We start from the raw sequence: 72,089 nt of genomic DNA, 5'->3' as shown, positions 1-72,089 counted from the left end.
GCTCCTGATGAGTGGCCCCCCAGCCACAAAACGCGTAGAGCTACCTTTTGTCATATCTCCATCCATACCTTCTTACCAAACTGAATTTATTGTCAATACCCACTACAGGATCAATGTGGCCATAGGCCTTGCAAGTTCTATCAAATATTATGATTTTACTACCAAATTGCTGTTGATAAACCTCTCATTGTTTGCCTGCCATTAATTGTGATATCCAAGCATTATCTTTGTATTGTACTACCATGTTATCAATTCATGTGTTTTATTCGATATTACCAATTGTACTTGATGACATGCATTTAATAAACCTAATTATGTTCATCTACTCATTTCTCTTGCAAACCACTGGCTTCACTCAAAGTCCCACCCCTCTGCTCTGCCCCTTTTGATCACTTCAGGGATGGCATTGTATGACCTTACCGGGCCATAATTTCAATTAAAGTCCCAAGGGATGGAATACATGGTCTTACCAGACCATAAATTAATTTAAAGTCCCTAAAAATCACTCCTTTCTGTTAACTAGTCATAGGGATGCAAGCACATGGTTCTTGCTCCAACATATTAGCCCTATTATTTCTTCTTTGCAATATGGTTGATCCTGTGTTAGCCCTTTGATCCCCCTGACTAACTTATCATTATGAGTTAGTTTGTTAAAACTTTTTCACCAACAATATCTTATTATTCTTTTTTATCCTTATTTTATTTTGAGTATGTTCCAAATCAATATGGTGATGCCATTCCTGCCCGGCCGACCTGCCATGTGTGATTGGTTCTCCCCTCCCAGGAGCTGTGACGTGCCTGCCGGGCCTTCCATTACCCCCCACTGGCCTAGGGGGCTGGGGGGCACCGCCACTGCGCATCAGCGTCACGCATCCCACACTGGACATGCGGCGCCCTTCGGGCGATGTCATGCCCACGTGTGAGGTTGACACACTTGTCAACTGACTGGGGATTCTCTGGTGCTGATTGGCCAGGGTCCGGCGACCCAGCTGGATCTGCTCCTCCCCCCTGTCTTGCTGTATGGCGTGACACCGGTGGGTGTCAACGTGGAGGCGCACTTATGGACTTCTCCCGGGTGGCTGCTGACACTCGAGGCTTCCTCTTCACACACTAACTTCCACGCCGGCTGGGGATCTTCCTCCTGCCCCTATCCTTGGTTCTCCCTCTCAACTGGTAATCACTTATCCTCACTACCACTTTCTATATTTATCTTGTCCTTTCACTAGTCCCCGCTGGCCCCCCTCTCCTACCTTACTTTGGCTTATTGTTCACTGGTCATCTTGGCTGTCAGCTCCCAACACTCAGGTTTCTTCCAGCACGGTTCTCCAGCACCCCTCACCGCTTTCCCCCTTCTCTCAGTGTTTTGTTTTGGTTCACCAACTACTCTCACCCCACACACAGAATTGCCTTTGGTCTCATGCCTGCCCTGGTGAACACCTGTGGGGTGCCTCCGCCGAGATGTCCGCCACGGCTCCCGGTTGGGAGCACTTTCGGATGGCTTTGTGTGCAGGGCTCAACATCACCTCCATATAAACCACAGTGAGTTAACCTGCATTGGCTCTCATCATCTTATCTAAGTAAATATTCTTATTTTGGAGTTGGGAGCGCAGGTTTCTGTGACCCCTTCACAGAGACTCTCACACTTAATGCTGTTAAACAGAGCCTATTATACTCCTAAAAGACTTTTTAAGTTTGGGAGAAGGCCCAATGACAACTGCCCCAGGTGTCGAAGGACGGGAGATCTCATTCACATGGTGTGGAGGTGTCCCAAGCTGTTTAGATACTGGGAGGAGGTGACTGGGAACTTGGGAAATATTTTCGGTACGACTGTGGCAAACGAGGCCCTGACTTGTATTCTGGGGCATAGAAGAGTGATGGGAGAAAGGTTGAGTACTACCTTAGCTGTCACGCGGGCCCTGTTTCAGGCTAGAAAGTTGATAGCACTTAGATGGCAGGTAAAGGAGCCCCCCACCGTGAAAGACTGGATCTCTACAATGAATGAAACCTTGGGTAGGGAAAGAATGGAGTACATAAAAAGGGGCAATCTTCAGGAATTTGAAAGCATGTGGAAGATGTGGATAGAGAAAGTGAAGAGTCATTAATAGTGGGATCGGCATAGACACGGAATAGACTGTGGGATGGGCTTAATATAGGTATATAGGCAACTGGTATCCTTGCAGGCAAAGGATGCTATAATAAAGTGTTTCTGGATATGAACATTTTTAGTTAAATATATAGTTTAGTAGGGCACAGGATAAATATATAGGGAGTAGGTGGGGGGGGGGGGGGGTCGGGGTATTAGGGCATAGGTAAGTTGGTACACAATACAGGCTGGGTCAAAAAAAAAAAAAATATATATATATATTCTTATTTATAGATTCATCATGTTGCTTGCTCCTGATGAGTGGCCCCCCCAGCCACAAAATGCGTGGCTTCATACCAAACTGAATTTATTGTCAATACCCACTCCAGGATCAATGTAGCCATAGGCCTTGCAAGTTCTATCAGATATTATGATTTTACTACTGTACCAAATTGCTGTTGATGAACCTCTCATTGTTTGCCTGCCATTAATTGTGATATCCAAGCATTATCTTTGTATTGTACTACCCTGTTATCAATTCATGTGTTTTTATTTGATATTACCAATTGTACTTTATGGCATGCATTTGATAAACCTAATTATGTTCATCTACTAATTTCTCTTGCAAACCACCGGCTTCACTCAAAGTCCCACCCCTCTGCTCTGCCCCTTTTGATCACCATAACCAGTGGCCATCAGCACAGACTCACCAGTGCCCATCAATGTAGCCTCACCAGTGTCCATCAATGCAGCCTCACCAGTGCCCATCAGCTCAGCCTCATCAGTGCCCATCAATGCAGCCTCATCAGTGCCCATTAATGCAGCCTCATCAGTGCCCATCAATGCAGTCTGTTCAGTGCCCATCAATCCAGTCTGTTCAGTGCATGGAGATTAGAGAGAGGAGAGCTGCTGGATTACACAGAATGGAGATCTCCCGTTTACCCAGCGTGGCCGCTGTCATACGAAGTCCTGCCTCCTGGACTGGCCCCTATGATAGACGTCATCAGTGTGCTGTCTATCATAGGACCCAGTCCAGGAGGCGGTACTCCGTATGAAAGTGGCCACCAGGTAAGAGGGAGATCCCCGCTCTGTGTAATCTGGCGGCGCTTGCCCCCCTCAGAGGCAGCTCAATGGGCCCAATAGGACCCATGGTAGGGTCGGGCCTGGGCGCCCTCCCACTGCCCCAGCTCGCAGTGCACCCGCCCTGGATCGGCCCTGCAAAGCGGGGACATCTCCCAGCAGGCCCACAGTGTGAAAGGCAAAATGCCCAAAAAGTTTAAGTTGCAAAAAGTGGGCATGGTTTAAGTTGCACTAAATTTTGGGTGTGGCTTAAAGAGGTGTGTTTAAATAGATTCTGAGATGACTTACATATTTCATAATGTGGTAATGGTAAATAGGGAGTACCTGGGTCCTGGCCCTGCTGAGTGACTCCAATCATCAGGACCAGGACCCAGGTACTCCCACTGCCACTATGTACACCTAGGCCAGGGGGGTCTCCCTTACCAAAGAAACATGTGCGCTACTCCACTCAGCAGGGCCAAGACCCAGGTACTCCCACTGCCACTCTTTACACCTGAACTAGTTGGGGGGGGGGGCTCTATTACCAAAGAAACATGTGTGTGTGTGCCGCTCCACTCAGCAGGGCCACCAGGTACTCACGAGTCTGCCGTTCCCGGCCACCACAGTTGCCACGGCGTCAGTACAGCCTGGAGCAGCTTCCAATCCAGTCCTCATGTCGGCACCCACCTCTCTCTCTTCACAGCTCCATCCTTGCAATTTGTAGAGTGCACCAATCCCGGGACAAGATCATCCAGTTCCCAGGGCAAACTCCTCACCCCCATGTACCCCCTTCTAGCACAAATCCCCCTCTCAGCACAAATCCTCACTTCCCACATCCCCTTACAAAATAAATCCCCCTAAAACCCCTCCATTCACAAATTCTCTTACTCTCAATCCCCCCTCTCAGTATAGACCCCTGCCCCCCTCCATCTCCCCCCTAGCAGCAAAAGTCTCCCCTTTCAGCACAAATCCTCACCCTCATATAACCCCTTCCAGTACAAATCCCCTTTCTCAGTACAAAACCTTGCCTCCCCCTCCTTTCCCAGCACAAATCCCCCCTCTTAGCAGAAATCCTCCCCCATCTCTCCCTCCCAGCATAAATCGCCCCTCTCAGCACAAATCCTCACCTATTTCCCCCTACCAGCATAAATCCTCTCCCATCTCCCTTCCCAGAATACATTCCCCCTCTTAGCAAAAATCCTCCCCCATCTCCCCCTCCCAGCATAAATCCCCCCTTAGAAAAAATCCTCCCCATATTCCCCTCCCAGCATAGATCCCCCCCCTTAGAAAAAATCCTCCCCATATTCCCCTCCCAGCATAGATCCCCCCTCTCATCACAAATCCTCTCCCATCTCCCTCTCCAAGAATAAATTCCCCCTCTTAGCAAAAATCCTCCCCATCTCCCCCGCCCAGCAGAAATCCCCCCTATCAGCAAAAATCTTCCCCCTCTCAAACCTGTGCCTCCTTCTCTCCCCTCCCAGTACAACCCCCTCCCCCAGCTCCTTCTCCTGTTCTGTAAGAGCAGCCTGATATGCTGGGACTTGTAGTGCCCTAGACTACAGGGGACTGAAGAATGGCAGCCCACTCTGCTGGGACTTTTAGTGCCCTCTGTGGGGGGCTGAGGATCCCTCAGTCCCCCCACAGTCTAGGGCACTTCAAATCCCAGCATAGGAGGCTTCCATATATCAGCCCCCCGACAGAGGGCACTACAAGTCCCAGCAGATTGGGCTGCCACCGGTCCTCCACACACAGCATGAGGAAACTGCACAGCCTTCCACCCCCCACACTCACTCTTTGGCTGCCACTCTCTGGAGTCTGGGCGGCATGTCGTGCTGCATGGTGGGGCAGTGGGTGGGATTTCCCCTTGTCTGAAGACACATCCTGGCTCCCAGACCCCGGAGCAGCACACAAGGCTGCAGATCACTCAGCCACTGGTCAGACACCTCACTGGCTGTGGGCAGCGGTGGCGGAAATGGCCGGATCTACAGACTGGACATCGGCGGATGCGGCCGCCGACTTCCTCAGAGAAAAAAAAAAATTATCAGTGAGCAGCGGGTGGCCGCCGGCCGTTCTGCATATAAGTTGGAATGGCCTGGCGGGAAATTGCCACCCTGCCCCCCGGCCCAGCCTGCCCCTGCCCTCCACATAAACTGACAGGCCGGGCAAGGAGAGCATTAATCAGAGAAGCAGCCAAGAGGCCCATGGTAACTCTGGAGGAGCTGTAGAGATCCACAGCTTAGGTGGGAGAATCTGTCCGCAGGACAACTATTATGCACTCCACAAATCTGGCCTTTATGGAAGAGTGGCAAGAAGAAAGCCATTGTTGAAAAAAAAGCCATACGAAGTCCCATTTGCAGTTTGCGAGAAGCCATGTGGGGGACACAGCAAACATGTGGAAGAAGGTGCTCTGGTCAGATGAGACCAAAATTGAACTTTTTGGCCTAAAAGCAAAATGCTAAATGTGGCAGAAAACTTACACTGCACATCACCCTAAACACACCATCCCCACCGTGAAACATGGTGGTGGCAGCACCATGTTGTGGGGATTCTTTTCTTCAGCAGGAACAGGGAAGCTGGTCAGAGTTGATGGGAAGATGGATGGGGCCAAATACAGGGCAATCTTAGAAGAAAACCACACGATCGGAAATTCGGCCAGCAAAAGACCGATGAGAGCTTTTGTTTGGAAAATGCGACCGTGTGTATGCTCCATCGGACTTTTGCTGGCCGAATTTCCGCCAGCAAAAGATTGAGAGCATGTTTCTATCGGAAAAAAAGTTTCTATAGGAAATTCCGTTCGCATGTATGCAATTCCGACGCGCAAAAAAACACGCATGCTCAGAATCAAGTATGAGATGGAGCCGCTCAGTTTGGTAAAACGACCGTTTGTGATGGAGATGGCACATTCGTTACACTGCAATTTTTTAAATCTTTCAATGCAGCGCATTCTCTTCTTCTTTATAATGCTAGAAGAATGAAGTTGTTTTGCTGCTCATATTCACACAGAGTTCTCACAAACTGATTTCTTTATTATTTCTCGTGATCTCCTGAACAATCTTTTTTGTTTTTCAAGCCAGATCTCCCTAATAATGTTTAGAATTCATTTTTATAGTAATTTTTTTTAATCAAGATCTCCTGTTGTATTTTTTGTTTTTAAATTATTTTAAATATCTCCATATTTTTTTTTGTATGTCACGTTTCCACAACACTATTATTATCTTGTATTTGTAAACCTCAAGGAGGTTGCTTGTTGTCTCTTGTTAATTAGACATTGTATTTTTGAAATGTACCTGCCTACTCACAAAAAACTGTCCTATTTGAAGAAAAATACATTGGCAAGTATTTTCATAACCAAAAATCGCCATTTATTCTGGCTGATAATAATAAAATAAAGAGGGAAGGCAACGCTGGAGAAAGAGTTGGAATTGGCGAAGCCTTTGGCCCCCAGGGCAGACATCAACTCTGTGGATAAAAAAATTGGTGGCTTGAGAAGTCATTATAATAGGGAGCACAATCTGGTCCAGGACTCCCAGAGATTAGGAACAGCAGCAGATGACATGTATGTCCCCAGGCTGTGGTACTACAACAGGCTGCGTGTTCTGTCAGACCAGACTGACCCAGGCAATCATTTTCTTGTCTTCCGTGCAACCTTCCCTCCATGCTGCCCTGCAGCCTTCCCTGCAGCCTTTCCTGCAGGCTGTGGCTCTGGAGGTGGACTTGTGGCAGGAGGAGGAGGATGGGCGAGCGTACATACGTGGACATCATCCGTCATTTGGCCACTCAACCCCATATGGATTATCTCAAAAATGATTTTCTCGCATTTGCGGTGTTGGCCCTCCCCCATTTGCTGCAAATTTGAGGCTATATAGTTGCCATAGGCCTCTACAGCGTTGAGGGGGGCTTTCAGGGCATCATTAGCCTCCTTAATGAGGACAAGTGCTACCTCCTCCACGTTCCTCCCCTTCCTGGGCCTTTTGGTTGGAAGGCGGAGGGGAGGGACCTGGGATTGGATGAGTTTCGTTTGGTGTCTCTGGAGACCACAATATCATCCCTAACATATCGAGGATAGTTGATGTACCTGATATGCCCTGGAGGGCCTTTCTTTATACAGGCTTCCCTTGATCCTCTGTAGCGGGGGATCACGGGCTTCCGGTAAGCAGTAACCCCTTACTTAATGATGGTGGACTTTTGCACTGGTTCTTCATCCGAAGATTGCACTATTTATGGATGGACATTTATTATATCATTATTTATAGTTCACGGGTGATACTGCCGTGTAGGTTTTTTTGGACACAATTTTCATTTGTTATACTAATACTTTTGGGCAATTCTTACATATATACATATTTTTTTCAGGTGTTTTGCCAATTTTTATATGTTTTTTGTTATCTATATGGTTGTACATATTTGGACATATGACCATTTAGCTATTGGGTTGGTGTATGAGAGCACACTCACTCTATGTAATATTTTTTCATATGTTTAGCGTGATTCTATGTTTTTCCATTTTTGATTACTGTATTTATGTTGTGCAGGAGAATTGCTGCTGTATTAATTGTTCACATATTATTCCACTGTTTATCTTTGGGATTGGGTATATTTGTTTAATTTTTATTGGCCTTAGCGCAGTTTGTATTTTTCTTTTTTTGTGCCTTAAAAATACTATACCTGGCTCCATCTGGGCTCCTCAATTTCTTCCAGGATGGAAGGCCCAGGTTGGTCCTCAGAAGCCTCAGCTGGGTGTCAGGAGAATTAGTAGACCAGACTGTGTGGACTGCACAGGGATAACCCAAAACGCATGTAAAGTGAATAATGATATTTATTAAGATAGATGATAAATAAGAAAATACAAACAGTGCACAAGCAACCCAACAAACCCAGCAACAACAACAATATATTCAGCAAGGGGCAGTACCAGAATCACAGATGTCAGCCAGGCCAGGGTCATACACGGCAGGTATGACATTAGCCAAGCCAAGGTCATACACAGGAAGATCAGTAAATGAGGGACAGGGAACCAACAGGACAGAGAGGGGATGGATCGGGCTGAAGGGTACAGGAACACAGAAGGGACCGGGTCAGGATAAGCTCGGGAACAAGGTCGGATGCAGGCTCAGGATCGGTTAAGAGGCAAACTAGGTCAGGGCTCAAGGAGAGAGATACCAAGGCAAGCATGTGAGGGCTTGCCGGGTATTTATAAGGCTGCCAATAATTGACCTCACTTAACACCTGAGCGCAGAAGGTGCTGTCTGCTCCACACTGCTGGAGTACACCCGCTGGTGGACACCGGTACTACGGCCCAAGGATCCAACAGTGCCACCAGCAGGTGAGTCCTCATATTACAGGTCTTAGGTGTTGGAAGACACCCGCTGGTGGACACTGGTACTGCAATCCAAGAGACTGACAGCGCCACCAACGGGTAAACCTTTTCATGACAGTACCCCCTCAAAGGAGCGGCCTCCAGACGCTCTAACTAGAAGTAATTGTCCAAAGTTAATGGCCTCACACTGAACAACAGATGAGGGCATGTCAGACTGGGCATCGGGTACTTTAAACCGGACAGCGGGTGCATCAGAGCAGACAGCAGGCACATCAGAGCAGACAGCGGGCACATTAGGGCAGACAGCGGGCACATCAGAGCAGACAGAGGGCACATCAGGGCAGACAGCAGGCACATCAGAGCAGACAGAGGGCACATTAGGGCAGACAGCAGGCACATCGGAGCAGACAGAATGCTCCGGGTCGTCGAGCTGGGCAGCAGGCTCCGGGTCGTTGAGCTGGGCAGCAGGCTCCGGGTCGTCGAGCTGGGCAGCAGGCTCCGGGTCATCAAGCTGGGCAGCAGGCTCCAGGTCGTCGAGCTGGGCAGCAGGCCTCGGGTCGTCGAGCTGGGCAGCAGGCTCCGGGTCGTCGAGCTGGGCAGCAGGCTCCGGGCCGTCGAGCTGGGCAGCAGGTTCCGGGTCGTCGAACTGGGCAGCAGGCTCTGGGTCAACAAGCTGGGCAGCAAGCTACAGGTCATCGAGCTGGGCAGCAAGCTTCGGGTCATCAAGCTGGGCAGCAGTCTCTGGAACCTAATGGCCGAACAGCGAGCATGGTAAGGGCAGGCCGGATCACAGGCATCGGCTCAGCAAGCTGGGTAACGGGCCCCGGCCCAGTGGGCTGGGTAACGGGCCCCGGCTCAGCGAGCTGGACACCGGGCACTGGTTAGGCAAGCCGAATAACGGCTACTAGCTTAACAGGCTGAGTGACGGACTTCGGTTTAGCAGACTGGGTAACGGGCATCGGTTCAGTAGACTGGGTACTGGGCACCGGTTCAACAGACTGGGTAACGGGCACCGGTTCAGCAGTCTGAGACACGGGCACCAAAATTTCAGGCTGAGACACGGGCACCGAAACTTCAGGCTGAGATACCAATATCACAACATCAGGCTGGAAGGCAGGCAATGAGACACCAGGCTGGAAGGCAGGTACCAGGATATCAGGCTGGAAGGCGGGCACATCAGACCAGAAAGTGGGCTCATCAGGCTGGAAAGTGGACACATCAGGCTGGAAAGTGGGCACATCAGGCTGAAAAGCGGGCACATCAGGCTGAAAAGCGGGCACCGAGACATCAGACCGGGCAGCAGGTACTGGAACTTCAGGCTGGGCAGCAGACACAGGCGTTGGCACATCAGGCAGAACATCAGGTACTGGCACAACAGGCTGAACAACAGGTACATCGGACTGGACAGTAGTCACTGGAGCGTCAGACTGGAACATGGACAATGGGATTTCAGGCTGAACAGCAGGCACTGGGACCTCAAACTGGGCAGCGGGCACAGGCATTGGCACAACAGGCTGAGTAGCAGACACTGGCACATCAGGCTGGGCAGCAGACAGGAACACATCAGGCTGGGCTGCGGACAGTGGCACATCAGGCTGGAAAGCGGACACATCAGGCTGGAAAGCGGGCACATCGGACTGGAAAGCGGGCACCGAGACATCAGACCGGGCAGCAGGTACTGGAACTTCAGACTAGGCAGCAGACACAGGCGCCAGCACATCGGGCAGAACAGCAGGTGCTGGCATAACAGGCTGAACAACAGGTACATCGGACTGGACAGTAGTCACTGGAGCATCAGACTGGAACATGGGCACTGGGATGTCAGGCTGAGCAGCAGGCACTGGGACCTCAAACTGGACAGCGGGCACAGGCATTGGCACAACAGGCTGAGTAGCAGACACTGGAACATCAGGCTGGGCAGCGGACAGGAACATGTCAGGCTGGGCAGCAGACAGGAACACATCAGGCTGGGCAACAGACAGAGGATCATCAGACTGGGACGCGGGCACATCAGACTGGAACACTGGCAGCAAAACTTTAGGCTTTAACATGGGCACAAGGTCATCAGACCAGTCAGCAGGCACTGGGACGTCAGACTAGGTAGCAGGCACTGGGACGTCAGACTGGGTAGCAGGCACTGGGACGTCAGGCTGGGTAGCAGGCACTGGGACGTCAGACTGGGTAGCAGGCAATGGGATGTCAGACTGAGTAGCAGGCACTGGGACGTCAGACTGGGTAGCAGGCACTGGGACGTCAGACTGGGTAGCAGGCACTGGGACGTCAGACTGGGTAGCAGGCACTGGGGCGTCAGACTGGGTAGCAGGCACTGGACGTCAGACTGGGTAGCAGGCATTGGAACGTCAGACTGGGTAGCAGGCACTGAAACGTCAGACTGGGTAGCAGGCACGGGGACGTCAGACTGGGTAGCAGGCACTGGGATGTCAGGCTGGGTAGCAGGCACTGGGATGTCAGACTGGGTAGCAGGCAATGGGATGTCAGACTGAGTAGCAGGCACTGGGACATCAGACTGGGTAGCAGGCACTGGGACGTCAGACTGGGTAGCAGGCACTGGGATGTCAGGCTGGGTAGCAGGCACTGGGATGTCAGACTGGGTAGCAGGCAATGGGATGTCAGACTGAGTAGCAGGCACTGGGACGTCAGACTGGGTAGCAGGCACTGGGACGTCAGACTGGGTAGCAGGCACTGGGACGTCAGACTGGGTAGCAGGCACTGGGGCGTCAGACTGGGTAGCAGGCACTGGACGTCAGACTGGGTAGCAGGCATTGGAACGTCAGACTGGGTAGCAGGCACTGAAACGTCAGACTGGGTAGCAGGCACGGGGACGTCAGACTGGGTAGCAGGCACGGGGACGTCAGACTGGGTAGCAGGCACGGGGACGTCAGACTTAGGTGGGTCATCAGGCTCAACTGGCGTGAAGGTAGACTGGGGCAGGTTGGTCAGTGTGGAGGTAGACTGGGTTACTGGCAGAATTGTGTGGTTTGGAAAGAACTTCCGTTCCTTTTTTGGTTTAGCCACTGTAGCTTTGTAAGTAACTGCAGGGCTGTAAGAAAAAGATGTAACTGGGCAAAAGGAAGACCAGGGAATAGTGGCTGGAGGAGGGTTTTGTGGAATTGTTACAGGTGGAAGAGAAGAGGCAGGTGGATTGAAAGCAGAATAGGTGCAGTGAGTAGAGACTGGGTAATAGTACTTGGTGGCAAGCTGTGTATACTGGGCTGTAGCTGAGGTTGCCATGGGTGACGGGGAGATAGATTTTTGGGAAGGCAGGTGACTAATGGCAGGGCTGGATTGTTGTGGCTTGGCTAAATACAAGAGATCTGACCATGCCTGTAGCACAGGTTGAACAAAAGTTGGTTCACATACAGCCTGTTTAATCAGAGATTGTACTGAACAAATGCAATCAGATAACACCTGCTGGGAACAAGAGGAATAATGTTCATAAAAAAAAAAAAGGATCATCCTCTAACAGTCATACCAGGGATTCAACTTTTGAAGGGGGGAGAGAAGTCATCACTTCCTTCGGGCAAACATGACAGGGCTGGCTTTGCACGTAACTGGCTTTGCACGTAACTGAATCATGGGCACAAGGTCATCAGACCAGTCAGCAGGCACTGGGACATCAGACTGGGTAGCAGGCACTGGGACGTCAGACTGGGTAGCAGGCACTGGGATGTCAGGCTGGGTAGCAGGCACTGGGATGTCAGACTGGGTAGCAGGCAATGGGATGTCAGACTGAGTAGCAGGCACTGGGACATCAGACTGGGTAGCAGGCACTGGGACGTCAGACTGGGTAGCAGGCACTGGACGTCAGACTGGGTAGCAGGCACGGGGACGTCAGACTGGGTAGCAGGCACGGGGACGTCAGACTGGGTAGCAGGCACGGGGACGTCAGACTTAGGTGGGTCATCAGGCTCAACTGGCGTGAAGGTAGACTGGGGCAGGTTGGTCAGTGTGGAGGTAGACTGGGTTACTGGCAGAATTGTGTGGTTTGGAAAGAACTTCCGTTCCTTTTTTGGTTTAGCCACTGTAGCTTTGTAAGTAACTGCAGGGCTGTAAGAGAAAGATGTAACTGGGCAAAAGGAAGATCAAGGAATAGTGGCTGGAGGAGGGTTTTGTGGAATTGTTACAGGTGGAAGAGAAGAGGCAGGTGGATTGAAAGCAGAATAGGTGCAGTGAGTAGAGACTGGGTAATAGTACTTGGTGGCAAGCTGTGTATACTGGGCTGTAGCTGAGGTTGCCATGGGTGACGGGGAGATAGATTTTTGGGAAGGCAGGTGACTAATGGCAGGGCTGGATTGTTGTGGCTTGGCTAAATACAAGAGATCTGACCATGCCTGTAGCACAGGTTGAACAAAAGTTGGTTCACATACAGCCTGTTTAATCAGAGATTGTACTGAACAAATGCAATCAGATAACACCTGCTGGGAACAAGAGGAATAATGTTCATAAAAAAAAAAAAAAGGATCATCCTCTAACAGTCATACCAGGGATTCAACTTTTGAAGGGGGGAGAGAAGTCATCGCTTCCTTCGGGCAAACATGACAGGGCTGGTTTTTGCACGTAACTGGCTTTGCACGTAACTGAATCATGGGCACAAGGTCATCAGACCAGTCAGCAGGCACTGGGACGTCAGACTGGGTAGCAGGCACTGGGACGTCAGACTGGGTAGCAGGCACTGGGATGTCAGGCTGGGTAGCAGGCACTGGGATGTCAGACTGGGTAGCAGGCAATGGGATGTCAGACTGAGTAGCAGGCACTGGGACGTCAGACTGGGTAGCAGGCACTGGGACGTCAGACTGGGTAGCAGGCACTGGACGTCAGACTGGGTAGCAGGCATTGGAACGTCAGACTGGGTAGCAGGCACTGGAACGTCAGACTGGGTAGCAGGCACGGGGACGTCAGACTGGGTAGCAGGCATGGGGACGTCAGACTGGGTAGCAGGCACGGAGACGTCAGACTTAGGTGGGTCATCAGGCTCAACTGGCGTGAAGGTAGACTGGGGCAGGTTGGTCAGTGTGGAGGTAGACTGGGTTACTGGCAGAATTGTGTGGTTTGGAAAGAACTTCCGTTCCTTTTTTGGTTTAGCCACTGTAGCTTTGTAAGTAACTGCAGGGCTGTAAGAAAAAGATGTAACTGGGCAAAAGGAAGATCAAGGAATAGTGGCTGGAGGAGGGTTTTGTGGAATTGTTACAGGTGGAAGAGAAGAGGCAGGTGGATTGAAAGCAGAATAGGTGCAGTGAGTAGAGACTGGGTAATAGTACTTGGTGGCAAGCTGTGTATACTGGGCTGTAGCTGAGGTTGCCATGGGTGACGGGGAGATAGATTTTTGGGAAGGCAGGTGACTAATGGCAGGGCTGGATTGTTGTGGTTTGGCTAAATACAAGAGATCTGACCATGCCTGTAGCACAGGTTGAACAAAAGTTGTTTCACATACAGCCTGTTTAATCAGAGATTGTACTGAACAAATGCAATCAGATAACACCTGCTGGGAACAAGAGGAATAATGTTCATAAAAAAAAAAAAGGATCATCCTCTAACAGTCATACCAGGGATTCAACTTTTGAAGGGGGGAGAGAAGTCATCACTTCCTTCGGGCAAACATGACAGGGCTGGCTTTGCACGTAACTGAATCAAAGGCTGCACATCCTCAAATAACATATGACCCTGATCTACTAGGAAATGAGCCGATCGGATTGTTTCCAGCAGCTGGTCACTGGACCAATCTTTTAACGTCTGGTGACAATATTCACTATCCTCTGTCGCCAGCAGAGAGTAATAGACAATTTAATTAAAATCCATCTTTAGCGAGCCCAGCAAACCAGGAGGATTCCTCAATGCAGCCACGTCTGGTCAGGGATGGCCTTGGTATACTGTCAGGAGAATTAATAGACCAGACTGTGTGGACTACACAGAGATAACCCAAAACGCATGTAAAATGAATAATGATATTTATTAAGATAGATGATAAATAAGAAAATACAAACAGTGCACAACCAACCCAATAAACCCACCAACAACAACAATATGTACAGCAAGGGGCAGTACCAGAATCACAGATGTCAGCCAGGCCAGGGTCATACACGGCAGGTCAGCAGGACAAGGGATATTTCAGAAGCGAAATGTTAGCCAAGCCAAGGTCATACACAGGAAGATCAGTAAATGAGGGACAGGGAACCAACAGGACAGAGAGGGGATGGATCAGGCTGAAGGGTACAGGAACACAGAAGGGACTGGGTCAGGATAAGCTCGGGAACAAGGTCGGATGCAGGCTCAGGATCATTTTTGCTGCAAGACCAAACAAAATACAAAAACACTAATATCAGGCTAAACTCTCCTAATCTTATCCCAATATAGGCCTCAATCTAGAATCAGTATAGGCCACTCATGTCCCAAGTTAAAATGTTACCTTCGTTATTACGTTCATCGCTTCTGTTCCTCCTTCCTCCGCACACAGATCGTACGTACGACACACGCGTGTTAGCTTTATACACACTGTGCATGCGTAAAACTCCACCCGCGTCACCCGCCCCTGACGTTCTTTCCAGAATATTCCCCACCCCGTCTCTATCGTCGCAGTGGGGGAGAGGAACATGTGCATAATAGCAGTAACGATGAGGAGGAAAGCCCGGAGCCAGAAACGTCCCAATCCAGTAGGAGATTTAAGGCCTCAAATATGTCCTTTGTCAAGATGGTGGAGATATTTAAACCTTGAGTATAGCCTCACATAATATTAAGTTGATAGCAATAAAGGAGTACCATCGTCCAAAATAACATATATGATTGGGGGGGGGGGGTAAAAATGTGGGGGTAGTTGCCGAAGCTATCCCGTACACAAAGATACCCAAAAGGAATTAAATGGACTTTCTCGGTACTGGTATAACCACAAATTGATTAAAAATACAACATTTTTTTCTGTAACAGTGTACAAACAATATCTTAAAAACACAACGATGTATACATAGACAATTTATAAAATATAATACAATGTACACCACACAAGAACTAACTCATAGCAGGTTTCCCTGGTACAGTTTCTGTTCAGGTGGGGTGTAAATATTCCTCTACCAGTTTCGCGGTAAAACCGCTTCTTCAGGAGGATGAAAAGGTCTATAAGGAAACAGTGTATTAAAGAAAATGATAAAAGTATAAATGGTGGATGTTTATTGATTTTTAGCAAAAGTTATAAGAATACTGATGGGTGATAATTTATGGTGGTGGGAGACCGAAAAAAGGTGCATGTGTAGTTTGAAGTGAAAAGGAAGAGATTAGCAAGAACACCCCCCTTTCCCTCCCTTCTTGCTAATCTCTTCCTTTTCACTTCAAACCAGTATTCTTATAACTTTTGATAAAAATCAATAAACATCCACCATTTATACTTGATTTATTTATCTCAATTAGAGATGTTTTTTTGCACTCCCCCTTTTCCGCCGGGGGGGGGGGGGGATCTGTGGGATTCTGCTGCTAGCCGTGCCTGGTCCATTTGGGTGAGCAGATCTTTCCGTATTCAATCTCCTACCGTTATGCCTTGCGAATGATCTCTCTGTACAATTTGTACAATTTGTATATTTCTTTGTATATTTTCTTTAATACATTGTTTCCTTATAGACTTTTTCATCCTCCTGAAAAAGTGGTTTTACCGCGAAACCGGTAGAGGAATATTTACACCCCACCTGAACAGAAACTGTACAGGGGAAACCTGCTATGAGTTAGTTCTTGTGTGGTGTACATTGTATTATATTTTATAAATTGTCTCTGTATACATCGTTGTGTTTTTAAGATATTGTTTGTACACTGTTACAGAATAAAATTTTGTATTTTAAATCAATTTGTGGTTATACCAGTACCGAGAAAGTCCATTTCATTCCTTTGGGTATCTTTGTGTACGGGATAGCTTTGGCAACTACCCCCACATTTTTACCTCCCCCCCAATCAGAGATGGTGGGGATGATGGACATATTGAAGAGGGCCGACTATGATGGGAATTATGAACCATACACCAACCCTAATGAGAGAAAGGGCAAGATCATGGCTAAAGTTGTGAAGAGTCTGCACAGGAATTTTGGGGTACGACGATCCAAGGAGCAATTGAGGAAACGCTGGTCAGACCTGAAATTGAGGGCGCAGGATCAGTACAGAAAGATCAAGAAAGTGCTTCTAAAAAGTAAGTAGTTGTCGTGTGTTCCTATTCTTATTATTACTTGCATGCTGCTCCATGTGCTTTTCTTTACTGTTGGACAGTTTAAAATGGCTACTTTCATGTTCGTGGGCACAGTAATCGGTCGTAGTAAACATTGTTCGTTTGCCAACTAAATACAATGTTTTTTCCAGATACAGGGTTAACTACATTTGGTCATGATAATTTATCTAAAAAGAAGTTTAGGACATTGTTGTCTAAATATGTTTGAAACTAGAATGAATTGCAAACTTTATTCAGTGTAATGTAAGGAGAGGAAACTCAGCAGCTGTTTACACATCTGGACTCAGGAGCACTAGTGTGGGACACAAGAACAAACTTTTTAGGGTGTCCCACACAGGTGCTCCAGTGGATACTAGAGGTGTCTCCATGTGTGAAACTTGTCCAAAAAAGGTAAGTATTCCAACTTTGGTAAGGGAAAAAATCATATCTTCAGCTTTGAACTCTGCCAAAATTGTACCCCACTTCCAAGCAATGTTTCATATTTATATTTCTGGCCTTAAATATTGGTGTGCTAAGTATACCTTTTGTTTCATTCTCATAGGGGAGAAAAGACTCGGGACATCAGAGGACCCCAGGCACCCCCCCCATCTCCTGAAGAAGGGGAACAGAGGTCACAACCTGAGGATGTGGATGAAGGAGAGGTGGTGGAGATTGTCACCACAACAGGTGAGTGTCTGACACCACAGATTCAGGTAATAGATGTATGCCAGCATATTTTTAATACATGGTGTGTATTTTTTATTTTAGGTGATGTGCAGGTTGTGGAAGAACAATCACATCATTTCACCAGTGACAGTTCCCAAAGGCTAATCCAGGACATTATGTTTTGTAGTCGGGATTTAGACTTTATAATGCAAAAAACAAATGAGATGAAAAGACAAATGAGAAAAACAAAAACTGAAGAACATGACTGATGTACTAGGAAGAATATAAATACCCCAAAAATGGCACCATTTTTGATTTTTTGCAGACAAATTTTTTACACATTTTAAAAGCCAAATTTTTAAGCTGCACATGGTGTGTCAACATGTGCTATCTGACATCAGGGGATATCAATGTATGCGTTTTGTGGCTGCAACCCCTTCCTCAAAACTCAAATAGGTGTGAGGAAGTGGTTGCACCCCCAAAACACGTCCATTGATCCCCCATGATGGGAGATAGCACATGTTGACATTAGGCATGGGATCAGGAGGAAAATCCCCATTTTGACTCCCAGTTTGTGTGCATCTTCAAAATTTGGCTTTTACAGGGGTGACATCACCCCATCTGATGAAGGCAACATCAACACATTTTGAACACTATTATGTCTGATATTGCCTTCAGTTTTTCAGTGTTGAACTTTGTAAGTTCCAGAGTTGTGTATGTTATGTTTTGAAACATGCCTCTTTATGTACCCTAAAAAAAAGAACCTAAAACTTTATGAAACCAAGAATTTGGGTTTTGAACCAAAATATGTTGGGTGTTATTAATAATGGAAAAACCACTTGGCACTACAAGTGCACTAGGAGAACCTAGGAGACAGCAAAAATAAACCCAAGCAGTAAATGAAAATCAATATTTTATCTGGTAAAAGAGAAAATGTATTCAAAATTTGCTGGCATAGCAATGGCCCCCCTACCCGTAAAATATTCTACATATTTTTCTCGCACTTCACGGGCGCTTTGGGGAGGCAAGCCAGGACAGCCAGCTTCCAGGGTTGTCATTGTTTCCTGAAGTACGGCCTCAGGCCCAACTGAGGCAACATAATTAGGATTATTACGTATCAAAAAGTTATATAGGATGCAGCAACATAAAATTATGTGATTTAGTTTGTACTTCGCCATATTTATGGCTGTTTGAAATAGGCGGAACTGGCTGGCCAGTATCCCAAACACATTCTCTACGACTCTTCTGGCTCTGGCCAGCCAGTAATTAAAAACCCTCTGCTCCGGGGTGAAGGTCCTCTGGGGGAATGGCCTCATCACGTGGTCACCCAGACCGAATGCCTCATCTGCGACGAAGACAAATGGCAGTCCTTCCACGTTCTCCTCCGGAGGTGGCAATCCCAAGCCACCACTCTCGAGACATCGATAGAACTCGCTCTGGGCAAAGACTCCACCATCCAACATCTGGCCATTCCTCCCCACGTCCACATACAGAAACTCAAATGTCACCGACACCACCGCCATCAACACAATACTATTAAACCCCTTGTAATTATAATAGTATGACCCTGAATTGGGTGGTGGGACGATGTGGACGTGATTCCCATCGATTGCCCCTCCGCAGTTAGGAAAGTCCCACCGCTGGGCAAATTGGGAAGCCACAGTCTGCCATTCCTGTGGCGTTGAAGGAAACTGTGGAGTCAAACAGGAAAAAAAAATAGTCATTTTGCACATAAACATTGCAAGCAGATTAGACACAAACATTCTTGGCCAACATCACTAAAACATTTATTTTAAGGAGTATTTAAAGGCAAAAATATAAGGCCCACTGATCAGATTCCTCACCCCCTCTGATGGCCCATTTAAAAAAATTTAGGGGGGGGGGGTGTTTTGGACAGGTAAGCCTCTCTAATACATTGAGAGCTGAATGCATAAATAATGTGTGTTACTTTGGCCAGCCCCTCCTTACTTGCACTATTGGCAGCCCACTGGACAGGTAAGAAGTGTCATAATGCAAAAATATGAATACACACTGTACAAATGGAAGCACATTTTTACATTCTGCAATTACCTATCAAGATAATAGGAGAAAAAAACTTTAAACAGTACCATTTGAAAGTATTCAGGCAGGCACTTTCACTACATGTTTTGGTGAATTCATCCATAAATATGACCACAAAAGAGGTAGGTATAGTGTGTATGGGTTTGGCAAAGTCAGCAGATAGAGAATTGGTATTGGTTGACTTAGCGGTTGGGGGGAAGGGAGGGTTCCAAATGATTTTGGACCCACCAAAAAAAAGCCTCTTGCACTATGCATGAATTTAAGGACACAAATAACATTTGGACACATGTTAAGGGGTGTTTAGGGTAAAGTACTATAACGGAACTGACAAAATACATTGTTAAGTGACTAGGCTAGGTGTATATGGGCCCAGGATAGCATGCTAGGGAGGTTAGTGAAGGCAAATATGCATGAAGGACAAAAAACAAACTTTACTGTTGTTGTTGTTAAAGGAGAAATCTTACCTTAATATAGTCCTTCTGCAGGACCTGAATGATGGCAGAACAGGTCTCTGGAATAATGATCCCCAGAGCCTGGGGGAAGATGCCTGTAGAGAACTTGAGGTCCTGTAGGCTTCTCCCAGTTGCCAAGTACCGCAACATGGCAACTAGCCTCTGCTTGGGAGTGATGGCTTGCCGCATGCAGGTGTCCTGCCTGCTGATATAAGGGGACAGCAAAGCCAACAAACGGTGAAAAATGGGGTCCATCATCCGGAGAAAATTTCTGAAATCATCAGGGTAATTCTCCTGGATCTCCCGCAACAAAGACTTGTGAGAGAATTGGTCACGCTGGAGCAACCAATTCTTGGTCCATGAATTCCTCCTTGCCCTGTTCGTGGACTGGGCTTGTGTCAAATCTAGAAGCCCAACATCAAGCCCCCGCACAGCATGAACTCTACAACGAGCACGTACCCACAACATGGCTTCAAAATGGTCGGCTGGTCAGAACGAACTAAACAGAACGCACTGAAGAACAGCAAGGCCTATGAAGAGTGAGCTGAAAATCAGTAACGAGTGGACAAGAACGCACTGAGAAACAGATACGAACTGACTACATGCACTGAAAACCAGATACAAACCCACAAGCACAAACTGAACAGCAGTAAAATGAGTCTGAAAAGCACGAATCGTCTCTCATCAAACTTCTACTAACACGAGATAAACACGAGATTAGCAGAAGGAGCCCAAAGGGTGGCACACTGCCTACTGAACTTCCCTTTTCTAGTCCCGGTCAGAATTTGGTGTGACCGTGTGTATGCAAGACAAGCTTGAGCGGAATTCCGTTGGAAAAACCATCATAGCTTTTTCCGACGAGAATTCTGATCGTGTGTACGCGGCATAAGAGTCTGCAAAAGATTTGAGACTGGGGCGGAGGTTCACCTTCCAGCAGGACAACGACCCTAAACATACAGCCAGAGCTACAATGGAATAGTTTCGATCAAAGTATATTCATATTTTAGAATGGCCCAGTCAAAGTCCAGACGCAAATCTAATTGATAATCTGTGGCGAGACTTGAAAATTGCTGTTCACATCCAATCTGACAGAGCTTGAGCTATTTTGCAAAGAAGAATGGGCAAAAATGTCACTCTCTAGAAGTGCAAAGCTGGTAGAGACATCCCCAAAAAGACTTGCAACTGTAATTGCAGCGAAAGGTGGTTCTACAAAGTATTGACTCAGGAGGGATGAAAACAAATTCACGCCACACTTTTCACATAATTATTTGTAAAAAAAATTGAAAACCATTTATCATTTTCCTTCCACTTCACAATTATGTACCACTTTGTGTTGGTCTATCACATAAAATTCCAATAAAATACATTTACGTTTTTGGTTGTAACATGACAAAATGTGGAAAATTTCAAGGGGTATGAATACTTTTTCAAGGCACTGTAGATAAAAACAAACTGCTCACCTCTGACTAATGTTGAATATTACCCTTGCTATAGGTGTGGGCCATTTACATACCCCCAAAGCCTGACTGGACATTGCTAGGACGTTGTTAAGCGAGGCCTTGTTGTTTTTACGGCTCATCTCCGCCAATCTTTTTCTTTTCTGATTTAAATCCCCTCACATACTCTTTATCCCACTGATGCAGTAGCTCTGAGCTCAGCATTTAAGAGCTCACTCCTGTGATGGAGGAGGTGAGCATTAGCAGCTAGGCCTCACTCTGCAACATCCTAGCAAAGTCCAGGGAGTATTCCAGTTAGGCTTCGGGAGGTAGGTAAACGGTCTACACCTGTAACAAAAGCATTATTCAACTTTAGTCAGAGCTGAACCTTTTTTTTAATCTGCAGATGCCCCTTATGTAATCTGCAGATGCCCCTGGCTGTCACATGATCCGAAAACAACCGATTGCAAGCAGCGATCAGGAGCTTTTGGTTAGGCGTCGGTAACTGTGTCAGGAGCGCACAGCCCACAGCATGCACGCTCTCGGCATAGCTGTTTGGGCAGCAATTCATGCAAATATGCGGCCCCTCTGCGCCAGGCACAGGCGCTGAGAGGCCGCATATTTGCGTGCGGCTGGTGCCAAGGAGTTAAGTGACTCAGCGCTTTGCCTAGGTGCAGTTAAGCAACAGGTTCAGCTTAAAGCAGAAAAAACTGATGTAAAAACTGATAAAATACTGATAAAATACTGATGTAAACTGAATCAATTTTTTCTCTCAACAAATGTGGCTGAACTAATGAAACAAATGGAAGGACCCTTAAAATTAGTTGCATTAGTAGTAGTTTAGCCCCACTTTAGCAAAGCTCCTCCTCTAATACAGAGGTCTCCAAATTACGGCCCATGGGCCCTACCTGGCCCGCTACAAGATGTTATCTGGACCTCAGCTATGGTCAATGGCATATCCTCAGTGTGCGCAGGCTGAAAATTTAAGATTAGCAGAGGCTTCCTATAGTTTCCGCTTCTCCCCTGATGTAAGGGGAAATCTGATGGGTACCCTGGTATAAGGGGGACCTTGGATGGTGATTCTGATGTAAGGTGGATTCTGATTCTAATAGGGACCCTGGTATAAGGGCGACTGTGCTGTACGGGGGATTCTGATGGGAACTCTGATGTAAGGGGGCTCTGATGGGGGCTCTGATGTAAAACCCATAGAAACCCATGCGCCCGGCGCCCTGCAAGTAGATTAGGGGCCGGGCGCATGGATTAGGGGTCGGCGCCCCTAATGGAGCGACCACCACTGATCTATACCATTTACAACTAATTCCTTATGTCTTTATAGCAAACTTCCAGTCACTGGGAAGGTAGTCCTTGGTGTCTAAAACTGGCAATAGATGAATCGAAATGGAATGAATTTTGATTTATCTATGGGCAGGCTGGTTGTACTGAAGTTGATCTATCAATCGACTTCAGTACAACCAGCCTGTTGTTTTTTTTTTCCGTTCCATCATTGCCGGTGGCTATAGCTGCCAGCACTGATCATTCAAAATCCCACTGGCTGAATACAATAGCATAGTTGCCAACAATTTAAAAAAAAATTATAGGGACACTTATTTGTCTGTAGGCAGAGTCTTTTTATAATTAGGGGATGGGGCATTCATTTGTAGGCATGTTGTAGTGGGGGAAGAAAAATGCGGCGTGGTTTAAGTTAAATATTGGGCGTGGCTTAAAGGGGGCGTGGATCAAAGGGGTGTGGTTTAGGTCTGAGATGAACGACGGATGGAAGGAGAAAGAATAAAATAGGGAAAGGAGAGAGAAGGAAAGAAATAAAGAGGGATGGCGGGACAGCAGGCCCAGATCCTACACCACAATAGAAATATGTTTTCCAAAACGTTTAACAATCAGCAGATAAAGATACTCCAATCACCTGGTGTTAGCTCTTTAATCATCCGGGCATCATGGTTGGTATGGTGTCAGGATGATTGAAGCGCATTATTTCTATTATTACATTGAAATATAAAATGAAATAGTTCAACTCACCATAATGTAGAATCAGTGCCTCAGTCCCTCTTTACATCAGGCATTCCCAGCAGAATCCCTCCTTACATCAGATGCCCCCAGTGGAGTCCCTCCTTACAGCAGATGCCCCCAGCAAAGTCCCTCCTTACACCAGGCATTCTCTTCAGAGTCCCTCCTTACATCAGGCATGCCTAGCAGAGCCCCCTCTTACATCAGGTGTCCCCAACAGAGTCCCTCCTTACATCAGGCATTCCCAGCAGAGTCCCTCCTTACATCAGGCGTCCCCAGCGAAGCCCTTCCTTACATCAGGTGCCCCCAGCAGAGTCCCTCCTTACACTAGGCATTCCCAGCAGAGTCCCTCCTTACATCAGGCATTCCCAGCAGAGTCCCTCCTTACATCAGGCATTCTCAGCAGAGTCCCTGCTTACATCAGATGCCTCCAGCGGAGTCCCTCCTTACATCAGGTGCCCCAGCAGAGTCCCTCCTTACATCAGGTGCCCCCATTAGAATCCCTTCTTACATCAGGCATTCACAGCAGAGTCCCTCCTTAGATCAGGTTTCCCACAGTATAGTCCCTTCTTACATCAGGCATTCCAAGCAGAGTCCCTCCTTATATCAGGCATTCCCAGCAGAGTCCCTCCTTACAGCCAGCATTCCCAGCAGAGTCCCTGCTTACATCAAGCATTCCCAGCAGAGTCCTTCCTTACATCAGGCATTCCCAGCAGAGTCCTTCCTTACATCAGGGGTCCCCAGCAGAGTCCCTCCATACATCAGGTGTCCCCAGTGAAGTCCCTCCTTACATCTGGTGCCCCCAGCAGAATCCCTCCTTACATCAGGTGCCCCCAGAAGAGTCCCTCCTTACACCAGGCATTCCCAGCAGAGTCCTTCTTACATCAGGCATTCCCAGCAGAGTCCCTCCTTACAACAGGTGTCCCCAGCAGAGTCCCTTCTTACGTCAGGTGCCCCCAGTAGAGTCCATCCTTACATCAGGTGCCCCCAGTAGAGTCCCTTCTTACATCAAGCATTCCCAGCAGAGTCCCTCTTTACATCAGGTGTCCCCAGCGAAGTCCCTCCTTACATCAGGTGCCCCCAGCAGAGTCTCTCCGTACACCAGGCATTCCCAGCAGAGTCCCTCCTTACATCAGGCATTCCCAGCAAAGTCCCTCCTTACATCAGGTGCCCCCAGTGGAGTCCCTCCTTACATCAGGTGTCCTCAGTAGAGTATCTCCTTACACCAGGCATTCCCAGCAGAGTGCCTCCTTACATCAGGTGCCCCCAGCGGAGTCCCTCCTTACATCAGGTGCCCCCAGAGTGGAGTTCTTCCTTACATCAGGTGACCCCAGACCGGAGTCCCTTCTTACATCAGGTGTCCCCAGAACGGAGTCCTTCCTTACACCAGGTGTCCCCAGAGTGGAGTACCTCCTTATATCAGGTGTCCTAGTAGCGGAGTTCCTCCTTACATCAGGTGTCCTCAGAGCGGAGTCCCTCCTTACATCAGGTGTCCCCAGAGTGGAGTCCCTCCTTACAAGGTGTCCCCCCTCTTCACCTGGGTGCAGGCCGCACCCCGGTAGAGTCGCTTTGGCAATTTGGTCTCTGCGCCATTTACAGAAGACCAGCTCGTGGAGGTGGAAGGGAAGAACCAAGAGGCAGAACTTGGGTTCCGCTTCTTGTTTCTTCTTTTACAATAGCTGGTCTTCTGTAAAATGGTGGTCGGCAGAGACAATTCAGTGCAGGCCGCAGACCTCTAGCAGCGACAAAACAAAACAAAAAAAAAAGAAAATCTTCCCGTGAAACGGTTACGACGATACTTGAACAAAAATGATCTGTATGGTTTAGTTGCCAGAAAGAAGCCTCTACTGCACCAATGCCAAAAAAAAGCCAGTTACAATATGCTCAACAACACCTTGACATGCCTCTCTGGGCTTTTTTTGTGACATTGGTGTAATAAAGGCTTTATGGCAACTAGACTATGCAGATCATTTTTGTTCATGTATTGTCATAGTATTGTGCTCCATAAAAACAACCACACCATCTTTTTCCAGAGAAACCTGTATTGCTCCGGAGGTTACCTGTGAGTTTTTCACTGTATCCCGAACAATTCTTCAGGCAGTTGTGGCTGCAATCTTTCTTGGTCTACCTGACCTTGGTTTGGTATCAGGAGATGCACAAATTTTCCACTTGTTAATAAGTGATTGAACAGTACTGACTGGCAAATTTAAGGCTTTGGATATCTTTTAATATCCTTTTCCATCTTTATAAAGTTCCATTACCTTGTTACACAGGTCTTTTGACAGTTCTTTTCTTCTTCCCATGGCTCAGTATCTAGCCTGCTCAGTGCATCCACGTGAGAGCTTGACTATTTATACACAGGCACTAATTGTCTTTAATAACCTTTAATTGCCATTGTAACCCATGTGTGGCACCTTGTGTGTCTGTACCAAGGCCAAACATTCTAGGGGATGGAAAGTTTTGATCAGGGCCATTTTATTAATATTAATATTATTATACAGTATTTACATAGCGCCAATAGTTTGCACAGTTATTTACAGCATGAGGGCAGACAGTACAGTTACAATACAATTCAATACAGGAGGAATCAGAGGGCCCTGCTCGTTAGAGCTTACAATCTAGGAGGGAGGGTCAAGTAATACAAAAGGTAATAGCTGTGGGGGAGGAGCTGATGTAGAAGATTAACCACTTAAGCCCCGGAAGGTTTACCCCCCTTCATGACCAGGCTATTTTTTGCGATACTGCACTGCGTTACTTTAAATGACAATTGCACGGTTGTGCAACAATGTACCCAAATACAGTTTATGTCTTTTTTTCCCACAAATAGAGCTTTCTTTTGGTGGTATTTGATCACATCTGCGGTTTTTATTTTTGCACTATAAACAAAGAAAGACTAAGCCCTCATGCACACAGGCTGTTAAAAAAACGTTATGAAAACGCCAGTATCTTTGCAGTGATTTTTTTAAACTTTTTTCAGCTTTTTTCAGCGTTTTTGCAATAGCGTTTTTTTAGCGTTTTTTAGCGTTTTTCCGCGTTAGCGTTTTTGAGCGTTTTTTTTTTTCAAATTTTTTTTTTTTTTATTTTATTTTTTTCAATGGATCAAAAACGCTAAAAAACGTTGGTGAATGACGTTTTTGAGCGTTTTTGAGCGTTTTTCAGCGTTAGAGCGTTTTTACAGCTGAAAAACGTCTTTCAGAACCCACTGGTCCTGGGTTTTTTTTACAGCTTAAAAACGCCTATGCCACTTGCAGCTCAAAAACGCCTAGGTGGGCATGAAGCCATAGACTAACATAGATAGGCCTTTTTAAGCTGCAAAAAAAGCTCAAAAAAGCAGCTGTAAAAACGTCCGTGTGCATGAGGACTAACAATTTTGAAAAAAAAACAATATTTTTTACTTTCTGCTATCGAGCATACCCAATAAAAAAATTTAAAAAATCTAATTAATTCATCAATTTAGGCTAATATGTATTCTGCTAAATTTTTTTGGTAAAAAAAAATCCCAATATTGATTGGTTTGCGCAAAAGTTAGAGTGTCTACAAACTATAGGATAGATTTATGGAATTTGTTTTTTTTTACTAGTAATGGCGGGGGGTTTGCAATTTTTAGCAGGACCGCGACATTGCGGCAGACAAATCGCACACTAAGTGACACTTTTTGGGGACCAGTGACAAAAAATGCACTCTCACTGTACTAATGACACTGGCAGTGAAGGGATTAACATCAGGGACGATCAAAGGGTCAAGTCTGCTCCTCGGGAGAGCTTTTTAACTGTGTGGGGGATGGCTTAACTAGAGGAAAACAGAGATCCGTGTTTATGCTTAGCAGAGACTAGGGATGAGCTTCGTGTTCGAGTCGAACCAATGTTCGACTCGAACATTGTCTGTTCGTCCGTTCGCCGAATTGCGAACAATATGGGCCGTTCGCGCCAAATTCGTGTGGCGCGTCACGGCCCATAATTCACTGCGGCATCACAGTGCATTGCTGGCTGATGATTGGCCAAGCATGCACTATGATCTGCATGCTTGGCCAAGCACAGCGGCGTCTGTAGAGAGAGCTGTAATTGGTCAAAGCCAGGGTGGCTTTGGCCAATTATGGCTCAGGGGGTTTAGTACACGCCCCACACTATATAAGGCCGCCTGCATGACGGTCCTGTGTAGTGTGTTCTGGCGTTGAGAGACAGAGAGACAGTGTCATTTGTTTTAAGTTAGATAGATTAGGCAGGACAGTCAGTCAGTTAGCTGCACTTACAGTGTATTGTGTATATATATATATATATATGCATCCCAGGTGTTGTGTATATATATATATATATATATATATATATATATATACTGTATTCAGTTTAGCTAGATCCGTTCCTGTTATTATCTTCCTACTGACAGGCAGGCTTGTGTTGTTACAGTATTTACAGCTACCTGAAGAAAATTGCTGGTGTTCTTCTGATCCTATTAGTACCACAGTCAGGCAGCTAGACTATTTACAGTTAGTGTAGTGCATCTTCCTCACAGTGTTCAGCTAAAGCTACAAGTTAGTGTAGTGCGTTCTCTGAACAATTGTTCAGCATAGCTACAAGTTAGTGTAGTGCGACCTCTGCACAGTGTTCAGCTAAAGCTACAAGTTAGTGTAGTACGTCCTCTGTATAGTGTTCAGCTAAAGTTACAAGTTAGTGTAGTGCACAGTGTTCAGCTAAAGCTACAAGTTAGTGTAGTGCGTCCTCTGAACAGTGTTCAGCTAAAGCTACAAGTTAGTGTAGTGCGTCCTCTGAACAGTGTTCAGCTAAAGCTACAAGTTAGTGTAGTGCAACCTCTGCACAGTGTTCAGCTAAAGCTACAAGTTAGTGTAGTGCGCTCTAAACAGTGTTCAGCTAAAGCTACAAGTTAGTGTAGTACACAGTGTTCAGCTAAAGCTACAAGTTAGTGTAGTGCGCCCTCCTCACAGTGTTCAGCTAAAGCTACAAGTTAGTGTAGTGCGACCTCTGCACAGTGTTCAGCTAAAGCTACAAGTTAGTGTAGTGCGTCCTCTGAACAGTGTTCAGCTAAAGCTACAAGTTAGTGTAGTGCGATCTCTGCACAGTGTTCAGCTAAAGCTACAAGTTAGTGTAATGCATCCTCTGAACAGTGTTCGCTAAAGTTACAAGTTAGTGTAGTGCACAGTGTTCAGCTAAAGCTACAAGTTAGTGTAGTGTGACCTCTGCACAGTGTTCAGCTAAAGCTACAAGTTAGTGTGGTGCGTCCTCTGAACAGTGTTCAGCTAAAGCTATAAGTTAGTGTAGTGCACAGTGTTCAGCTAAAGCTACAAGTTAGTGTAGTGCGTCCTCCTCACAGTGTTCAGCTAAAGCTACAAGTTAGTGTAGTGCGACCTCTGCACAGTGTTCAGCTAAAGCTACAAGTTAGTGTAGTGTGACCTCTGCATAGTGTTCAGCTAAAGCTACAAGCTAGTGTAGTGCGTCCTCTGAACAGTGTTCAGCTAAAACTACCAGTTAGTGTAGTGCTCAGTGTACTGTTCACCTAAAGTTACAAGTTAGTGTAGTGCATCCTCCTCACAGTGTTCAGCTAAAGCTACAAGTTAGTGTAGTGCGTCCTCTGAACAGTGTTCAGCTAAAGCTACAAGTTAGTGTAGTGTGACCTCTGCACAGTGTTCAGCTAAAGCTACAAGTTAGTGTAGTGCATCCTCTGAACAGTGTTCAGCTAAAGCTACAAGTTAGTTTAGTGCGACCTCTGCACAGTGTTCAGCTAAAGCTACCTGTAGAAGGTTGGTGGTGTTTTCCTGATCCTATCACTACCGCAGGCAGCTACATTATTTACACATTAGTGTAGTGCGTCCTTTGCACAGTGTTCAGCTAAAGCTACCTGTAGAAGGTTGGTTGTGTTTTCCTGATCCTATCACTACCACAAGCAGCTACATTATTTACACGTTAGTGTAGTGCGACCTCTGCACAGTGTTCAGCTAAAGCTACCTGTAGAAGGTTGGTGGTGTTTTCCTGATCCTATCACTACCGCAGGCAGCTACATTATTTTAACGTTAGTGTAGTGCATCCTCTGCACAGTGTTCAGCTGAAGCTATCTGTAGAAGGTTGGTGGTGTTTTCCTGATCCTATCACTACCGCAGGCAGCTACATTATTTACACGTTAGTGTAGTGCGTCCTCTAAACAGTGTTCAGCTAAAGCTACAAGTTATTGTAGTGCACAGTGTTCAGCTAAAGCTACAAGTTAGTGTAGTGTGACCTCTGCACAGTGTTCAGTTAAAGCTACAAGTTAGTGTAGTGCAACCTCTACACAGTGTTCAGCTAAAGCTACAAGTTAGTGTAGTGCGTCCTCTGAACAGTGTTCAGCTAAAGCTATAAGTTAGTGTAGTGCACAGTGTTCAGCTAAAGCTACAAGTTAGTGTAGTGCGTCCTCCTCACAGTGTTCAGCTAAAGCTACAAGTTAGTGTAGTGCGACCTCTGCACAGTGTTCAGCTAAAGCTACAAGTTAGTGTAGTGCACAGTGTTCAGCTAAAGCTACAAGTTAGTGTAGTGCGTCCTCCTCACAGTGTTCAGCTAAAGCTACAAGTTAGTGTAGTGTGACCTCTGCATAGTGTTCAGCTAAAGCTACAAGCTAGTGTAGTGCGTCCTCTGAACAGTGTTCAGCTAAAACTACCAGTTAGTGTAGTGCACAGTGTTCACCTAAAGTTACAAGTTAGTGTAGTGCGTCCTCCTCACAGTGTTCAGCTAAAGCTATAAGTTAGTGTAGTGCGACCTCTGCACAGTGTTCAGCTAAAGCTACAAGTTAGTGTAGTGCGTCCTCTGAACAGTGTTCAGCTAAAGCTACAAGTTAGTGTAGTACGACCTCTGCACAGTGTTCAGCTAAAGCTACCTGTAGAAGGTTGGTGGTGTTTTCCTGATCCTATCACTACCGCAGGCAGCTACATTATTTACACGTTAGTGTAGTGCGTCCTCTGCACAGTGTTCAGCTAACGCTACCTGTAGAAGGTTGGTGGTGTTTTCCTGATCCCATCACTACCGCAGGCAGCTACATTATTTACACGTTAGTGTAGTGCATCCTCTGCACAGTGTTCAGCTAAAGCTACCTGTAGAAGGTTGGTAGTGTTTTCCTGATCCCATCACTACCGTAGGCAGCTACATTATTTTAACGTTAGTGCAGTGCATCCTCTGCACAGTGTTCAGCTGAAGCTATCTGTAGAAGGTTGGTGGTGTTTTCCTGATCCTATCACTACTGCAGGCAGCTACATTATTTACACATTAGTGTAGTGCGTCCTCTGCACAGTGTTCAGCTAAAGCTACCTGTAGAAGGTTTGTGGTGTTTTCCTGATCCTATCTCTACCGCAGGCAGCTACATTATTTACACGTTAGTGCAGTGCGTCCTCTGCACAGTGTTCAGCTGAAGCTATCTGTAGAAGGTTGGTGGTGTTTTCCTGATCCTATCACTACTGCAGACAGCTACATTATTTACACATTAGTGTAGTGCGTCCTCTGCACAGTGTTCAGCTAAAGCTACCTGTAGAAGGTTTGTGGTGTTTTCCTGATCCTATCTCTACCGCAGGCAGCTACATTATTTACACGTTAGTGCAGTGCGTCCTCTGCACAGTGTTCAGTTGAAGCTATCTGTAGAAGGTTGGTGGTGTTTTCCTGATCCTATCACTACTGCAGGCAGCTACATTATTTACACATTAGTGTAGTGCGTCCTCTGCACAGTGTTCAGCTGAAGCTATCTGTAGAAGGTTGGTGATGTTTTCCTGATCCTATCACTACCGCAGGCAGCTACATTATTTTAACGTTGGTGTAGTGCATCCTCTGCACAGTGTTCAGCTAAAGCTACAAGTTAGTGTAGTGCGACCTCTGCACAGTGTTCATCTAAAGCTACCTGTAGAAGATTGGTGGTGTTCTCATACTACAGGCAGGCAGTTGATTTTGCTAGCTGCAGTATCAGTATATGTATATATATATATATATATATATATATATATATATATATATATCCCAGCTTAGTGCAGCTACATCTCACTGCAAGCCATTAGTATGTCTGGAAGGCCAACAAGGAGAGGCAGACAGTCACAAGCCAATAAAAGAGGGCAAGCATGCTCTGTGTCTAGAGGCAACAGCGCTGGTCATGGAGACGGTGCATCCTCATCAGCACATGGCCGTGGGACACGCTTGGCCTTTTTTTCGGCAACTGGCCATGTTGAGCCGCAACATGCAGAAGACTTGGTCGAGTGGATGACCAAGCCATCCTCATCCTCCTCCTCCTCTCTCACCCATGCTCAGGGTACTTTGTCTGGCAAAGCAGCTGCCAACGCAGCCTCTTCCCTCGGCTCAATGGCATCAGTGACTTCTTCCCTAGCCCCACCATGTCCTCCTGAGGAGTCCCTCGAACTGTTTGACCACAGTGTTGGGTACATTTTCCAGGAGGATGCCCAGCGTTTAGAAGGCTCTGATGATGATACTGAGCTAGATGAAGGCAGTAACGTGAGCACGGACAGAGGGGGTGCCCAAGAAGGACAGCAATCTGGCAGTCATGCTCCCCCTGCTGCAGCATACTGCCAGGTTTGCTCCAGTGATGAGGAGGGAGGGGATGATGAGGTCACTGACTCCACGTGGGTGCCTGATAGGAGAGAGGAGGAGGAGGCACATCACCAATGAGGTAGGATGCCCTAGCACACTGACTGCATCACATCGCAAAGCTCCGCATGTGCAGGGCGCTGCTGTCTTTGCACGTTATTCCAAAAGTTCTTTGGTGTGGGCCTTTATTGAGATGAGTGCATCAGATCGCACTGCTGCTATTTGCAACATATGTCTCAAGCGTATCTCGCGTGGCCAAAACATCTCCCGCTTGGGCAGCGCATGCTTGACCAGACATACGTTGACCTGCCATGCAGTTCGTTGGCAAGCGTATCTAAAAGACCCACACCAAAGAACAAAGAGGACCTCTCCTTGCTCCTCATCAGCTGAGATCTCCAACCCCACTATACCTTCAGTCCTCTGAGACCTGCACTGAGAGGAATGAAGGTGTAGAATTAGGTGTGTCACAGCCAAGTACTTGTGGGCAATCTGCTTTCGGTACACCGATGTGAGATTGTACCAGGCAAATTTCCCTGCCCCAGCTGCTGCACCGCCGAAAGAAGTTAGCTCCCAGCCATCCACATACCCAGCAGTTGAATGCTAGCTTGGCAAAATTGCTAGCACTTCAACTGCTACCTTTTCAGTTGGTAGACTCTGCCCCCTTCCGTGAGTTTGTGGAATGTGCGGTTCCTCAGTGGCAGGTACCCAAATGCCACTTTTTCTCATGGAAGGCGATTCCGGCTCTCTACCGGCATGTGGAAAGCAATGTCCATGCCTCGCTGGACAGGGCGGTCAGCGGTAAGGTGCATATTACCGCTAACTCATGGTCCAGCAGGCATGGACAGAGACGTTACCTAAGTTTCACGGCGCATTGGGTGACTCTGCTGGCAGCTGGGAAGGATGCAGGACAAGGTGCAGTAGTGTTGGAGGTGGTTCCGCCACCACGCCTCCAAAATGCCACTACTAATGTTTCTGACACACCTCTCTCCTCCACCCTCTCCTCTTCTTCTTCCTCCATGGCCTCTTCCTGTGCTTTGTCCTCGGAACCAGTGGTGCTCCGTAAGCGTTCAAGGGGCTACGCAAGTACGCAGGCCAAAAGATGCCATGCGGTGCTTGAGCTGGTGTGCTTGGGGGACAGGAGCCACACTGGGGCAGATGTTCTGTCAGCTCTGCAGGGGCAGGTTCAGAGGTGGTTGACGCCACACCAACTTAAGGCAAGAATGGTGGTTTGCGACAATGGCACCAACCTCCTCTCCGCCCTCCGACAGGGACAAATGACCCATGTGCCCTGTTTGGCTCACGTCCTTAACTTGGTGGTGCAGCAGTTCTTGGGCAGGTACCTGGGCTTACAGGATGTCCTGAGGCAGGCCAGGAAAGTCTGTGTGCATTTCCGCCGGTCATATAATGCCAGTGCTCGGCTGGCAGACCTCCAAAAGGAATTTAACCTGCCCAAGAACCGTCCAATCTGTGACATGCCCACCAGGTGGAACTCAATGTTGGCCATGCTGCAGCGGCTGCACACGCAGCAGAGGGCCATCAATGAGTACCTGTGCAACTATGGTACCAGGACAGAGTCAGGGGAGCTTGTTTTTTTCCCCCACGCCAGTGGGCCCTGATCAGGGATGCATGCACTGTCCTGTCACCATTTGAGGAGGCCACGAGGATGGTGAGCAGTGACAGTGCATGCATCAGTGACACTGTCCCCCCTTGTCCACCTGTTGGAGCATACGCTGCGTGGAATAATGGACAGGGCACTTGAGGCAGAACAGAGGCAGGAAGAGGAGGCCTTCCTTAGCTCTCAAGGCCCCCTTTATCCAGACAGTGATCCTGCGTGCCCGCCGATCACACAGGAAGAGGATGAGGAGGAGGAAGAGGAGGATTGTGTCAGTATGGAGGCACAGGAAGAGGACAAGGAGGAGGATGAGGAAGAGGAGGATTTTGTCAGTATTGAGGCACTCAGCATCAGCAGCAGTCTTTAAGGGATCCTTTACAGTCCCAAGAAACACATGGACTTGTATGTGGCTGGGAGGAGGTGGCTGCGGATCATGTCGTCCTTAGTGACCCAGAGGACTCCGGACCGAATGCCTCAGCAAACCTACGCTCCATGGCCTCCCTGATCCTGCAAAGCCTGCGGAAGGATCCTCGTATTCGTGGTATCAAGGAGAAGGAACAATACTGGCTGGCAACCCTCCTTGATCCACATTACAAGGGTAAGGTTGCAGACCTTATCTTGCCATCGCAGAGGGAGCAGAGGATGAAACATCTTCGGGAGGCCTTGCAGAAAGGTCTGTGCAACGCATTCCCTGAGACTGGGAGTTTACAAACTCTTGCTTCGGTCAGTCAAAGAAGGACCGGTGAAGAAGGTGGCCGTCTGACCGATGCGTTCAGACAATTTTTTAGTCCGCAGCCCCAAGGTATGGTCGGTTCCAGCAACCATCGCCAGAGTCTGTTTTACATGGTGCAGGAATACCTAGGGGCAAGATCTGACTTGGACACCTTTCCCAACGAAAATCCTCTGGGTTACTGGGTCTTGAGGATTGAAACACTGGCCAGAGCTTGCACAGTATGCAATTGAGCTACTGGCCTGTCCTGCATGCAGCGTTCTTTCGGAACGCACATTCAGTGCTGCTGGAGGCTTTGTAACTGATCACAGGTTGCGTCTGTCCACCGACTCGGTCGATCGACTGACCTTCATAAAAATGAATCAGTCTTGGATCACCACCAGCTACCAAGCACCTGATGCTGATGTAACCGAATAAATTTTTTGGAAATGTCAGATCCCTTCAAAGACTGCCTATGCTGATGCTGAGTGACTATCTTGTTATACTGAGTAATTATCCTCTCCTCCTCAATGATCATGATGATAGCTTGTAAGAACATTTTTGGTTCTGGGCGCCGCCAGTCCCGCCACCAGTGCCTAAGGTCCAATTTTTCAGCCCCTGTTTAACAGGGGCGTGTAATTACAATTTTTGATGCAATTCTTTGCAGCAGGGCTAATTCCTGCGCTCCAACTAGAGTATCTATGAGGGGTTGCAGTGTTGTGGCACCAGCACCAGTGCCTAAGGCCCAATTTTTTAGCCCCTGTTTAACAGGGGAGTGTAATTACAATTTTTGATGCAATTCTTTGCAGCAGGTCTTGCGCTCCAACTAGAGTATCTGCGTCACTTTAACTGACAATTGCGCGGTCGTGCGACGTGTCTTCCAAACAAAATTGACGTCCTTTTTTCCCCACAAATAGAGCTTTCTTTTGATGGTATTTGATCGCCTCTGCGATTTTTATTTTTTGCGCTATAAATAAAATAAGAGCGTCAATTTTGAAAAAAACGCATTATTTTTTACATTTTGCTATAATAAATATCCCCCAAAAATATATAAAAAAATATTTTTTTTTCCTCAGTTTAGGCCGATCGTATTCTTCTACATATTTTTGGTTAAAAAAACCTGCAATAAGCGTTTATTGATTGGTTTGCGCACAATTTATAGCGTTTACAAAATAGGGGATAGTTTTATGGCATTTTTATTAATAATTTTTTTTTTTATTAGTAATGGCGGCGATCAGCGATTTTTATTGTGACTGCGACATTATGGTGGATATGACACATTTTTGGGACCATTGTCATTTATACAGCAATCAGTGCTATAAAAATGCACTGATTCCTGTGTAAATGACACTGGCAGTGAAGGAGTTAACCACTAGGGGGCGGGGAGGGGTTAAGTATGTCCTAGGGGAGCGATTACTAACTGTAGGGGGATGGGCTAGCAGTGTCATTACACTGATCACTGCTCCCGATTACCTGTAAGTCCATTTGCCCTGCCGTGCCATTCTTCCGGCGTACATCGGCGTGCGCCGGTCGGGAAAGGGTTAAAGAGGAAGTAAACCCTGATGGGTTTTACTTCCTTTTAAGTTCCCTGCAAAGTAAAGCCATAATGTGCTCGTATGCATCGCATACGGAGGGCCGTTTCTTCAAAGCGCATGCGCCAATGACATCATCGGCACACTACAAGATAAAAATATGCGCTCCAACTAGAGTATCTGTGAGGGGTTGCAGTGTTGTGGCACCAGCACCAGTGCCTAAGGCCCAATTTTTCAGCCCCTGTTCAACAGGGACATGTAATTAGAATTCTTGATCTAATATTTCAAAGCAGGGCCCGTTTCTGCGCCCACCAAGAGTATCTCTGAGCACTTACAGTGTTGTGGCACCAGCAGCACCACCACCACCAAAGGCCCAATTTTTCTGCCCCTGTTCAACAGGGGCATGTCATTACAATTCTTGATCTAATATTTCACAGCAGTGAGGGCTTACAGTGTTGTGGCCACAACAACACCTAAGGCCCAAATTTCTGCTGAGTATATAGGGCAGGCCCCTACTTTCAAACATCCAACTTACAAACGACTCCTACTTGCAAACGGAAGGAGACAACAGGAAGTGAGATGAAATTCTCTCCTGTAATGCCCCGTACACGCGGTCGGATTTTCAGACGGAAAATGTGTGATAGGACCTTGTTGTCGGAAATTCCGACCGTGTGTAGGCTCCATCACACATTTTCCATCGGATTTTCCGACACACAAAGTTTGAGAGCAGGCTATAAAATTTTCCGACAACAAAATCCGTTGTTGGAAATTCCGATCGTGTGTACACAAATCCGACGGACAAAGTGCCACGCATGCTCAGAATAAATAAAGAGATGAAAGCTATTGGCAACTGCCCCGTTTATAGTCCCGACGTACGTGTTTTACGTCACCGCGTTTAGAACGATAGGATTTTCCGACAGCTTTGTGTGACCGTGTGTATGCAAGACAAGTTTGAGCCAACATCCGTCGGAAAAAATCCTAGGATTTTGTTGTTGGAATGTCCGAACAAAGTCCGACCGTGTGTATGGGGCATAAGAGTTAATATGGGAAAAACTTTTCTCCTTTCCACTGATGCTTTATCACCAATCCTTGTTTCACAAAAAACCCCAAATTTTCTAAAAACATTTGTCATTGGAACAAAAAGTGAGGTGAAATGTTCTGAAGAGGAGCACAGACAGCAAAACAAATGTCACAGGGGTGATAACCCTTCCCTATGTTTTCCAAAAACCTTAAAATTGATTTTTTGGCTGGAGATAAACACGTTAAAAATGTACCAGTTCAAAATTACAAACAGATTCTGCTTAACAACAAACCTACAGTCCCTGTCTTGTTTGCACCGCCTGTATACTGCTGTTCAGAGTATATAGAGCCTGGGGGCCCCACACCTTTCCTTTTTTAATTTGGGTGCGGGGTTCCCCTTAATATCCATACAAGACCCAAAGGGCCTGGTAATGGACTGGGGGGTACCCATGCCGTTTGTCTCACTGATTTTCATCCATATTACCAGGACCCGACATTACATTAAAGCCGCAAGCAGTTTTAAATGACTTTTTTTCCTTTAAAAATGACATTTTGTGCAGGGACTGTTCTAAGCACGGGAAACTCGTGCCACTTTACAGCCATACTATAGACACCCCCCAGGTACGATATTTGAAGGAATATTTAACTTTTTTTTTTTTTTTTTTTTTTTTTTTTTACTTTAAGCATCATTAAAATCACTGCTCCCGAAAAAACGTCCATTTTTAAAAGTTTTTTTTTCATTGATACATGTCCCCTGGGGTAGGACCCGGGTCCCCAAACCCTTTTTAGGACAATACCATGCAAATTAGCCTTTAAAATGAGCACTCTTGATTTCGAACGTTCGAGTCCCATAGATGTCAATAGGGTTCTAACGTTCGTGCAAATTTTCAGTCTGTTCGCAGGTTCTGGTGCGAACCGAACCGGGGGGTGTTCGGCTCATCCCTAGCAGAGACACAAGACCTCCATCTTCCTCTCAGACAGAACGGCATTCTGCCTTGTTTACAAAGGCAGACCTCCATTCTGCCTCTCCTGTCAACGATCGGCAGCTCCCCACGCGGTGCACTTGCGCCCAAGGCCCTGTGCACGAAATCACGTACAGGTACGTGATTTCGTGCAAGAGGGCCACCTTGCTGCAGTATATCTGCATGGGGCAGTCCTTAAGTGGTTAAAGTACAGTTGTTAGGTGAAAGCAGGAGAGGCTTCTCTGAAGAGAAGGGTGTTCAGGGATCGTCTAAAAGCAAACAGAGTAGGAGATAGACAGATTGGGGTAAGGAGTTCCATAAGATGGGAGAGGCTCTAGAAAAGTTCTAGAGGCGAGAATGGGAGGAGGCGACAAGGGCGCTAGAGAGCAGAAGGTCTTGGGAGGAAAGAAGAGAATGATTTGGTTGGTATTTTGAGACTAGGCTAGTGATGTAGGTGGGGGCTTTGTAAGTTGTTGTTAGTATTTTGAACTTAATCCGTTTGGTTGAGCGGGAGCCAATGGTGGGATTGACACAGAGGGGTAGCAGACGCTGAACGGTTGGTAAGGTGGATGAGCCTGGCAGCAGCATTCATAACGGACTGAAGGAGGGATACCCTATGTAAAGGTAAGCCAATGAAAAGGGAGTTGCAGTAGTCGAGGCGAGAGATGACCAGGGAGAGAACTAAGAGCTTTGTGGTGTTGTTGGTTAGGAAGGGGCATATTTTCGAGATGTTGCGGGGGTTGAGGCGGCAAGATTTGGAAAGTGATTGGACGTGGGGCAGAAAGGATAGATCAGAGTCCAGGATTACACCTTGGCATGCGGCGATCTTGACAGAGAGATCAGAGAAAGGGGCACGTGGGGGGGAAGAAATATTACGAGCTCGGTTTTGGATATATTGAGTTTGAGGAAGTGACATCCAGTCTGTTAGTAAATTAGTGATACGTGTGGAGACTGAATAAGTGGGCTGAGGGGTAGAGAGGTAAATTTGGGTGTCGTTGGCATAGGGATGATATTGGAAGCCATGGGAGGCTTTCAGCTGACCCAGGTAGGAGGTGTAGGTCGTGAATATGAGAGGTCCAAGAACAGAACCTTGGGGACCTGACAGAGAAAGGAAAAGGAGAGGAGGAGGTAGAGTTGTAAGCAACGTTAAGATGCAGTTGGATATGTAGGAAGAGAACCAGCAAAAAGTACAATCGCGGAGACCAAAGGCGTGGAGTTTTTTTTTGAGGAGGAGGTGGTCAATCGTATCAAAGGCAGCAGAGAGGTCCAGGAGTAGGAGTACAGAATAGTGTCCATTGGTTTTGCTCATTAGTAGATCGTTTGTTAGTTTTAGGAGAGTGATTTCTGTCATTATTATGATTTAAAAAGGAGTCAAACAACTATGTGATAATAAATGGCTTCATATGATCACTATCCTTAACCGCTTCAGCCCCAGAAGATTTTACCCCCTTCCTGACCAGAGCGTTTTTTGCAATTCGGCACTGCGTCGCTTTAACTGACAATTGCGCGGATGTGCGACGTGTCTCCCAACAAAATTGACATCCTTTTTTCCCCACAAATAGAGCTTTCTTTTGGTGGTATTTGATCGCCTCTGCGATTTTTATTTTTTGCGCTATAAACAAAATAAGAGGGACAATTTTGAAAAAACGCATTATTTTTTACATTTGGCTATAATAAATATCCCCCAAAAACATATTAAAAAACATTTTTTTCCTCAGTTTAGGCCGATCATATTCTTCTACATATTTTTGATAAAAAAAATCGCAATAAGCGTTTATTGATTGGTTTGCGCAAAAGTTATAGCGTTTACAAAATAGGGGATAGTTTTATGGCATTTTTATTAATAATTTTTTTTTTACTAGTAAGGGCGGCGATCAGCGATTTTTATTGTGACTGCGACATTATGGCGGATATGTCGGACATTTTTGACACATTTTTGGGACCATTGTCATTTATACAGCAATCAGTGCTATAAAAATGCACTGATTCCTATGTAAATGACACTGGCAGTGAAGGGGTTAACCACTAGGGGGCGGGGAGGGGTTAAGTATGTCCTAGGGCAGTGATGGCGAACCTTGGCACCCCAGATGTTTTGGAACTACATTTCCCATGATGCTCGACTGCACTGCAGAGTGCATGAGCATCATGGGAAATGTAGTTCCAAAACATCTGGGGTGCCAAGGTTCGCCATCACTGTCCTAGGGGAGTGATTACTAACTGTAGGGGGGATGGGCTAGCAGTGTCATTACACTGATCACTGCTCCCGATTACAGGGAGCTGTGATCAGTGACACTTGTCACTAGGCAGAACGGGGAGATGCTGTTTACATCAGCATCTCCCCGTTCGTCCTCTCCGTGAGGCGTCCGCAGGACCCGCGACCCGACTCACAGAGCTCCTGGCCGGCGCGCACGCAATGGCACGGCAGGAAATTCAAACGGACGTACCTGTAAGTCCATTTGCCCAGTCGTGCCATTCTACCGACGTACATCGGCGTGCACCGGTCGGGAAGGGGTTAAAGAGGAAGTAAACCCTGATGGCTTTTACTTACCTTTTAAGTTCCCTGCAAAGTAAAAGCATAATGTGCTAGTATGCATCGCATACCAGCACATTATGGGCCACTTACCTGCAAATGAAGCCCGCGATGTTCCTGCTGGAGGCCGCATCCATCTTCGCCCCTCTTCCTTCCGGGGCCACAGACTCCGGCTCTGGCTGGAGTTTCGTGACGTCATGCGCGCGGGAGCCGCCAGTCACGGCACTCGTTAGTGAAGAAACAACACGGATGGCCGTCTCTTCACAGCGCATGCGCCAATGACATCATCAGCGCAATACAAGATAAAAATATCTCCTAAACGGCATACATTTAGGAGATATTTACAGAACCTATAGGTAGGCCTTATTATAGGCTTACCTATAGGTACAACTTCTGCATTGGGGTTTACAGCCACTTTAAATAAAAGACAGTTTTTTGGCATGATCAGTCATATTTCCAATATTAATGCCAAATATTAATGATTTCTGCCAGGGGATGCAACCTTTTGAGCACAACTGTAATTATGTAAAAATTGTCATACCTAAACTTCAGCTTTAAAGTGGTTGTAAACCCTTTACAACCACTTTATACTACAGGCAAGCCTATAATTAGGCTTACCTGTAGCTACACTGGATATCTCCTAAACCTGCACGGTTTAGGAGATATCCCTGTATTTCCATGTGCCGACGTTAAGCAAACTGAAGCAATGGCACGTACGTGCCGTTGCTTGAGTTAGACTGTGCCATTACCGGCGGCTTCTGCGCGCATGTGCAGGAGTGACGTCATCGCAGCTCCAGCCAATCACAGCGCCCGAGCCGCGATACCCGGAAGTAACCCCCCCGGAGAGATGTCGGCCACTGGAGCAGTGAACGAGGAGCGCTGCGGGGGCTTCGATCTCAGGTAAGTAATACATAATGAGCATAGCTCATTATGCCTTTGTCTTGCAGGGTTTTTTTGGGAGGGGGGGGGGGGTTTTAAAAGGTTTACAACCACTTTAAGGTCTTTTGGCCATGGAATTCCAACTCCTAACATGGGAATGGAAGAGGCATGAATGCACTTCAGGGTTTCCCAACACCTAAAGATTTGTATTTCTGTCCATCTAGTCCTGAAATTTCCACAGATCTTCCACATATCACAGCCCTGTCTGAAGAGCAAGACAGGAGACCTGTTTTTTCTCTACTGCAGGTAAGTGACCCTTATGCCGCGTACACACGAGCGGACTTTACGGCAGACTTTGTCCTGCGGACTTTGCGACGGACTTTACGACGGACTTTCCAAATGAACGGACTTGCCTACACACGATCAACCAAAGTCCGACGGATTCGTACGTGATGACGTACGACCGGACTAAAACAAGGAAGTTCATAGCCAGTAGCCAATAGCTGCCCTAACGTCGGTTTTTGTCCGTTGGACTAGCATACAGACGAGCGGACTTTTTTCGACCGGACTCGAGTCCGTCGGAGAGATTTGAAACATGTTTCATTTCTAGGTCCGTCAAACTTTTGAGAAAAAAAAGGAGCCCACACACGATCGAATTGTCTGACGGACTCAGGTTCGCTGGACCAAGTATGCCGTAAAGTCCGGTCGTGTGTACGCGGCATTACAGTTCTTGTCCGTCCTTCAGCCTGTAGCTGGACAGTGAAGGAGAAGCAGCAGACTGATGAGCTCCTCTCTCTGTCACTGTGCTTAGTCCTTGTATTAGAATGTCCCATGTTAGCACACGACTGACTGACACCTTGTACTGCATTCTGCCTCTTCCAGTCTAGGCTCTGCTCTACAAGCATATCAAAAGGCTGATAGCAGGCTAATTCAGGTGCTAACACAGCATGCATTAAATTACATAGATGAGTTTAATAATGAATTCTGAGCTGCAAAAATGTATGTATTTTCTATTTTTTTTTTAGGAGTTCAGGTTGAACGGTTTATGTGTACTTGTTGCTTTAGATAAATCTACTTTAGAAAATCTCCCTGTGATAGAAAAAAACAGAATCCTCCCTATAAAGTGCTCAGGTCAGGGAGATATTAGCCAGATGTGCGGGCTGTAACCTGTAATCACACTCATGTGTTTACCAGATCTCCACCGAGGCAATTTTGCAATCCATGTAAACGTGTCATGTGCTGTTTACCCCAGGGGGCCCCACACTTTCCAGTACAAGGGCCACATCGTGTAATTTACAAATATTTGTGTGTGCCGGAAAAAAAGAAATTTTTTTTTTTTAAATGAATGAACACAATTTACATGAATGGATATGATTTAATGGCGCTTCCTTTTTTGTAATCGAATCAGTATGATATATTTCAGAATAACAGAGAAAGAAACTAATAAAGGTCAAACAAAAATAAATTCTGTCTATACCTTTCCCATCACAGTCTCCTTTATATCAGAGTCCCCCGATACATTAGGGATCCCATTGAATTGCCCCATACATTAGAGGTCCCCTTACATCAGAGTCCCCCTTGACATCATAGTCCACGTCAAAGTCCTCCCTTTTGTTAGGGTCCCCACAGAGTTCCTCTTTAATGGGTGTGCCCATCAGAGTTCACCCTAAGGCCCCATTCACACTAGCGCGTTTTTTGATGCATTTTGCATTTTGCAGAAATGCACGGGAATTTTTTAACATGGGTTCCTATGGAACATGTTCACATCAATGCTTTTTTGTATCTCTGCGTTTTTGGAAAGGGTCGGGGACTTTTTTTCATGCAAAAAGCAGCGTTTTGCATGTAATGGTTTTCAATGGACAAGCATCAAAAACGCAAGTGCACCGTTTTTGCAGCGTTTTTGATGCGTTTTTGGTGCGTTTTTGGTGCGTTTTTGCCTTTTTTTTTTTTTGTAATTTTTTTGTAAGACTGTAAAAAAAATGAAAAAAAAAAAAAAAAACGCAAAACGCAAATCGCGGCAAAAACGCGGCAAAAACGCAGCAAAAACGCTACAAAAACGCTGCTCAAAAACGTGGCAAGCATGAAAAAAAACCCTCCAAAAACGCTCAAAAGCAACATGCATAGGTGTGAATCGAGCCTTAGGCTGGATTCACACCTGTGCAGTTTTAGGGCTTTTTGCATTTTGCAGATTTGCACTACAGTCCATTTAACATGGTTTCCTATGGAACACGTTCTGTAGTGCAAATCTGCAAAATGCAAAAAGCACTAAAAATGCATAGGTGTGAATCGAGCCTTAGGCTCGATTCACACCTATGCATGTTGCTTTTGGGCGTTTTTGGAGGGTTTTTTTTCATGCTTGCCACGTTTTTGAGCAGCGTTTTTGCGGCGTTTTTGCCACGATTTTGCCGCGATTTGCGTTTTGCGTTTTTTTTTTTTTTTTTTTTTTTTACAGTTTTTTTTTTTTTACAGTCTAAAAAAAAAATTTAAAAAAAATTAAAAAAAAAAAAACGGCAAAAACGCATCAAAAACGCATCAAAAACGCTGCAAAAACGGTGCACTTGCGTTTTTGATGCTTGTCCATTGAAATCCATTACATGCAAAACGCTGCTTTTTGCATGAAAAAAAGTCCCCGACCCTTTCCAAAAATGCAGAGAAACAAAAAGGCATTGATGTGAACATGTTCCATAGGAACCCATGTTAAAAAATTCCCGTGCATTTCTGCAAAATGCAAAATGCATCAAAAAACGCGCTAGTGTGAATGGAGCCTAATATCCAGGGCTGTGTTTTGGCCTAGGCCGACAAGGCCTAGGCCTAGGGTGGCACTTTGCGGGGGGCGGCAAAAAAAGCCACCCCCCGTATGAGAGAAAGTCCCCCCACCCGATTCCTGGCTCCCGCGGCCTCCCCCCGCACACATGCAGCCCACGGCGGCCGCCTTGCTGTAGCGAGCGGCGCTGCTGTGTATGGGCGTGCTTGGCAGAGGGTGGAGGGGCGTGTGTATGGGCGTGCTTAGCAGAGCTCACGCCCCTCCACCCTCTGACAAGCACGCCCATACACAGCAGCGCCGCTCGCTACAGCAAGGCGGCCGCCGTGGGCTGCATGTGTGCGGGGGGGGCGGCCGCGGGAGGGACTTCCGCTCATGCGGGGGGGCGGCATGTGACTCATGCCCCCATAAGCGGCCGATGACTGGCGGAGGTGGAGCCTTATGCTCCGCCTACCCTCCTCCACACTGCTTGACCCTTCTCCTCGGCACTGGGGCAGGGTCTGGCAGTGATGTCAGGAAGAGAGAGAGAGGCACAAGGGAACCCCAAAGAACAGCAGGTAAAGTTATTGAATAAATCAATTGATGGGCACAGTGACAGCGTTTGATGGGGCACAATGGCTGCGTTTTAAAGGCACAGTGGCTGCAATTGATGGGCACAGTGACTGCAAATGATGGGCACAGTGGCTGCATTTGGTGGGCACAGTGGCTGCATTTGGTGGGCACAGTGGCTGCATTTGATGGGGCACAGTGGCTGCGTTTGGTGGGCACAGTAGCTGCATTTGATGGCACAGTGGCTGCAAATGATGGGCACAGTGGTTGCATTTGGTGGGCACAGTGGCTGCATTTGGTGGGCACAGTGACTGCGTTTGGTGGGCACAGTGGCTGCGTTTGATGGCACAGTGGCTGCAAATGATGGGCACAGTGGCTGCATTTGGTGGGCACAGTGGCTGCGTTTAGTGGGCACAGTGGCTGCATTTGATGGGGCACAGTGGCTGCGTTTGGTGGGCACAGTAGCTGCATTTGATGGCACAGTGGCTGCAATTGATGGGCACAGTGGCTGCGTTTGGTGGGCACAGTGGCTGCATTTAATGGGGCACAGTGGCTGCGTTTGGTGGGCACAGTAGCTGCGTTTGATGGCACAGTGGCTGCAATTGATGGGCACAGTGGCTACGTTTGGTGGGCACAGTGGCTGCGTTTGGTGGGCACAGTGGCTGCGTTTGGTGGCACAGTGGCTGCAATTGTTGGGTACAGTGGCTGCAATTGATGGGCACAGTGTCTGCGTTTGGTGGGCACAGTGGCTGCGTTTGGTGGGCACAGTGGCTGCGTTTGGTGGCACAGTGGCTGCAATTGTTGGGTACAGTGGCTGCAATTGATGGGCACAGTGTCTGCGTTTGGTGGGCACAGTGTCTGCGTTTGGGTGGCACAGTGTCTGCGTTTGGTGGGCACAGTGTCTGCGTTTGATGGGGCACAGTGGCTGCAATTGATGGGCACAGTGGTTGCGTTTGGTGGGAATAGTGGCTGCGTTTGATGGAACAGTGGCTGCATTTGATGGGGCACAGTGAGGCTGCAATTGATGTCTTTTTTTTTTGAATTTCTTAGTTTGTTTGCACCCCCCCAAAAATTTTGAGCACCAGCCGCCACTGGCATGTGCAAAGTGCTCCATGCATGCTAAAATCAATGCAAACCCTTTAAACAGTCCACATTTAGTTGCAGTCTCCAGAGAGTGGGGAAGGGTACCTGTCAAAAACAGGTACCTGTTCCCCCCTCCCCCCTGAAAGGTGCCAAATGAGCCTAAAAAGAGGAAGGGGTGTGGTTTACAGATGATAGGGTGGGTCTTAAACAGGAAGGGGTGTGGCCTCGGCAGCAAGGGGTGGGTCATATTTAAATTAGGGGGGTGCATGAGTTTAGTCAGGCCTAGGGCAGCACAAAACCTAAATACACCACTGCTTATATCAGAGTCCACATCAAATTCCTCCCTTATGTCAAGGTCCCCATCATAGTCCCCCTTTACACCAGAGTCCCCCTTTACAAACCCAAGTCCACATCAAATACCTCCCTTATGTCAGAGTCCACATTAAGTTTCTGCCTTATGTCAGGGCCACCATTAGAGTCCCCCCTACATCAGTCTCCCCATTGGGGTCCCCCTTATATCAAAGTCCCTTTTACATCAGAGTTTGTTCTTACAACAGTGTCCCCCTTAACATTAGAAGCCACATCAAGGTCCTCCCTTGTTTTAAGGTCCCCCCAGAGTCCCCCCTATATCATTCTCCCCACTGGGGTCCCCTTTATAGTAAAGTCCCTTTTACATCAGAGTTTCCTCTTACATCAGAGTCCCTATCAAAATTCTCCATTTTGTCAGAGTCTACATCAAATTCCTCCCTTATGTCAAGATCACCTCAAAGTCCCCCTTACCTTAGTGTACCCATCAGAGTCCACCCTTACATAAGAGTCCCCCTTGACATCAGAAGCCACAGCAAGGTCCTCCCTTATCTTAAGGTCCCCCCCAGAGTCCCCCCTACATCAGTCTGATCAATATTCCTATCGCACACATTCCTGGTAAAAATGGCTCATAAAATGGTGGGTGCTGCAGCGATTACCAGTTGGGTCCTGGAAGCATCAAACATACATACATATTTGCCAGCACACCATGGATCAGCAATTAGTCGTCCAAAAGGTTTTAATGAAAAGAAGTCACATCACAAAGGAGGGTGCAATGTTTCGGGGCCGTGCAGGACCCCTTCATCAGGCATCATCAGTCTCCCCACTGGGATCCCCTTTATATCAGAGTTTCCTCTTACATCAGAGTCCCTATCAAATTCCCCCCTTATGTCAAGATTGCCTCAAAGTCCCCCTTACCTTAGTGCACCCATCAGAGTCCACCCTTACATCAGAGTCCCCCTTGACATCAGAAGCCATATCAAGGTCCTCCCTTATGTCAAGGTCCCCTCCAGAGTCCCCCTTATATCAGTGTACCCATCAGAGTCCACCCTTACATCAGAATCCCCCTTTACATCAGAGTCCACATAAAATTCCTCCCTCATGTGAAGGACCCCATCACAGTCCCCCTTTACAGCAGAGTCCCTCTTTACAAACCTGAGTCCACTTCAAATTTCTCCCTTATGTCAGGGTCCCCATCAAAGTCCCCCCATTGGGATCCCTCTTACAGCTCTTACACCAGGGTTTTCTCTTACATCAGAGTCCCCCTTTACATCAGAGTCCACATCAGATTCCTCCCTTATATCAGAGTCCACATCAAATGCTTCCCTTATATCAAAGTCCACATCAAATTCCTCCCTTATATCAGAGTCCACATCAAATCCCTCCATTATATCCGAGTCCACATCTAATTTCTCGATTATATCAGAGTCCACATCTAATTTCTCGATTATATCAGAGTCCACATCTAATTTCTCGATTATATCAGAGTCCACGTTTAATTCCTCCAATGTTGGAGGCAATGACAGTGCAGCAGGGGGAACTGGGAAGGGGTATGGATAGAAGGGGACCTCTACTGGCCTGAAGTGAGACCTTTGTGAGAGTACAATGGGCCTACTCTGAGGATTCACCACTTAACCTAGCTGCAGGCCAGAGAAAACCGTGTAACAGACTGGATTTGGCCAACAGGCTCTTTGATGGGTGTGCCCATCAGAGTTCACCCTTATATCAGAGTCCATATCAAATTCCTCTCTTACGTCAAGGTCCCCATCACAGACCCCCTTTAGACTAGAATCCTCTCGTACAAACCCAAGTCTGCATCAAATTCCTCCCTTATGTCACAGTCCACATCAAATGTCTGCCTTATGTCAGGGTCACCATTAGAGTCCGCCCTACATCAGTCTCCCCATTGGGGTCCCCTTTTTATCAAAGTCCCTTTTACATCAGAGTTTCCTCTTACATCAGAGTCCCCATCAAAATTCTCCCTTATGTCAGAGTCTATGTCAAATTCCTCCCTTATGTCAAGATTGCCTCAGAGTCCCCCTTACCTCAGTGTTCCCATCAGAGCCCACGCTTACATCAGAGTCCCCCTTGACATTAGGAGCCACATCAAGGTCCTCCCTTATCTCAAGGTCCCCTTAGAGTCTTATTGGGGTCCCCTTTACATTAAAGTCCCCCCTGCATCAAAGTTTATATTTACATTAGCGTCCCCATCAGAGTCCTAGCGAGCCTAACCTCCAATGATGGAGGCAATGACAGTGCAGCGGGGGGAACCTGTGCTGGAGACTGGGATGGGGGGTGAAGAAGGGGACCTCTGCTAGCCTGAAGTAAGACCTGTTTGAGAGTACAATGGGCTTACTCTGAGGATTCACCACTAACACTAGCTGCTGGCCAGAGAAATCCTTGTGGCAGACTGGATTTGGCCAGCAGGCTATAGTTTGGAGACCCCTGACTTAGAAGACAGTTTGTCCCCCACATAGTTTTGAGTGATTTCCCCCTATGGAAGCCATTCATTTCAAGTCGGAAAGCCGTCCAATTGGAGCATAATATTTTTTACTGCAACAGTTGACAGTTTCAGATTGACTTTCTGTCCTTAGACTGATCGAGTTGATGTGGCTAAATCTTTTCATAGGTGATGTGTCAAATGATAGCTTTGGACTATTTCTACTATTCGGATTGATAGAACATTGTGCTTCCTCCAGAGACTTTTATAAATAAAAGCCGATATCCTCAAATCCTACAACAGTCCATGAAATGATGGATTTACGTGAGATTAGATTGTTCCAGAAAGCTTTAGGTAGATTGCTTTCATTCCCTATGGAAAGGTTTAATCCCCTGTTAAGACATTCGGTTGAATAATTTCGCAGTCTCTGCAGTAATCCTGATAACAGAAATCTGAGTTATGTATTGTCACATCCCTCTTACTGCCAAGGGACAGCCGGGAACAGCGAGATTTGGGCTTTCTCTTATACCGGGAAGCTGATAACTTGCGTAATCATTCCCTGCTGTTTGGAAATCACAATTCTCACTGTTTACAGCTCAGCTCACTTTGTATGCATAGCTTTACTTATATGTACACAACCAACAAAGGGCTAGAATAAGAGAGGCAAGATAAAGGAGAAGGGACCATGGCAGAAGGTGAGAGGACTAATTGTCACACAAAACAATCCTTCTTTATCCAGTTGTGGTCATAAGTTTACATACCCTGGCAGAATTTATGATTTCTTGGCCATTTTTCAGAGAATATGAATGATAACACAAACATTTCTTTCACTCATAGTTAGTGTTTGGCTGATGCCATTTATTATCAATCAACTGTGTTTACTCTTTTTAAATCATAATGGCAACAGAAACTACCCAAATGACCCTGATCAAAAGTTTACATACCCTGGTGATTTTGGCCTGATAACATGCACACAATTTGACACAAAGGGGTTTGAATGGCTATTAAAGGTAACTATCCTCACCTGTGATCTGTTTGCTTGTAATTAATGTGTATGTATAAGGCCGGGTTCACACTGGGGCGACACGACAGCCGTCCTACTTTGGATCCGACTTTGCCCTGCGAATTAAAGCCGACATAAGTCCGACTTTCAATGAACGGGGATCCGGCTTGGATCCCCGCCAATACCAGGCACTGTGTTTGGTATGAATCTTGAGGGGGAACTCCACACCAAATTTTAAATAAAAAACCGGCATGGGTTCCCCCTCCAAGAGCATACCAGGCCCTTAGGTCTGGTATGGATCTTAAGGGGAACCCCCTACGCCGAAAAAATGGCATGGGGGTCCCCCCCATATCCATACCAGACCCTTATCAGCCTGGGCGGTCAGGAATGGGAGTGGGGTTGGGCGAGCGCCTCCCCTCCTGAACCGTACCAGGCCACATGCCCTCAACATGGGGGGTAGGTGCTTTTGGGCAGGGGGGCGCCCTGCGACCCCCCCACCCCAAAGCACCTTGTTCCCATGTTGATGAGGACAAGGGCCTCTTCCCGACAACCCTGGCCGTTGGTTGTCGGGGTCTGCGAGCGGGAGGCTTATCGGAATCTGGGAGCCCCCTTTAATTATGGGGCCCCTAGATCCCAGCCCCCAACCCTATGTGAATGAGTATGGGGTACCCATTCACCTAGGAAAAAATAAAAAATAACATACGACAGGTTTTTAAAGTAATTTATTAGGCAGCTCCGGGGGTCTTCTTCCGACTTCGAGGGTCTCTTCTTTCTTCTCCCGCTCTCCGGTATCTTCTGCTGAGCTCCTCCGCTATGTTCTGCTCTTTTGCCGGCTCTTTTGCTAGCGGTGGCCCAGTCTCCTCCGCCGTCTTCTTCCCTCTTCTCTTCTTCCAATGTTGACATGACGCTCTTTCCCACTGTAATACCATATGCGCGGTCCGCAATGACTTATATAGGGATGGGGCGTGGTCATTGGGTGATGTCACCCGGTGACCCCGCCCCTTATTACGTCACAGTCCTGGGGCATGATGGGACCCACAGACCCCAACAACCAACAGCCAGAGTTGTTGGGAAGAGGCCCTTGTCCTCATCAACATGGAGACAAGGTGCTTTGGGGTGGGGGGCGCTGGGCGCCCCCCTGACCCATAGCACACCCCCCCATGTTGAGGGTATGCGGCCTGGAACGGTTGAGGAGGGGGGGCGCTCGCTCGTCCCCACCCCCTTTCCTGACCGGCCGGGCTGCGTGCTCGGATAAGGGTCTGGTATGGATTTGGGGGCGACCCCCACGCCGTTTTTTTTGGCGTAGGGGTTCCCCTTAAAATCCATACCAGACCCAAGGGCCTGGTATGCTCTTGGAGGGGGAACCCATGCCGTTTTTTAATTTTAAATTTGGCGCGGAGTTCCCCCTCAAGATCATCTGAGCACAAGTCGCATGCCAAAGTCGGATCATGCGAGATGGCGATCAGACTTTGATCCGACTTCAATGATAGTCAATGGGCTGAAATAGGATCAAAGTCGGACCAAAGTAGTACAGGGAGCATTTCTAAAGTGGGAAGGACTTGTGTTTGACCAGTTGGGACGGCTCCCATAGGGAAACATTAAATTTCACACGTCATGCGACATGAGCTCCCAATGTCGGAGCATTTGTCGGACCAGTGTGAACCCAGCCTAAAAGGGCAATGAGTTTCAGGACTCCTGACAGACCCTTGCATCTTTCATCCAGTGTTGCACCGACGTTTCTGGATTCTGAGTCATGGGGAAAGCAAAAGGATTGTCAAAGGATCTGTGGGAAAAGATAGTTGAACTGTATAAAACAGGAAAAGGATATAAAAAGATATCCAAGGAATTGAGAATGCCAATCATCAGTGTTCAAACTCTAATCAAGAAGTGGAAAATGAGGGATTCTGTTGAAACCAAACCACGGTCAGGTAGACCAACTAAGGTTTCAGCCACAACTGCCAGGAAAATTGTTTGGGATGCAAAGAAAAATCCACAAATAACTTCAGGTGAAATACAGAACTCTCTGAAAACATGTGGTGTGGCTGTTTCAAAATGCACAATAAGGAGGCACTTGAAGAAAGATGGGCTGTATGGTCGAGTCGCCAGAAGAAAGCCATTACTACGCAAATGCCACAAAGTAGCCCGCTTACAATACACCAAACAGCACAGAGACAAGCCTCAAACCTTCTGGCACAAAGTCATTTGGAGTGATGAGACCAAAATTGAGCTTTTTGGCCACAACCATAAACACTACATTTGGAGAGAAGTCAACAAGGCCTATGATGAAATGTACACCATTCCTACTGTGAAACACGGAGGTGGATCGCTGATGTTTTGGGGATGTGTGAGCTACAAAGGCACAGGGAATTTGTTCAAAATTGTTCGCAAGATGAATGCAGTATGTTTTTTTGTTTAATATCTGTTTATTGTAAGAAAGTAGAAATGGAAAGAACATATAACAATACTCAGACAGTCATTGAAACAGTGTACATGAGCTCTTATGCACATAAGATCTAACAGTTAATCAATTTACAATCAAGGGCTTCTGGGGTATGAAGGTGTTGGATAAGAAATTTACAGCTGGCCAATGTAGAGGCATGGATTTATGCAAGCATTTGAGCCAACAAAGGTGAAAAAGTCACATGACCTGGTAATGGTTTTAATAGAGAAGAGTGATAGGTAAAGATCAAAGGGGAGGGAGAAGAGGAAAGTAGGAAGGGGGGAAAGAAAGGGATGGGAGTTAGGGTATGGATAAGGGGTGGGGTAGGATGGATCGTTGGTATTCATGTCAACTTACGTAAAGCAAATATAGTATCAGGGCCAATAGAGTTGAACACTGCTACATAAAGTTCGCGTTGAATAAGATGATTAATCAACCTTAGTTGATTGGATGTCTTGTGGGACCTTAGACATAATTTCTTTGTAGCAGAGGGTGGATGTAAGTTTAATCCAAGGGGCCCAGGTTAATGTATGGAGTTTGGTGTTTCCTCTGGCAATGTGGGTAAGGTCTTCCATGAGATGTACCTCAGCGACCTTTTGCAGCCATTTCTTCATGGGTGGGATTATAGGTTGGCCCCAGAAAGTGGGTATAAGAGCCTTAGCTGTATTTAACAGGTGGGGGATGAGTGAGCGTTTTTAAGTGCCAATGGGCTCTGTAGTGGCGTGGAAGAGAATGGTCCATGGGTCATGAGGAAGGTTAATGTCTGTAATCTGACATATCAGATTGAGGATGTTGATCCAAAAAGGACGAATTAGAGAAGATAAAGAGCCTTATCCACACATACTACAAAAGACATCAAGCTGTCATTGATGTTAAAGGGGGCAATACATTAAGAAGTGCATGTATTAAGAAGTGGGGTATGTAAACTTTTGATCAGGGTCATTTGGGTAGTTTCTGTTGCCAAAGAACTGCATGTTTGAGATCTCCCCAGAGTGGCTCAATGATATTGAGGTCAGGAGACTGAGATGGCCACTCCAGATGTGAGCGTGGGTAGCATTGTTCCCACAGTTCCTCCAACACAACGGGGAACTGGTGGGGAACATTTGGTGCAGGAATGCAGTATGTTATAAAAAAATACTGGAGGAACATTTGCATTCATCATCCAGGAAGATGCCAGGAAGATGCGCATGGGATGTACTTGGACATTCCAACATAACAATGATCCAAAACAAGGCCAAGTTGACCTGTCATTGGCTACAGCAGAATAAAGTGAAGTTTCTGGAGTGGCCATCTCAGTCTCCTGACCTCAATATCATTAAGCCACTCTGGGGAGATCTCAAACATGCAGTTCTTTGCCAAGAAGAATGGGCAGCTTTACCATCTGAGAAGATAAAGAGCCTTATCCACACATACCTCAAAAGACATCAAGCTGTCATTGATGTTAAAGGGAGCAATACACGGTATTAAGAAGTGGGGTATGTAAACTTTTAATCAGGGTTATTTGGGTAGTTTCTGTTGCCATTATGATCTAAAAAGAGTAAACACAGTTGATTGATAATAAATGGCTTCAGCCAAACACTAACCATGAGTGAAAGAAAAGTTTTTGTGTTATCATTCATATTCTCTGAAAAATGGCCAAGAAATCATAAATTCTGCCAGGGAATGTAAACTTATGAGCACAACTGTACCTGAACTTTAAATAGAACTCCAGCCAAAAATACCAAGATAAAATGAATGGCTGAATAAAAGATAAGATATCAAAACCTGTTTTTCGGCAATATTCACCTTCAAGCCAGAGATTTCCCCTGCAGTACTTTTTCTGCCATTAGATGTCCTCTTTTTGCTGGCCAGCTTTATTCACCCCACTTCCTCTGAGCCCAGATTGTCCTGGACCCACTCTAGCCTGTGAAAAGGAGAAGCAGCACAGCGATGAGCTCATCTCTCTGTCACTCTGCTCTCTCCTCCTTGTCAGCACTGAACCGACTGTAAGAGCCTGATACTAGGTCAGACCAGGGACATACACTGCTTGCATTAATTTTTTTTTTTACATGCAGTAGTAGCTTGGATTACGAGCATAATTCGTTCCAGAAGCATGTTTGTAATCCAAAACACTCGTATATCAAAGTGAGTTTCCCCATAGGAATCAATGGAAACTCATATAATGCATTCCAGTGCCATTGCTGGTGTATGCAGTACCGCATGTGTCCAGAGGTGCAGGGGCACCGGAGACACTTGGAAACACTCGGAGATGCTCGAAGACAACTCGGAGACGCTCGGAAACACTCGGAGACACTCAGGAACTGCTGCACTGACGGCAATAGGGGTGCTGCATTCGTGGCAATGGTGGGACTGCATTCATGGCAATGGTGGGGCTGCATTCATGGCACTTGTGAGGCAGCAGATGGACACTGACCCTTATTTTGCTTCACAGGTCTTTATTTAAAATGTACGTATTTTTCCTGAAACTTCCCTCTTAAAGTGAAGGTACGTGTTATATTCCAATAAATACAGTATATCTAAATAACATGCCCAAGCTCATCTCTTTACTCACACACAGCCATAAAGGCAAGAGAATTCTTGTTGGGCGGTGTATTAGTGATCAAACTAACACATTTAGACTGAATTTTAATGGTTCAAAGAATGTCAGGCAAAATGGTCGGCCCTCACGCATGTTCACTTTATCAAATCTGGCCCTCTTTGAAAAAAGTTTGGACACCCCTGCTCTAGACCTTTATCCAAGAATGCGTGCAATGGGAATATGGAGTATTACATGTCACAAAGCCTGCCTTCTGATCTACAAAGATGCTGAGAGGAGGAGTTTCAGGAGGCGGCGTCAGTACAGGAATCATTGGTTGCAGGCAGCAAGGTACAATGGGATATATAGTCCTTAGAAATTGAAAGTAAACAGCAGAGGAGAAGGTGCAAATCATGCAGGGAATCCAGGAAGTTGTGGAAAGAGATGGCCAGCACTCACAACATGAAATTAGACTTTTCAAATAAGCTTATATTGGATGGTTAATAATAAATATTGTTTGTATTGTTCTTACAAAGCTGATGATAAAATGAAGGTGTATCCCGTGACCATAGAACTCCTTTAGGGAACACACAGCTGCATTAAAGTGGTTGTAAACCTGAAATTTGAACAAAGCAAATACGTATATGTGTAGAGTTTACTTGTCTATCTCCAAAGCTCTAAGTGTCATTTCTCTCTGCTGCTTTGTTCCTCTGTTCTCAGCATGAGTCACTTCTGGGAAGTTTTGACATGAGAAACATTTGTGATGGGGGAGGGAGCTCAGCACACAGCTTGTCTAATCAGAACACAGCTCTGTATTCTTCTTTCATTCCTGTGCAGTGTGTGTGGAGGTGGGTGTGTCCCTTTCCTCCAATCAGCTTGCACACACTGTAACTGCAGCTCTCCACCCCCTCCTCTCTGCTCCTCACAGCTGCAGATGGATTTTAGCACAAATCTGCACTTTTGAACAAATGAGAGAGAAGCCTGCAGATAAAACTGTACTAGCTTTAAGACACAAAAACTTTAATAATATTGTTTTTTTTTTTTGCCTTCCTCTGGATCAACCGTGGGTATAGGGTTGTATATATGGAGGTTTGTGTGTGTTTTTTTTTGCACTTGATGTAACCTAGCTCTAAGGAAGGGGGTGCGCCCCGAAGCGCGCCTATTCTACCCTGTGCTGTGCACGTGTCCGCACCATTCCACACTGTGTGGTTTTTATGGCTCTTTAATGCCCCGTACACACGGTCGGACTTTGTTCGGACATTCCGACAACAAAATCCTAGGATTTTTCACGACGGATGTTGGCTCAAACTTGTCTTGCATACACACGGTCACACAAAGTTGTCGGAAAATCCGATCGTTCTATACGCGGTGACGTAAAACAAGTACGTCGGGACTATAAACGGGGCAGTGGCCAATAGCTTTCATCTCTTTATTTATTCTGAGCATGCGTGGCACTTTGTCCGTCGGATTTGTGTACACACGATAGGAATTTCCGACAACGGATTTTGTTGTCGGAAAATTTTATCTCCTGCTCTCCAACTTTGTGTGTCGGAAAATCCGATGGAAAATGTCCGATGGAGCCCACACACGGTCGGAATTTCCGACAACACGCTCCGATCGGACATTTTCCATCGGAAAATCCGACCGTGTGTACGGGGCATTAGAGTTGCATTTTGTGAGTACCAACTTTTTACTGTTTTGTATTATTCAATAAATGTCATTGGTAATGCACTAGGTGTGTGCGCATTCCATTTTGTTTTTTATTTGTAGTTTCCATCGGATTACCTCATCTGAGGTGGACAGCATCCACCTAGTCTTGGAATACTGATGCCCTTATTGCTCTTTACCATAGAAGACCTCTCAGCTCTGGAAGTGACTGTCTTTTTGTTTATAGTGTGTGCAGAGAGCAGAGATGTGGGAGGGACCTAGAATCTACACCCACTACAGGCTGCCTGCAGAAAACAACAGGAGGGAGCGGAGACAGGACCAGTTTCCCTGCACAAGGATAGAGAGAGCAGCAGTGACTGGTTTTTATATACATAGGCGGGGCCGCTGATAAGGCAGTACAGCTAGTCCTGTTGTACTGGGCCCAGGACTCATCAACTAAACAAGGGGGCCCAGGTCAGCTTTATTGTTCATTGTTGCCTAAATGAATAAATTGATTTTACTAAACTACACCCTGCTCCTACTTGCTTACCAGGGCTTAAATTACATTTCCCTGGGACTCATCACATTAACAGAGGAGCGTTAACAGAGGCAGATAAACTCGGTGCTGCTGTCCGCTTCACCTCAAGGGGATGGGAGGGTGTGGAAGAGCGGAGGCGCAGTTGGGGGGGCATCAGGAAGGCTGTACAGGGCCCCATGATTTCTAACAGCAGCCCTGTACAGAGGCAAAGTGCAAGAGTGTCAGGAGCACGTAGCACTCCTGCTCCATCATAGCTGCTGGTTCCAGCATCCTGGTTTTGGCTATGCATTCTCCCCATCTGTCCACCTGCAAGTTATTTGATGGAGCCTGTCTCCGGGTGGAGATCCAATCTGATGTAAGCCAGCCAAGCCTGCAGTCGTATGATAGCGCGTGTAATATGTGCTCAAGCTCCCTGCCTGTCCTGCTCTGCTGTTTGGATTTCCTGTTTATGACCTCGGATCAAATATGAACTATTCTCTGAACTCTGCCTGCCTTTTGACTATGGATTTGACCCTAATTACTCTGAACCTTGCCTGCCTTTTCCCTGGACTGCCATTGAGCCACTCTGCCTGTCTGTCACCCGCAAATACCTGTTTGCTTTGCTCAGTTCATGCCTGCCCTGGCATGTTAGCCAGGAACTATAGCATTGTGTATAAGTCCTGGGGGCAACTGAGTACAGGTAGGCCTGCTTTCCTTATGGGAAAGGGGGCTGCTATAGGTGAAGAACACAGAGGCCAACTATAGTGCCTGACCACCTGCGTTAGGGGTTAGCATGACAAGGAGTTGTTTCATGTTGGATTACTGCACAGATCTGGAAGAAATACACAAAGGGGGTGAAGGGGGCGGGGGCAGACCCTGACACAGAAGCCAAAAGACAGGGATGGGAGGGGGGAGGATGACACAGAGAGCAGAGAGGAGAGACAGCAGGCTGCGGATAACGGAGGCACGCAAACTGACCACGGTGTCAGGGCTCAGCAGCCATGATTACTGTGGCCAGTTTACAGAGGGGAGGGGAGAAACTGGCAGGATCAGCCAGGTTTTTTAGGTGTTGTAGGGGTCCAAATGACACAGGACAAGCAATGTGTCATATAACATGCTTTAAAGGAGCAGGATCTATTTTTTATGCTTTTTTGGGTTAACATACGCTTTAAACATAAATAATTTAGGAAAATGACAAAAACTATTTTTTTTCACTGAATATGCATGTAACGGTACCCCTGTAAGGGCTACTGAGTGTTGTAGTCTGTCTTTCACCCTGCCCAGCCAGGCACACAGTTCACATTCACCCTCAGGCAGAAAACCAGGCCTTGAACTTTGGTTTTTATTTTATTGAGGGGTATTAAACTTGGATGGGGTAAGGGAGTATAGGATGCCCACTTGATTGAAGTTCAAAGTATACGGGACTCAACTTATATACACTCTCTGTATATACACCTCCACCCTTCAGCTCCAGCACAACACTTGCTTGCAGACTATCTCTCTTTAACACCTCCAGCACATCACTTGCTTGCTCTTCCAGGACCAGCTAGCACTATGATTTAGACCTGACACTGACTCAGCCAGGCCCTAGCTAATGCCCTTTGCAGGCAGGGACCGCGGGCACTTTTGGTTTAGCAAAAATATATAGGTAGTCCTGGTGCTAGCTGTCCATGTGGCTACTGAGCCCAGAACCACATTTTCAGGTCCTGCCAGTCCTCCTGACTGCAGCTGCCTCTCTCCACTGCCCGTGCCACCACAGTCCACTCCTCTGGCTCTGCACCCATTCCAGACTGCAATATCCCAGTCCTCTCAGGCGTGCCTCCCCAGTCCTCTCCTGTCTGTGTGTCACTCACCAGCCCTCTTGGCTGCGACCTGTTGTTCCTCCCTGGAGACTTGCCAGGCAGTGCTCTCTCCACCTGTCCTCTCCTTGCTCCCATGCCTCCTGTCCAGGACACCTCCACGTGTTCTTAGAAGGTCCCGTCCACACCCAAGCCCAGGTCCAAGGTCACACCCCCCCCAGACTGGGGAGCTCCCTCCAAGGCCACGACAGCATAGCATTCTATTTCCAGCTTCCACCCTGAACAACTCCTCCCCCAGCTGGGCTGACCCTGAGTATTTAAGGAGGCCTGCCCCCTGCCAATCCAAGTTGGGGATTGGTCAGGACTCCTCAGAACACCCCAAGCAGCTCCACCTCTCCTCTCCTCCTTCCCTTCCAGAAAATACCAGAACATTCTGGAAAGAAGTTGGAGGTCTTGGTGATGCTGCCTATGAGTCACCCAGCTCTACCCTGAGTTACTCCCATCACAGATCAAAACACACCCAGGGTTGGCTGCCAGCCAAGCCTGGAAATGTTCCTACTTTATTAAAAATCCTAGCCATATTTCTTCTAGCACACTAGAGAGAATCCTGATATCTTTTTGTTGGTACGATGATTGTACTGATATCATAATCTGAATATTATACTTAGTTGCAATTAATGAAACTATGTAACATTTTAGATTGCAGTATCCCGAAATCTCTGTAGGCCTATATAACACCTAAATAAGATATTTAGTTATTCTGTGTCTACAGTAAGAAACATAAGGAATACTATGACTGGGTCTCCCAGAATGCTTTGCTCTGCAGCCATGTTGTTTATAGTATTACCAGCACATGGAATTATTCTTGGCTGTCTTGCATGATTGCTCTCATGCATAGATGTTTAACCTCTATACCCCCAGCTGCATGTCCTTCTCCAGTGTTTATAGAAGACCTGAACATCTGGATTCACAAACCATGTGAGCAAACATTCCCTTCCAATTACTTTACATACTGTAAATGAATGGGCTGGAGAGCAGTCTATTCAGGCAGTAGCACATATCCTACAAATAAACTGTCTCTAATACTTTCTTATAGTCATGACATCAACAAATACAGTTAATAGCTTCTTGGATTCTTGTTTTTCTGGAAGGAGAAAATGTTTTCCTGCTATAAAATAAGAATTTTGACATGGCTCTTGGTCATTGGGAAAAAAAATACTGCTATACAGTGCCACCTGCTGGACGAAGTCATTAATGTCATTCTTTGAGCTATTAAAAGAGGAGTAAGGCTAAAGGTTTTTTGGCCATTCTTCTCTTGTGGGTCCCAGGAGTGCACTTCATTTTTCTCTCCTGTGACCCTGAGTAAGTTGATAGCAGGCTATTGCCTGCTATCAGCTGATGTCACAGAGCCGCTCCAAGCTTTGGAAAGATTCTGACCTATTGCATACCTCCCAACTTTTTGAGATGGGAATGAGGGACACCTATCAGCAAAAGTATGGAGGCATAGGACACATCCCTTGCCACTCCCCCTTAAAGGAAAATTGTACAAAAAAAATTGGCTTTTGGAATTTACAAATGCAGCAATTTCTAAATCAGATGAAAGGTTTAGTGCTGGAAAACACTTTTTGATAGATAAAAAGTGCATTTTATATACAACTATATAGATCAGACCAAAATGAGGGACAAATGAGGAGGAAAGAGGGACAGAGGGACATTGCTTCAAATCAGGGACAGTCCCTCGAAATCAGGGACAGTTGGGAGCTATGCTATTGTCAGGATCCACCCAGCTGCCTTATTGACAGCTGGCTCTCAGAGCGTGGCTGAGAGCTGAAGCCAGCTGCGCCCACCCCCCTCTGTTGTTAAGCGTGTACATGTGGCAGGTGTGATAGTCTCTTGCATCAAGGGAGATGTTATCAGCACTCATTCGGCCGCAATCCGTCTCCCATAGCAACGGGAGCAGATCTGCACCGCCGAGGCTCTCATCCTGTACACAGGTACAGAAGAAAAAGAGTTAGGTGAAGTGAACGTTACTGGGAGTGAGGTAGCAGTGATACGCTGGACAGGTGGAGAGGGCATTGGCTGCGCGTGTCCCTCCAAAATGCATGAGTGATCTTGGTAATTTTATATACATCAAGAGAGTTTACTAAAGTTCATTCAGAATTGCGATCTACCTGTGAGTAAGGCTCAAGTAAATGTACCCCATGTTTATGACAGTGACCTTGTACAAAGTGCCCGGCGTAGCTCAGAAGAACCCACCCCGGGGTAGGCCTCTCATGTGACCCTTGCTTGGCGCCCAACAAGGAGAGAAACATGGAGGACAACCACCCTGTCACACAAACCCACCCTACATACCGGCTCCCAGAGCTAATGGCACCCACTTGCATGTAATCGCTCATGCAGTGATAAAATTTGAGTGATCAGCCATGGACAGGGGTCGATCACACGCATGTGATCCACGCACGAGTGATTACATGTGAGTGAGCATGATTAGCCAGCAGGAGCCTATTGCTTTCAATGGGGCTGCCTTCAGCAGCTGATCGCTGGAATCCCATCTAGGGTTCTCCCGTCTAATCGATGAGCGAGTGCATTAGTTTGGATACAGTAGAGAAGGGTTAGATTCTCAGTCAGTCCACCACCTGGGCAGGAAGTGAGGGATACTTTGTCAATGGGAATGCAAGGAACAATAAAAAACAAGACAGAGATTCTAACACTCTAATAAAGTAACTGTCTTTATTGCTGTTTAAGTCTCCATCATTTCCAACTTCCCTTCATGATCTGTCTGACATCTTTCAATTAAATTCTGTGACTGAAGTCTCCCCTCTCCCCCCTTCTCTCTCCTGCTCTGAGTGAGTACACAAGGTAAATCAGGGTTCTCAGAGCACCTCTTACATCAAAGTTTCCCTATACACCAGAGGCCACAGTGTTCCCCCTTACATCAGAGACCTTTCCGCACATCGGAGTTCTTAGTGTTCCCCCTTAAATCAGGGTTCTCAGAGTATCCCTTATGTCAGGGTCCCTGGAGTTCTCCCTAACATCCAGAGTCCCCTCTTACAGTGTAAGGGAACTCTGCAAGTTCAGTTGTAAAACGGTAACTGTGGATTCAAATGAAAAGGGGAACTCTGTGGACTCTGATGTAAGGGAAAACTCCGGGGACCCTGACAGAAGGGATGCTCTGAGAACTCTGATGTAAAGGGGGACTCTTGTGATTTACTTCATATGAAACATTAGAAATGTTTTTTTAATTGCAAAATATATATATTTTATATTATAAAAAAACATTGCTCTTCGCCACTAAAGTGTTTGGGTGTGACTTGAAGAAAATGTGGCAACCCTATTCCCCGTCACAATGTCCCATGCAAAGGATAAAATAATATACTTTCTCCTCTTTGAGATCCAGCAGCTGAGATTGTGGCTGCTCTTAATCCTGGCTGTCAATGGCAGTCGGGCTGCTTACTGATGATCGGAAACCGAAACGGTAATTGATCATCTGGAAAAGAACAAAATATACAGTATGTCCTTAAAAATATCTATATAGTTATTTTGGTATACACATTAACTATGGAATTATTTATTATTTGATCAAGACATCTAGGTATCAATGACACTGATTCAGTCAGTGCCCTAGTGGCATAGAATACACATGTACTTAGGTGTTGCAGGAATGTGTTGGCAATGGGGCTTATACCTTTTCCAAAAATAAAAAAATGCATTAAGATTATGTCTCTTTAATAACCCAGCAGGCATATGGCACATTTTCACATTTTGTATATAAATATTGCGGAGTGGTGTGTCACTTTGCTGACACACAGGCTTGGGTGTTTTTTTTTTTTTTTGTTTTAATTACTGTGAAACTGAACTCAATTAGACCGCATTTAATTTACTGCACTTAACAAAGCAGATTCGATCTCAACTGAATCAGTTTCCTGATAACGACAATGCTGTGTAAACAAGTCAACAATAGGTATGTAGAGACAATGGGGTTTGACTTCTCCTTATCTGCAGGTGTCTGTAGACATCAATCTATGCACAGTACTAAAATTAGCCAGCGCCCAAACCAGTTAGTCTATTTATATCCTGCAGCATATTACTACCCTACTCCATTGTTGCTACAATATGCGGTCAAACCTAAACACTTTCAATCTGTATGCAATCCGCGGGGGGGTGGTAATGGGGGGGTAAGCATTTTTTTGCAGGCAATGACTGGTGTTAGCGCTTCAATCATCCCAGCACGATGCTTGATATGGTGTCAGGGTGATTGAAGCTCCTTATTTCTATTATTGCACTGTAGTAATAAATGAAATAGTTCAACTCACCATAACGCAGAATCAGTGGGAGCTCAGAGCGTGTCACCTAACACGTTGACAGCCACCAGATGTGGATTGTCACTTGCCACGCTGCCTGCCACCAGATTTGGATTGTCACTTGCCACGCTGCCTGCTACCAGATGTGGATTGTCACTTGCCATGCTGCCTGCCACCAGATGTGGATTATCACTTGCCACGCTGCCTGCCACCAGATGTAGATTGCCACTTGCCATGTCACCTGCCTTCAGATGCAGCTTGTCACTTGCCACGCTGCCTGCCACCAGATTTGAATTGTCACATGCCACGTCGCCTGCCAGTGCCACCAGATGTGGATTGTCACTTGCCACGTCACCTGCCTTCAGATGCAGATTGTCACTTGCCACTTCGCCTGCCATGTTGCCTGACACCAAATGTGGATTGTCACTTGCCACGCCACCTGCCAGTGCCACCAGATGTGGATTGTCACTGCATTGGTGGCAGCACTGGTCCATTTAGCACAGAGGCAGGAGAGTGGTGAAGTGATGTCATCTCTCTGCCCCAACAGCACCTCTGACATTGAAGAGGCTGACAGAACACTGGTGTTCTGTCAAAATTGGCTGAGGGCAGAAAAGCAATGATGCGGGGTGGGAAGAAAGAGATTATGTCATCTCTGCTTGCCCATCCGCCCGCTTCTCTCATCCACCTGGCTCTCATGCCGCCTGCCCGGCTTTCTTATGCAGCCGGTCCTCCCTCTCATGCCACCCGCCCAGCTCTCTCATCCCCCACCTGGTTCTTTTATGCCGTGGCCTGGCTGTAGAGAGGCTACAGCCCAGTAGCGGGCCGCGGCCCGGTGGTTGGGGACCCATGTTGTAAACATTACATTTCCTGTATGTAGCACCCTCTAGTGTGCAACTAATGTAGGTACATTTATTTTGTTGACTCATGGTTGACTCATGGTAGTTGTGTGAGTCTCTAATTGGGTGGGGTTACTCCAGGTAAATAATACATTTCTTGTATGTAGTACCCTCTAGTGTGCAACATATCTGCTATTTATATGCCCTTGTGTGAAATGCCACTTGCCTATGTATTTACACTGTTTATTTCATGTGGTATGCCACGGGGGTTATTTACGAAAGGCAAATCCACTTTGCACTACAAGTGCAAAGTGCACTTGAAATTGCACTGAAAGTACACTTGGAAGTGCAGTCGCTGTAAATCTGAGGGGTAGATCTGAAAGGGGAAGCTCTGCTGATTTTATCATCCAATCATGTGCCAGGTAAAATGCTGTTTTTTTATTTTCCTTGTCCCCCTCGGATCTACAGCGACTGCACTTCCAAGTACACTTTCAGTGCAATTTCAAGTGCACTGTGCACTTATAGTTTGCACTTTTAGTGCAAAGTGGATTTGCCTTTCACAATAACCCCCCACATGTCTTGTTATATTTTTTCTTTTCCTTTTTCCCCACCCATCCCAGTTTTTGCCAGGACATTCACTCTCAGGCTTGAGATTTCAAGTTATTTTTCTGCAAACTCTGAGACGTAGTTTTCCTAGGCAGGGGGAGGATGTAGCACCCTGAAGTTTAAGCAGGGTTGCTATCAAATTTAGTTGCCAGGCGATAGTTGCCTTGACCAATTGTTAGGAGATCAGTTGATTTCCCCCTAATTATGGAATTGCTGCACTTCTCTCCTCTGTCACTAGGTGGCATGGTAGCTGGTGACATTGGGTAAGACAAGGACATAGCAAGGACAGATTATGAATGAATGGGGTGTCTCAGCTAATTGGTAGGGGTTTCTTTAAGTCCCTTGGCCTGCTGGGAGAGCCTATTTATTTGGGTGGAGTCAGGTGATCGGAGGGTCTGTGCCACCGGGATGGCTGTCTGGGTGGACGTGTGTTGTACTGCCTGGGCTGCTAAACCAGAAGCCTGAGGCCTATCCCCGGGGGCATCTGGCTGCTAGGCTGTCTGAGGCCTATCCAGAAGCAGGAGAGCAGTGTAGGGTTGGGACTGCCTGCCTGCAGTCCATCCAGAAGTAGTGGTTCTGCCAGACAGGGAACCAGCTATGGTCGAAAGTAGAACGGAAGTTGTCGTCACTAGGGACCATCCACCTTATTACCAGAGACCACTGTGAATAATCTGAAGTCATTACCTGAGCAGTCTTCTCATCAGCCGGGGACGGTGAAGAAGTGGGAAAGCTTCAGTGAGTGCCAAGCCAGGGACCCAGCGGGACAGTAGAGGTGACGCTTGTAGAGCATCAGTGGGTGCCAACCCAGGGACCTAGCGGGTCAGCAGGATGATGCTTGAAGAGTAGGGATGAGCCGAACACCCCCCTATTCGGTTCGCACCAGAACATGCGAACAGGAAAAAAGTTCGTTCGAACATGCGAACACTGTTAAAGTCTATGGGACACGAACATGAATAATCAAAAGTGCTAATTTTAAAGGCTTATATGAAAGTTATTGTCATAAAAAGTGTTTGGGGACCTGGGTCCTGCCCCAGGGGACATGGATCAATGCAAAAAAAAGTTTTAAAAACGGCCGTTTTTTCAGGAGCAGTGATTTTAATAATGCTTAAAGTCAAACAATAAAAGTGTAATATCCCTTTAAATTTCGTACCTGGGGGGTGTCTATAGTATGCCTGTAAAGGGGCGCATGTTTCCTGTGTTTAGAACAGTCTGACAGCAAAATGACATTTTGAAGGAAAAAACTCATTTAAAACTACTCGCGGCTATTGCATTGCCGACAATACACATAGAAGTTCATTGATAAAAACGGCATGGGAATTCCCCAAAGGGGAACCCCGAACCAAAATTAAAAAAAAAAAATGACGTGGGAGTCCTCCTAAATTCCATACCAGGCCCTTCAGGTCTGGTATGGATATTAAGGGGAACCCCGGCCAAAATTAAAAAAAAAAAAATGACGTGGGGTTCCCCCTGAATTCCATACCAGACCCTTCAGGTCTGGTATGGATTTTAAGGGGAACCCCGCGCCAAAAAAAAAAAAAAAACGGCGTGGGGTCCCCCCAAAAATCCATACCAGACCCTTATCCTAGCACGCAACCTGGCAGGCCGCAGGAAAAGAGGGGGGGACGAGAGTGCGGCCCCCCCTCCCTCCTGAACCATACCAGGCCACATGCCCTCAACATTGGGAGGGTGCTTTGGGGTAGCCCCCCAAAACACCTTGTCCCCATGTTGATGAGGACAAGGGCCTCATCCCCACAACCCTGGCCGGTGGTTGTGGGGGTCTGCGGGCGGGGGGCTTATCGGAATCTGGAAGCCCCCTTTAACAAGGTGACCCCCAGATCCCGGCCCCCCCCCTGTGTGAAATGGTAAGGGGGTACATAAGTACCCCTACCATTTCACGAAGAAAGTGCCAAAAATGTTAAAAATGACAAGAGACAGTTTTTGACAATTCCTTTATTTAAATGCTTCTTCTTTCTTCTATCTTCCTTCATCTTCTGGTTCTTCTGGTTCTTCTGGCTCTTCTGGTTCTTCCTCCGGCGTTCTCGTCCAGCATCTCCTCCGCGGCGTCTTCTGTCTTCTTCTCCTCGGGCCGCTCCGCACCCATGGCATGGGGGGGAGGCTCCCGCTCTTCTCTTCTTCTTTTCTTCTCTTCTTCTCTTCTTCATTTTCTTCTCCGGGCCGCTCCGCAATCCATGCTGGCATGGAGGGAGGCTCCCGCTGTGTGACGGCGCTCCTCGTCTGACAGTTCTTAAATAACGGGGGGGGCGGGGCCACCCGGTGACCCCGCCCCCCTCTGACGCACGGTGACTTGACGGGACTTCCCTGTGGCATTCCCCGTGACGTCACAGGGAAGTCCCGTCAAGTCACCGTGCGTCAGAGGGGGGCGGGGTCACCGGGTGGCCCCGCCCCCCCCGTTATTTAAGAACTGTCAGACGAGGAGCGCCGTCACACAGCGGGAGCCTCCCTCCATGCCAGCATGGATTGCGGAGCGGCCCGGAGAAGAAAAGAAGAAAAGCAGAAGAGAAGAAGAGAAGAAAAGAAGAAGAGAAGAGCGGGAGCCTCCCCCCATGCCATGGGTGCGGAGCGGCCCGAGGAGAAGAAGATAGAAGACGCCGCGGAGGAGATGCTGGACGAGAACGCCGGAGGAAGAACCAGAAGAGCCAGAAGAACCAGAAGAACCAGAAGATGAAGGAAGATAGAAGAAAGAAGAAGCATTTAAATAAAGGAATTGTCAAAAACTGTCTCTTGTCATTTTTAACATTTTTGACACTTTTTCGTGAAATGGTAGGGGTACTTATGTACCCCCTTACCATTTCACACAGGGGGGGGGCCGGGATCTGGGGGTCACCTTGTTAAAGGGGGCTTCCAGATTCCGATAAGCCCTCCGCCCGCAGACCCCCACAACCACCGGCCAGGGTTGTGGGGATGAGGCCCTTGTCCTCATCAACATGGGGACAAGGTGTTTTGGGGGGCTACCCCAAAGCACCCTCCCAATGTTGAGGGCATGTGGCCTGGTACGGTTCAGGAGGGAGGGGGGGCCGCACTCTCGTCCCCCCCTCTTTTCCTGCGGCCTGCCAGGTTGCGTGCTCGGATAAGGGTCTGGTATGGATTTTTGGGGGGACCCCACGCCGTTTTTTTTTTTTTGGCGCGGGGTTCCCCTTAAAATCCATACCAGACCTGAAGGGTCTGGTATGGAATTTAGGGGGAACCCCACGTCATTTTTTTTTTTAAATTTTGGCCGGGGTTCCCCTTAATATCCATACCAGACCTGAAGGGCCTGGTATGGAATTTAGGGGGACTCCCACGTCATTTTTTTTTTTTAAATTTTGGTTCGGGGTTCCCCTTTTTATCAATGAACTTCTATGTGTATTGTCGGCAATGCAATAGCCGCGAGTAGTTTTAAATGAGTTTTTTCCTTCAAAATGTCATTTTGCTGTCAGACTGTTCTAAACACAGGAAACATGCGCCCCTTTACAGGCACACTATAGACACCCCCCAGGTACGAAATTTAAAGGGATATTACACTTTTATTGATTGACTTTAAGCATTATTAAAATCACTGCTCCTGAAAAAACGGCTGTTTTTAAAACTTTTTTTTGCATTGATCCATGTCCCCTGGGGCAGGACCCAGGTCCCCAAACACTTTTTATGACAATAACTTGCATATTAGCCTTTAAAATTAGCACTTTTGATTTCTCCCATAGACTTTTAAAGGGTGTTCCGCGGCATTCGAATTTGCCGCGAACACCCCAAATTGTTCGCTGTTCGGTGAACTTGCGAACAGCCAATGTTCGAGTCGAACATGAGTTCGACTCGAACTCGAAGCTCATCCCTATTGAAGAGTATCTGTGAGTGCCAAGCCAGGGACCCTGTAGGGGAACGGGGGGGGGGGGGGGGTGACGCTTGAGGAAGATGCTGAGTGCTAATAGTGAAAGAGTTCAGGGGATCCAGTGGTCTAGCGAAAAACTGGGAGTTCATTGAGTGAATATCCACAGTGAGTGATTTTGGAGTAAACAGAGAACTGTTTGTGTTGTCAATAGTTGAATATACTACCATTAGTAACTACTACAAGACTGTTGCCATAGGAGACAGTGGTTCTACCTATATAGAAGTGGTGTCTGGCTGGAGGCCTTCACCTGTATAGCTGTCTACCTATAGAAGTCTCGGAGTCTGCTAATTATCATTGCATCTATCTAAGGGTGCCCTGGCCCTCTCTCCTCCAGTTCTGTTCAAGAGACAATAAATCTCTTTTTCTGCATTCTAAAAGTGTCTGGCACCTACCATTTCATCTTGCATTACACCCACCATGCCTTGTAACCAACTCTACACAGAAGGATGTTAGCTGTCCCTAACTCTGGAGGTCACCATTAGGCCTCAGGGGCCCCCTGGGCTTTGCTACATGAGATTCAGACTGTATAAGAGCAGTGTGAACAGCAAACTTTGACAAAGCATTTGCAGAGCTTTTAGCAAGCTTTGGTGAAGTTTTTAAAGTACCATTCATCTCCAGTTTGTAAATGTTGAACACAGATCCTAATGGGAGTGTGGATTGCTACTTTAAACAAGCTGGTAGCAGGCTTCAGAAGTTCTTGAAGCTTGCTGAAAGCTTGCTATCAGCTTGCTTAAAGTGTCAATCAACACTCCCATTAGGATCTGTGTTCAACATTTACAAATTTGTAGTTGAATGTCACTGCCGTTGGGAACAGATACCTGTTATGATTACATCACGTATGACCAAGTAAAAAAAGACAAGTTGCTGGATTTTTAATGTATTGAACACAATTCTTTCAATGTTGTATCAATAAAAATGTGAGAGTTTTTTTATTACAAAGCTATTTAATGTTTGGTTCCTTGGCACCGTAAAATCCCATTAAAATCTTCTGTGTATACAAACTTCTGCCTAGGGATGTTGTGCCTGTAAATCATGTCACCCAACCACATTACTATGTAATGTTAACAAATATTTCTTATAAACTTCCACAGGCAGACTGCCTATCCCCAAGGGCTTGGTTTGCAGGTAATGGGTTGAAGGTGTCCGTGAGTTCAGTAAGTGTAAGATCCAAGAGCTTTCTGTCCTCCAATTCAAGAAGAAAGAGGGTGTCTAAAAAGGAGCAAATCTCAGCATTATTACTGTGAGGTTTTTCAAGAATACAAGTTTTACTCAAAGGATAGATGAGAGGATAACAGAGCCATCCCAGGCAGACACAAGGCCTATATAATTAAGGGTATTTTGGTAGGATGCCAGAGTAGTCAGCATGTGGCCCGTCCGCTCTTGTTCCAAAAAATGTTGTTGCCTAATGATGAATTGTTTTTGTCTGGCTTTGATAAGGAAGGTCTCCTTCAACAGGTCTTGGGTTTTCAGCCATGCAGATAGTGTAGTGGAACTAGGATTTGTTATACAGGTAAAAAAGTTAATAAAATAAAATAAAAATAAAAATACAAATTTAATTTATTTCAGTAATTCAATTCAAAAAGCAAAACTCATATATTATATAGATTCATTACACACACTGTGGTATATTTCAAGCATGTCTTTCTTTTAATTTTGATGATTATAGCTTACAGCTAGTGAATACCCAATATTCAGTATCTCAGAAAATCAGAATATTGTGAAAAAGTTCAATATTGTACACTCATGGTTACACAATCGTGGGGAAGACTGCTGACTTGACAGTTTTCCAGAAGACAATCATTGACACCCTCCACAAGGAGGTTAAGTAACAAAAGGTCATTGCAAAACAATCTGGTTGTTCACAGAGTGCTGTATCCAAGAATATTAATGGAAAGTTGAGTGGAAGGAAAAGTGTGGTAGAAAAAGGTGCACAAGCACCAGGGATAACCACAGTCTTGAGAGGATTGTGACATTTCAAGAATTTGGGGTAGATTCACAAGGAGTGGACTATGGCTATTGTCAGTGCTTCAAGAGCCACCACACACACAGATGTATGCAGGACATGGGCTACAACTGTCACATTCCTTGTGTCAAGCCACTCCTGAACCAGAGACAACGTCAGAAGTGTCTTACCTGTGCTAAGGAGAAAAAGGACTGGATTGTTGCTCAGTGGTCCAAAGTTCTCTTTTTGGATAAAACTAAATTTTGCATTTCATTTGGAAATCAAGGTCCCAGAGTCTGGAGGAAGAGTGGAGAGGCACAGAATCCACGTTGCATGAGGTCCAGTGTGAAGTTTCCGCAGTCAGTGAGTGTTTTATCAAGTCCAAAGCAAGTGCAGCCCTCTACCAGGAAATTCTAGAGCACTTCATCCTTCCCTCTGCTGACCAGCTTTAAGAAGATGCTGATTTCATTTTCCAGCAGGGCTTGGCACCTGCCCACACTGCCTAAAGTACCAATACCTGGTTTAATGATCATGGTATCACCGTGCTTGATTGGCCAGCAAACTCGCCTGACCTAAACCCCATAGAGAATCTGTAGGGTATTGTCAAGAGGAAGATCAGAGACACAATACAGAAAAACTAAAAATGGAGCGTACAAACCAGCACTAGGGATGAGCTGAACACCCCCCGGTTCGGTTCACACCAGAACTTGCGAACAGACCAAAACTTCACATGAACGTTAGAAGCCCATTGAAGTCTATGGGATTCGAACATTCAAAATCAAAAGTGCTCATTTTAAAGGCTAATTTGCATGGTATTGTCCTAAAAAGTGTTTGGGGACCTGGGTCCTGCCCCAGGGGACATGTATCAATGCAAAAAAAGTCAAACAATAAAAGTGTAATATTCCTTTAAATTTCGTACCTGGGAGGTGTCTATAGTATGCCTGTAAAGGGGCGCATGTTTCCCGTGTTTAGAACAGTCTGACAGCAAAAAAGTCATTTAAAACTGCTTGCGGCTATTGATGAATTGCCGGTCCGACAATACACATAAAAGTTCATTGATAAAAACTGCATGGGATTTCCCCACAGGGGAACCCCGAACCAAAATTAAAAAAAAAAACTGACGTGGGGGTCCCCCTAAATTCCATACCAGGCCCTTCAGGTCTGGTATAGATTTTAAGGGGAGTCCCGCGCCAAAATTAAAAAAAAAATTTCTCGGCAGAACACCAGCCCTGATATCAGTAAGGAGAAATGCAATAGGTAAGCACAATGGTAATCTTAATAAGAAATTGTATGGGGAGAACCAACCACGGTGTGAAAAAAATAGAAAAAACTTTTATTGAAAAATTACTCACAGTTGGAATGGATCATATCCAAAAATTGGACAGTACCCCCCAAGAAACCCCCCACAATTAAAAAACACAATATTGACAACATTTTCACAATAAACGCTACAAGTGAGGCCCCACGCATAAACTCATGCACACACAGATCAATCTGAGCTGAACAGGCTTATAATAAAATAAATTGACAGAGCACAAATACCCAAGACTGGGACTATAGGCATACATGCCCGAGAATAGGGCTTATGTATGACAATGAAGGCAGTGTAACAATCAACACTTTCCATTTATGCATCCCAGTGTCGCAGTATTGGGCTTCATACACGAAAAAAGCTACTGATGATTAATCTTCCTTAATGGAGATGGGAGCAATATTGTTAGAAGCAAATATAACGTGGCACCAAATGCTAACAATGATGGAACCTGCGCACCCAGCGTTAGAAATTCAGTGCGGATTCACAGATAATTAATGCCAGTCCGTGGGATTATCCAATTGTGCTTTAGATTACAGAGTCTAGGTATCGATGGCCATCAATTAAGAAGCTATTAACAGCATGAGGCATGGAAGCATTCAAACTGGCATACTAGCAAAGCGAGACGTTTCTAAATCAAGGCAACACGTGCAACCATTACGGAGTGGCGAGAGCCTCCGGGCAGCACTTATTAACCTTTACGCAGAATATTTGTGTAATTGTATTGAGTCATTGAACTGGACTCTTTACTTGGCAAATACTTCACTATTCACACTCAGTGCGTCATTTGAAGTCTGTTGCTATCTGCTACTTAGGAGCCGACTACCACTGAGTTATGGTGTACTCCTATTATAACCTGGTCATTAATTGCTGTCATACAGAAGGGGACTATTACACTAGCTATGTGCTATTGCATCATACAGCTATTACGCCATTTCTATGTGTTTATGTTTATCTAAGTTTGAGAGATGGAGAGTCATAACATGAATTTATATAGCCCAATTGTGAAAGCGAACTGACTCTAATCTAAAGCACAATTGGATAATCCCACGGA

This window comes from Aquarana catesbeiana, linkage group LG06 (genome assembly GCF_042186555.1).
Source record: "Aquarana catesbeiana isolate 2022-GZ linkage group LG06, ASM4218655v1, whole genome shotgun sequence".
Classification (NCBI taxonomy): domain Eukaryota; kingdom Metazoa; phylum Chordata; class Amphibia; order Anura; family Ranidae; genus Aquarana; species Aquarana catesbeiana.
Note: the sequence above shows the minus strand (reverse complement) of the source record.